Below are 72,089 nucleotides of genomic sequence, written 5' to 3'. Positions count from 1 at the left end.
TCGCCATCCTACCAAACAACACCAGACCCAACCCTGACACCTGTCCCAACCAACCACCCACCCATCCAAGTACCCGAAAATGCCTAAATCTGTGAAAAAGGCATGTGACCGCCAGCGCCAGGAGAGATTCAGCCGGGAGGAACTCTGCATGCTTGCGGAGACCCTGCAAGACAACGCAGGTGTCGTTTTCTCCCCGGACATGACCAGGACAGCGATCGGGAAAAAGAAGGCCATCTGGGCCCTGGTGGCTGAGCGCGTCAGCGCGGTGGGGACCGTACCCCGCACCCCACAGCAGTGCAGGAAGCGCTGGGATGACCTACGCATACGGGTCAGAGCCGTCATCTCAGCAAACCGCAACCTTGCCCTGGGTACCGGTGGAGGGTCGGAATCCCCCCTGATACTCCAACCGTGGGAGGAGATCTATGCAACCACGATTGGCATGGAATCCATTGAAGGCGTTGGAGGGATGGAAAGGGGAGCCCCGACATCAGGCGATGAAGGTAGGTGCCTCAAACAAGACATGCCATAGTCACAGTAGTCCAATCATGTGTAGCACAAGGTTGCCCTAGAGTGTAAATGCAACACATATCAACACTGCCCATAGCCACATGCGAGCACCACCCTGCATACACTGCTGGCACCCGCATACCTGCATCCACATACCACACCAAAAGGAGACAACCTGCATGGCACTGCCTGAAATCTTCCTCATCCACTGACCACAATAATGTCAAACATTTCATTCCAAAGTACGCAGACCCATCAATAACGCCCTCCCTCCTTTGCTCCACCACAGGCACAGATTCACATCCAGAGGAGCAGGACACCCCTGCGCCAAAGAGAGCCAAGAAGGCCATCAACAACGGCCCTGCACCCTCAACCTCAGCTGCAGTGAGGCAGACCCCACAACAAGCAGGTCCCACTGCAGGCATACCGGAGGTCCCACCGGCAAGCACCCCTGTTGGCAGCAGGCCAGCAGCAGCTGCTCCACCTCCACCGACATTGCCTGCCACAGGAGGCAGGGGGTCAGCGGCCAGCAGCAACATCAGGGAGACAGCTGCAACAGCTGCATGTTCAGACTCGGACATGGAGCACGAGGTCAGAAGCCCCACTGACCTACTACATTCCCCCTGTTTCTCAGACGCCAGCCCCCATGAGGGTCACACACAGGGGCACACAGAGGTAGAGGAGTGGCCATCCACCCCATGCCCTGTCCACACTCCACAGGAGGGGAGCAGCCCCTCCATCACTCCACCAGCACTGGCCATTGGCCAGCACGGCCAGCAGTCCCTCCAGGACATCACTCAACGGCAGCATCAACTGTCCGCAATGCTGGATGAGCATGCCGCGGAATGTGTGGGGGCTAGGTCTAGCATTGAACAGGCCACGGAGACCCTAAGGGCCGAAGTGGCGCAGAGCACTGCCACCCTGAGGGATGCCATGCAGGCCATGTCCAGGGACATCTGTGCAGAACTTGCGGCCTTGCGTCGTGCGGTCACTGGCCTCACCCACACACGACAGGACGTGCATGCACAGGGGCAGCCAGGGGCATCCTCCACTGCCAGTTCTGCGCAGAGCAGCCCTGTGCGACGTTCCGGTCGTAACCTGCGCTCCACAGCCAGGGGTGCCCCGGGGGCCGGGAGAGGGGGCTTGTAACAGCCTGTGGCCACTGTCACAGGCATCTGTTGACACCTAGAGGGTGTGTGTTGGGGTGTGCAGGGGGGAGGTGGGAGGGGGTGTGTTGGGGTGTGCAGGGGGGAGGTGGGAGGGGGTGTGTTGGGGTGTGCAGGGGGGAGGTGGGAGGGGGTGTGTTGGGGTGTGCATGGGGGAGGTGGGAGGGGGTGTGTTGGGGTGTGCAGGGGGGAGGTGGGAGGGGGTGTGACACGACAGTTCATAGTTTCAATACACTTTATTCTTTCAAAAAAAGTAATGTGTGGACATTTTCATTGCATATGTGTGCTTTATTGGTGTACAGTCCACAGTGTGCATGTCCCAGAGACACACAGTGCCCCAAGTGCAGTCTCCATGTGATAAACACCAGCCGTGTGTGCTAGAAGCAGTGGTCGATGATACTTTGGCGCATTGCACGCCCCTCCTGTGCATCGCCTCCTCCATGGGGTGCCGCCCCATCTGCACCCTCCTCATCCTCATCGTCAGGTGGTTGCAGTTCTGCGTCAGGGGCACATTCCGTCTGACGCACATATTGTGTAGCATGACACATGCCATGACGATCTTTGCCACCTTCTCATGGCCATACAGGAGTGCGCCACCAGACCTGCTGAGGCTTCGGAAACGTGCCTTCAATAGTCCGAATGTCTGCTCTATGACCACACGAGTACGTGTATGTGCACGGTTGAAGTCCTCCTCGTGCTGGTTCTGCGGGTTCCGGACTGGTGTAAGGAGCCACCTCTTCAGGGGATAGCCTGCATCACCTGTATGTAGGCGAGAATGAATGTGTCAGTCATGTTGTCTGATCAGGAACATGGTGTTCCGCCATGGCTCGCATCCAACTGTTACTTTGGCTCACTTTTACATGCACTGATTGATTCACACAATGCAACCAGTATATGCTCATGGCTCCCATGGCCTGTTTTGCATGCCATCACCCAATGTATGCAGAGGGGTTGTGTGCATTGTGAGTGCCCATCCGCTGTCTCCGTTCTCTGTGTTACTCACAGCCAGGTGGAGTATGCATCATCCCCCCCCCCTTTCTGCCAGGTGGAGTATGCATCATCCCCCCCCCTTTCTGCCAGGTGGAGTATGCATCATCCCCCCCCCCTTTCTGCCAGGTGGAGTATGCATCATCCCCCCCCCTTTCTGCCAGGTGGAGTATGCATCATCCCCCCCCCCTTTCTGCCAGGTGGAGTATGCATCATCCCCCCCCCCTTTCTGCCAGGTGGAGTATGCATCATCCCCCCCCCTTTCTGCCAGGTGGAGTATGCATCATCCCCCCCCCTTTATGCCAGGTGGAGTATGCATCATCCCCCCACCTTTCTGCCAGGTGGAGTATGCATCATCCCCCCCCCTTTCTGCCAGGTGGAGTATGCATCGGTACGTCATTCACCTGCCCACTTCCATGACATTGGACTCACCGAGTAGCCAGGATCTTGGGCCTGCATGTCGCTCCATGTAGCGTGGTATTGTGGAGTTCCTCAGGACCATTGAATCATGGGTTGATCCGGGGAATCGGGCACAACAATGTGTGATGATCTTGTTGGAGTCACAGACCATTTGCACGTTGATTGAGTGGAACTGTTTCCGGTTGCGGTACGGTACCTCCATGGCACGTGGAACCACCAATTCCACATGGGTGCAGTCGATGGCACCAATGCAACCGGGTATGCCGGCTAGTGCATGGAAACCCACTTTGGTGTTTGCAATCTCCTGGGCAGTCTGTGGTAATGAGATGTGGTCGTCTGTGTGCTTGAGGAGGGCATCGAGCACTTGGATGAGTGTTCGTGAGAATAATGGTTGTGAAATGCCATGCAGGTGCCCCACTGTGTGCTGGTAGGTGCCTGTGGCCAGGAAGTGGAGTACAGACACTACCTTTAGTAGGGGGGGGATGGCGGTTGGACTTTCTATCATGCTGACGATGTCGTTGTGTGTCATGTCTACGATGGCGGTGATGGTGTCCCGGTCCAAACGGTACAGGGTGTGGATCTGCTCAGCAGTGAGGTTGAATGGATTGGCTCTGATGCGTGGGATTGGGGGCTGCCTGCGTGGTGGCACTGGCTGTGCTGGTGGGGCTTGCTGGGCCTGCCTTGCCCTCCTTCTCCTCCTGCGTCTCCTCTGTGCTGCCTGTTGTTGTTGTTGTTGTTGCTGTTGTAGCACATGCATTGCTATCAGGTCCTCCAGCCCCAACATTGCTAGTCGTATTGGCATCATTGTGGAGTGTGACTGGGTGTGGGAAGGGGTGGGGTGTGCTCTTTTTGTGCTTCCCTGAGTCTGTATTGCCTTCACCTGTGCTGTTTCTGTGCACCTGTGGCAGCTGCATTCACTTAACATGGCCCTTTACGGTTGGTTCGCGATGGCGTTATTTGCACCATGGCGGTAAGGTACTTAACGGGCTGGTTGATGGCGTTAGGTGCATGTCCGCTTGGGTCGGCATTTGCGTACCTTTCCGCCATGGCGTTAAGTACGGTGTGGCCGGTCGTGTGCGCGCACCCTTGGCGCAGTTAGCGCCAGCGTTAACTACGATGCCGCTAATGGCATCGTAGTTAACGGTCACGGGTCATGATCGGACCTGGCGGAAAATGATGGCGGTAACCATTTACCGCCATCGTTTTTCACTTAGCGCCAGGGTCGTAATGAGGCCCAAGATGTTTTCCACCAAAAATCAGCCAACACTCAATCGACCAGTTGTTGTATGCAGACCATGAAGTCCTACTGGACCAAACCATGATAGGACTGCAGAGACAGATAGACAGTCTGCACAAATATACAGCATCCAATAACTTGCAAATAAACCCTGATAAATCAGCGGTCTTGGTCATCAGAGCGGAAATAAGAGAAAATCAAAAACAACTAAATCGTGGTTCCTAATGTGGAAAAAGAGCCTGGAAGTCAAGACCTTTACGTACCTGCAAGTGTGCTTGAATACAAACACAAGAGACATACCCAGATTAGAGGCACTTCAAACTTAAACAAAAAACTTGCCAAGTCAATGTCAAATACTGTTAAAAAGATGCTGCGGTTTCTCTCAACGGCACCACTAATCGCCTTCTATCACACAAAGGTCCTTCCTATATTAACATATGGTGCGGAAACCTGATTTACATTTCACCTGGAAAACTGGCCGTAAATTGGGGGCCTGTTCTGGAAGACTGTTCTCAGAATGCCCATGAGCACCCCAATACAAACAATACGTATGGAGCTTGGTCTAACAGCCATGAAAACAACAGTTGCATGGAAAAGTGTTGCCTTTTATAGGAAATGTCTAGATAACAGGAAGACAGGGGGCTTTGCAGCATTAAGAGAAGCCCTGGAAAGTTTCAATGACACCACATTGACAGAATGGAGAAATATATGTCAAGCAATCATCTTGGACATGGACGAATCCGATCTAACATTGTTGCAAAATCCAGATAAAGTGAAGCAGAAGTTATACATCCGCTATTGGATCACTACTCAGGACGAACGTCAAACATTGAAATTCTACGGAAAATATATTCAGGAACCACGAAAGCTAAACACTCTCCACTGATATCTTGTGCTTTTCCCGAATTGGTACTTCACAGCACAATTTATGAGGTTTTGCTTAAATTTATTTCCGACAAGGGAAATCCTTAGCAGAAGAAAGGGAACAACTCAGACAATTGGTGTAGAGTGTGTAAGGAGGAAACTACACTCACATCACTAAAACATCTGGTATTAATTTGCCCTGCCATGCGTGAAACGAGATTGATTCTAATGACTGAAGTAACAAAAAAATATATAGAGCCCGGTTACTGGAAGATTGGTGGTGAGAATTGCTATTAGGCAACTACATCCCTCTGACAGCTTTGGTGAAAAAATATTCAAAAAAATCCGAGATTGGGAAGCCGACTGCAAAGAAATATAAGCTGAAATTCCAAACCTTAATTGTGTTCAACCTGGAAGGTGAAAACATTGGAACAAACATTCTAAAAGAATAAAGAGAGGGTAGTTGACTCTGAAGAAACATCATTGGGATGAAGTGATTAATCTAAGTGGGCTAGAAAGATGAGCTCAAAGTTGAAAGCTTAACATTTTTATTTGTGTCTAAAAAATGGTTTGACTATTGTTTAAACAGATAAATCCAATAAAACCTTTGTTTAAACAAATTTAAAACATTATTTAAAATGCAAAGACGATAGCCTCTAAAAGGGGAAAACGAGTTCTTGGTTAGGAAATCGGACAAAAGAAACAATGCAATTAAAGGGGAGGCTATTACAACTGGCAACAGTGTGACTGTCCTCTGTATTTCCCCTCCTTCCATTCTATCAGCCTAGTGGTCCATTACCAGCTGGTACATCCTGCCTCTCATGGCATAATCTCATAGGTAGGCTACCTGCTCCATTTAAACAGAACCCAAGGGCTCTGAATGATTAGTTTGCACCTATTATCACCAAGCTGCACTACCTATTACAGGCTGCAGTACTCGCCAAGGAGCACTGAGAGGTTTTCAAAATGAAGTCAAACTCATCTCACTTCTAAAACCTTGCTGATTTTCAAGACAATAGCCAGTTTAACAAAAAAATGGCATTGGCTGGATGTCTTCCTAGCAACGTAGACGATAGTTTAATGAGTCCACGCAGGGCAAGCCAGGACACAAATGCTTGACCAAGTGAGAATACATTTAGAGAGTCATCAGAACGAGGTCTGTGGCACACTAGGTCACATGGACAATTAAAGGCAAGACTTACGTGGAAGGATATATTGTGTGCCTTACCACTCCTTATTATGCTTGATTTAGCTGCAGTTGTGGAAAAGATGTGGGCTAGTGGCCACTGCATCACCTTCTCACACGCCCTTCTTCTCCTAGGCATGGGCCTAGCTCCATTTTCCCAGGCAGTTGGCCAGCAAAAGCAGCTCACCACCTGTGTAGTCTGCCCATGGCTGAGGCAAGCTGAAACGTTGTTTGTGCTCCCCACCACCAAAGATTGGGAGGGGGGTGGATGAAAGTAAGTACCACTCCAGCAAAAGACACAAGATGCATTTAAAACTATGGAGCCAGCACGTACAGGAAGTCGAAGTGCTTTATTTAAGTTCCAGGGCATACGTTAGAGGGAGAGCATAGATAACATCTTCTTGTCAGTAGTGTCTTCCTTTCTGAAAGACTGTCATCCATGCAACCCAGAGGTAACCCAGGGTTCCACCACTAGTCAACACTCTATGGCTTTCATTGCATATGGCAATGCAAGGCCCACTCACAGAGCCATAGGTGACAGGACCCCATGCATAGCAACATACAGCCTCACTTTAACAAAACCACATTAACAACCACTAAAGCGTATTCTACAAACCGCGTAACTAAAAATCAAAACCATCACAGGAAAAATACCACCAGGACTGGGACAGCCAACCCTGTATCTCATAGCTGCCACCTTCGAGCACAAATCACACTGTACAAAACATCCACAACCATCTCAGTGTATTCACCTCTCACCCGCATGCCACACAGGCTTTCAGGCCTGCCACACCGGAGCACAATTGCAAGCACATTCATAACCCACCCACAATAAACATATCATTACACAGCAAGCAAGACATTCGCAACCAACTGAGAAAAAATAAGCACAGCCAAAGTTACCACCAAACTGACCTCACACTGGGATCTTGCAACACACCAAACTTCTAAATCTGCCAACCTTGACAGAGGGTATCCCTACCATACCACTCCCACACAGCACACAAAAAAGCAATGAAAAGAAAGAAAAGCCACAAACAGGGCAACGAATACAGGGAAACAATGTGACTAAAAAGGAAACATCACGTTAAAAGAATACAGAAAGACATCATCAGACCCATATTCAAGTGACGGACAAGAAAAAAGAATGCATGCATGCAATGAAATGAATAGATTAACGTGCAGAACGTGCTTCCAAAAATCTTCTGAAGGCCAAACTAGTCCTATAACTATATATTAAATTGCACCCGTGTGCCTTATGTAATCATTGAAACATATGTAAACATTCCCACAGTCATGAGAACAAGCAGTGGCTCACAGACCACTAGTATCTGCTCAAGGTAGATAATCAGTATGACCCCCAAGATAACGCGCACATGGCATTTTTGTAAATATCCTATCTGAGACAAAAAAAAACTAAATAAATGGTATTCTAAATGCATCCTAAAATTGTTAAATACTGGAGCAGGGACAGCACATTATGCACATGGAACATTACATTATTCAAAGGGCACACATTTCTCAAGGCAGAAAGCACCAAATTAAATCAATGCTCAAATCATTGCACAAATACATTTCATAAAATCATTCAAAGCACTAAGCACTAATGTCTCCTGACGATGTTTCTAGACAAGTCCGATCTATGAAAGTCTCATCATAGCAGGTTCTCCCATGCTCATCCAGAACCATCAAGGACCACATCCACACCCTTGCTACAGCCTTGGCTGATTTCAGTAATCACCCCTTTATCACTGGAACTTTCCCCTCCCCTCAAGCAGTCCCTTTTTGTACCCCCTTCTAAAGAAGCCCTCGGCCGACCCTTCCTCTCCGGCTATCTATTGCCCGATCTCCATCACTCCATTCCTGGGAAAACTCCTGGAAAGGCTGGCCTTCTCCCAGCTAAACCTGCATAAAGAATCTGTCGGTTTGTCAAACTGGATATTAAATTATGCCTCCTATTGTAACGATTGTATGTATATTGGCCTACGCCAAGTCGCTTAAAACTGTACGTGAATAACTCTCTACGGCAAGGTCTTGACCTTGGAAATTGATGTAAGCCGCCATCTTGAATCAAGCCGCCATTTTAGGTTCTCTTGCTCTGTAAAAGTCACCTTGTACATCAAAATGGTTGACGCTGCCATTCCGAACAGAATCTGGTCATCATGACCTCAGTGCAGCTAATGTATAACTTGCCTGCAGGCCATTTGTTAGGGTTGCGAACTGAGACCTTGTCCTTCTGTTGACCTGTGTGTAAATGGATTGCCTGTATCAATGGAACTGATCTATGCGCATACTGATGTAGTAAAAGTTGACCTGGCAGAGACCCTAGACCAGTAATACATTCATGGAATGGTTAACCCGCGAAGGGGTTGGACAAAAGGCTGGAGAAATGTATATAAGCCTGATTGTCCCAATGTACAGTCTCTCACTGAATACATCGAACCCCGTTGAAGTTCGTTGTGTTGTACTGAGGGCCGATAGCTATCCGATCTGTCATTGACTTTGTCATTGCTTGACCTTAAAATAAAGTTCTTTGTATGTTCCTTTGTAACTGTAGTTTGGTGTGTTTCCTTTGGGCTTCCCGGCCTCAAATTATTTTTCTGTTTTCACAGTTGGCGCCCGAATAGGGACGCTCAAGATTGATGCCAGATCATTGAAGGTTGATGCATGCTATCTGACTGGGATCGGACGGTGTGATACTACGGGCCCGACTGAACGAGACGCGACACCTCTACAGTGCTGCACGATCCGATCCTTGGACGAAAGCCGTGTGGCCTGAGACGGCATCTTGACGAGGGTCCACTTTTGAGGCGGGCCGATTTGCCGAAATCACCAAACACAAGGTAAAATTCATTAGGTAAGTTCTTTGATAAACCGTACGGTGCTCCTTAGGTTTGGTCAGGTGAGTCGTGACCCGACTCTTAATTTAACCCTGACAATTTGAATTTGGCGCACTGTATCTGCAGACACAATTATTGACCAGGTAACACCAAGTATTTGAGAAATGCCTGGGAAATTGTCTAGCTGCTTTAGGGCATTATTCCGCAGCGATTGACAATCTTTGGAATTCAGCCGCCCGGCACCACATGAGGGGTCGTCAGTGTTTACTATGTATTGTAAGCATGGCATTGGAAGTGTATTATTTAATGATATTTGGCACAGACAAACCAGACATGCCTCCGAACTTCAGTGGCCAATCAATGGTAGTTTTGAGATCCCTCGTATTGAATACTTAGAGTTGGTCTTGTTAAAGAAAAAGGCCAGACCCGCAGCATTTGATGTTCTGCAGAATTGGAAAAAAGCAGCATTGCAGCAGCTTAAGAGTAGGGAAAAACATGCGCGCCGTCATAAAACGAACGCTGAAAAGGCATTGTTATATGATCAGGACAAACAGTTTGAGTCAGTTAGGGATATGGATAGGGCTTTCTCACTCGGTATTCAGAAAATCTATCCTTCTAAAGACCTTCATGTTTTTGACGAGTTTCTCGACAAATTTTAAAGGAGCGAAGTCCTGGTGCCTCTGCACCACCTCCGTATGATCCTCTTCCTGTTGCTTTGCCTCTTCCTGCTGTTATTCCTGCTCTCCCTGCTCAACCTGCCTTACCTATTCTTCCGGCTGTTGTTCCTCCGCCTGCTCTACCACCTCTTCCCGTTGCACTAGTAATAACACCTCCATTGAATCTGCCTGCACCTCCATTCCCGAGTGGTTCCGTACCAACTATAGTTGATCAGGGTCCGGGGTCGAAGGTTGTTATTCGTAATACCGTCCCTACAGATACGAAGCAGGATTTGTTTGCATGGGCTAAGCATTGTATGGAGAGAGATGATCGAGCTAATGTTTTCGCCACACTGTCTAATATGGATATTTTTCCAGAGAAAAATGTTTTCATTGAAGGTTTAGGGATTCATTTATGTGTAATGTGGGGTAAATTAAATAATGTGGATCTCCCACAAGAGCTGAGGGATCTGAATACTTTAGCACTTTCAAGAGACACTGTGGAGAAAGTACATGAGCATGTCGAGAGGTTATTTGAGTATAGGAGAGATTTGGAAAAGTTACGGAATGAGGATGACGAAGAAGAGAGTATGTATGTACAGAAACAATTTCTTCCATGTCGTAAATGGGCATCTGAGGAAGCACCAATTTGTACAAAAGATGAGATTAGATGGATTTCGTATTTATCGATAACTCCAGTTGAGGTATATGACACATACAGTCAATATACGCTAGAAATGCATAGGAAGGTGATTCAGGTAATGGTAGAGTACCTGCAGGATGAATGTGTGAGGAAGAAGGTTAGTTTTCCCACAGTGTTACTGGGTATTTATAAGAGAGCTTTTTCACTTGACACTTCTTCGACTGCTTTAACGCTCTGTTACTTAGTAAGCGTTCGGAGTTACCAATATCTCATTTGCCTATGAGAGAGGTACCTCCGACATTTGTCCCAAAAGTTGAGATTCCCGCTAATGTTGCAGCGGGTAAAGCTGCTGTGGATATTCCTGTACATTATGTATCGCAGTTTGTTCACGTCCCGTTTTCGCGACAGGAAGTGAACACTATTAGGCAATCTATTCCCGACATTAGGAAAAATCTGACAGGATTCTATAAAGAGATAGAGTCCATCTTGCAGTCCTCAGTGTTCACCCTAGGTGATATTGACTTGCTATTCCCTGTACTCCTGCCCATAGATTTGTGGAAGCAGGTTAGAACAATAGATGATGCACCTGGGTTGGGAGACAAGTGGGTTAATATAACTAGGATTGACGGGGAAAGGCCAGCTGGTGAGAGACTGCCTCAGGTGAATCTCACTTTGCCTGACAGAATCATTGCAAAATTAAAAACTATAATTCCCGAAAAAAGAATTATTTGGGACAAGCTTACGGCCTGTGTCCAAGGAAAATCTGAGGGTGCCACTGAGTTCTTTAATCGGTTCAAACAAGTATTCTCGGACTTTAGTGGACAGGATTTAGGCACAGAGTCTAGGAAAAGGTTATTTGTGGACAAATTCGTGCGTGGATTACTGCCTGACATCCAGTCACAGATTACGTCTTCCGATAGCGTTTGGCAGGCAAAATCCTAATCAGAAGTACTGCACATGGCTCAGTACTATCAGAACTGTGTCAATAATGAAAAAGATAGAATCGAGAAGAGAAAAGGAGACTTAAAGACTAAAGTATTGTTATAACAAATTGTTAGAGGCCCCAGAGGGGGTAGTTTGCAGATTAGAGGTCAATATGTTCCACAAGGGAACGTGCCCTTGGGTCCTGTGAACATTAACCAGTGTGCCTATTGTCGCCAGGAGGGTCATTGGTGTGCACAATGCCCCGTCCTTCGACAGAGGTCGAATAACACATTTGGGAGTATGGGTAGACGACCCAGAGGTCGCCCCAGGGTGGGGGGCCCTGGTAGTGGTCAGTTTTCGCAGGATCCTCAGCAACCTTTTTCACAGGACAATCAGACTTCGAGTGTGGATACTAGAAACATATTCGAACACCTTTCTGCTGCTTATCTCTCTGAGGAGTTTCTTTTTGACGATAATCTGTTTCGTTAGGATTGCCCGAAGCAGGGTTTGGAACCTACACCTATTCCCGTTAGTCAGAAAGGTCCCTACGTTGAAATGGTAGTGGGAAATAGGAAACATCATTTCATGATAGACACTGGAGCACAGAAGTGCTCCATTGATCATTCTCGGGTTCCAAACATTCCACTGTCAGGGCAAACCAATGTTTCCGTAGGGTTTTCTGGCACACCAGTCGTTTGTCCGGTTTCTTCGCCGGTACCTATTTCTTTGGGTCCCTTTACGGACCACTGTCCATTTCTTTTGACTTCGAATTGTGGAGAAAATATTGTTGGGGTTGAATCTGTTGAAGGAATTAAATGCGGTAATTCATTGTTCGTCTGATGGAGTGTGTTTGACGATTTCACCACAGCAGTTTTCTGTTTCACAATTTTTGACTAGACCTTTGCCACCAGAATTTAGTAATGTCCCAGAGTGTTTATGGGCAATTGACGACAATGATGTTGGTGTTCTACATATTGAGCCTGTTAAAATAGTTTTGAAACATGGTATTAAGCTGCCACGCATCCCGCAGTATAAGATCTCGGTTGAAGGTGAACGAGCTTTGAAGAGCATTGTTTCCGATTTTGTGCATCGTGGGGTGAGTGAGGAGATTACAGGAAGTTTGTGCAATAGTCTGATTTTACCTGTGTATAAAAAAGGCGATAATGCCATTCCGTTTCGTTTTATAATTGATTTGCGTGCCATCAATAGAGTTGTCGCTTCGCAATTTTCAATTGTGCCTGATGTGACGATGATATTAACTATGATTCCAGCTACGGCTACTTACTTCAGTGTTGTGGACCTGAAGAATGCTTTCTTCAGTATTCCTATACTCAAGGACAGTAGATATTTGTTCGCGTTCACCTTAGGGGGCGCTTGTTCACATTTACTCGTGCCCCTCAAGGTTACCCCTAGATTCCTAGCATTTATAGTAGGGTCTTGACAGAACAGCTTGATACTCTTGAATTACCTCCTACTTGTACGGTGCTTTGGTATGTTGACAACTTGCTTTTAGCAGCAGACTCTGAGCGCTCTTGTAAAGAGGGCACTGTATTGTTGCTCATCCATCGAGCTAAGCATGGTCACAAAGCTTTGCTTAAAAAGTTTCAATATTGTTGCCAGGAGGTCGCCTATTTAGGCTACCACCTGTCAAAGGAGGGAAGAAGATTGACACCTGAAAGAATAAAACACATTTCTGGCATGTCTGTCTCAAATACACAGAAGGAAGTCAGAGCCTTAATAGGTATGGCTTCTTACTGTAGGTTATGGATCCCAAACTTTTCACTAGTGATAAAACCGATGTTGGCCTTGACAAAGAAGGGCATTTCTTCGCCACTGCCATGGAAATCGGAACATCAACAATCATTTGAGCTTCTCAAGACTGCATTATGCTCTGCACCGGATTTGGGTACACCAAATTACAACGAGGCCTTTGTGTTGTTTGGCATGAATGTGATGGATGTGCTTTGGCTGAATTAACGCAGGAACATGGAGGGAAGAATAGGCCGTGCGGTTACTACTCTTCCGCCCTTGATCATGTCGCATGCGCTTTGCCAAGATGTTTGCGAGCTGTCGCTGCTGCTGCCGCGTCTGTAAAGCAGAGTGAGGGAATGGTCCTAGGCCATGATCTAACCCTGATGGTACCTCACTCTGTAGATGTTCTATTGAACAAAATCCAAACGCAACACCTCACTTCCGCACGATTGACAAGATATGAATTGATCTTGTTTGCTCCCCACATCCAAATTAGGAGGTGTTGTGTTCTTAATCCGGCTGGACTCCTACCTTTCCCGCAAAATACTGTTTGCGGTGATGATGAGTCACATGACTGCCTGTATACTACTGAACAAGAAACAAAGGGCAGGATTGATCTTAAGGATACTCCTTTGGATAATGTACAAGGTGAGCTGTTTTGTGATGGCTCCTGCTTCAAACTTCCGGATGGTACATCCACAGCTGCTTATGCAGTCACTACATTAAGTACGGTTGTAGAGACCAAGCGAATTACACTTAACTCCGTGCAGCCCGCAGAGATTATAGCACTAACCCGAGCTTGTGAGCTTTCCGAAGGGGTCTAACAGTGAATATATATACTGACATTCAGTATGCTTTTGGGGTTGCTCACAACTTTGGGAGACTTTGGTCAGAGAGAGGGTTTCTAACTTCACCTGGGACCAAGATTCAGCATGGCCCCCTGATAGTACAATTGCTCTCGGCGCTTGCGCTCCCTAGTCAGTTAGCGATTATGAAATGCGCAGCGCACCGTAAGATCACAGATGATGTAGGAAAAGGGAATGCTTTCGCTGATCAGATAACCAGACAAACTGCCACAGATCTTCGCACAGAAATGTATGCTCTAAGAGAAACTAGGGATGTCTATGTAATGGAAGAGGATATTGGGTCTGTGTGGGATATCCAAGCTGATGCCACAATGGAAGAATCTAAGAAATGGGCTGAAGGCTTGGGGAAATTAGATGATGATGGGTGTTGGGTGGACACAGTTGAAGGGAAATGGTTACTTCCTAATGCCTACATAGTCATGATGGTGACTATGGCACACGGTCCCACACATGTGTGTGCTCAACAGATCACGAAAATGTTAGAGAAAGTCTGGGTAAATGATACAATTTCAAAAATTGCTCAGCGCTATGTCCAAAATTGCATGATTTGCCTACAGCACAATGTGGGGAAGGGGACAGTAACTCCAAGGGGTAGCTTTGGGCCTCCTTCTGTCCCGTTTGAAGTGATTCATTTTGATTTTATTGAAATGGAGCGGTGCAATAGCTTAAAATATGTCCTTGTGGTCATTTGTGCCTTTAGTAAATGGGTTGAGGCTTTCCCTGTCAAAGATGCTACAGCCATGACCACTGCGAAAATTATGATAAAGGAGTATTTTCCGCGGTTTGGGTTGCCAAGAGTCATTTGGTCGGACAATGGTCCACATTTTGTTGCTGCTGTAATTTTTCAGATACGTAAGGCACTACATATTGATAAGCGAATTCATTTGGCTAGACATTCTCAAAGTGCCGGTTTGGTAGAGAGACATAACAGTATCCTAAAGAACAAGCTCGCTAAGACGTGTGCCAGTACCAAACTAAAATGGCCGGACGCCTTACCGATTGTGTTACTAGCCATGCGCACTACCCCTCAAACTAAGACTGGGCTCTCTCCATTTGAGGTGGTGATGGGGAGGCCTGCCAATATTTGGGGTCTCCCAAAACCTAAAGCACTGAGAAGTGTTGAGAATGTATTGCTTTCAGACTACTGTAACCAGTTGACTAAAAATCTGTATTTCATTTATCATCAGGTACGATCAGCTTTACCTGTATGCTACGAGGGCCCAGGTTCCAACATCCGGCCTGGCAGCTGGGTCCTGGTGAGAGCATACGAGCGTTCCTCTTGCCTCGCGCCTCGCTGGCGGGGACCATTCCAGGTTTTGTTGGTCACCCAAATGGCAGTGCGGGTGGCTGGAAAGAAGAATTGGATACACGCGACGCATGTCAAGAAACTTCCTCACCCAATGCCGCACGTTACAGAAGAAGCAGAACCCCTCGCTAACGCTGCAATCGACGATCTTGAAGCAGCAAATAGCACTGTGAGTGAGTCGGAGAATCTCTCTGAGCCCGTGGGGCTTGGGAAACCGTCCATTTTGTCTCCACACTCTTTGGAAAAGCCATTTCCAGAAACCATTGCTCCGAATTCTGCAACTTCCGTTGCCCCTGATATGTTGCTTCCCTCAGGAAGTGACGTTACCTTATTTCCGGATCAAACAGTACCGGGAACCGCCAGATATAATCTTCGGCAGAGAAAATAGACCTACGGCACGGTTCGACTGTGCATTTAGAGAAGGAAAGGATCATCGAGGGCTTGCTTTTGCCCAAATTTGAGAAAGGGGATTCTGTTGGCTAGGGTTGGGGAAGTACTAAGAAGCCGCGTGACCGGGGGGACGCCAGCAACAAACATTGGGGTTTCCATCCAAAGACTACGATGCCTGCCACCGCTACTGCTCGTATTGGACTTGTAAATAAGGGGGTGACCAACTTGGACAATGAACAATGTGCCTGGGCCCCGAAAATGTATTGCTGTGTTTTGATGATAATAATTGGGGTTTTTATAGTAACTGCTTTGGGATTTTGGTACGTCGAGGAGATTTATCCTCTAGATCCTCTTTTGCCAACTGAAATTGCACCTACTGTTTTTACTCCTTTTGTACATTTGCATACTCTGTCACCTATGGACTCTCAGCATAGACAGAAGTAGTCTTAGCACTTGGCATAGGCCAAAAGGAGGTTTTGCCAAACTGGATATTAAATTATGCCTCCTATTGTAACGATTGTATGTATATTGGCCAATCCAAGTCGCTTAAAACTGTACGCGAATAACTCTCTACGGCAAGGTCTTGACCTTAGAAATTGATGTAAATCGCCATCTTGAATCAAGCCGCCATTTTAGGTTCTCTTGCTGTGTAAAAGTCACCTTGTACATCAAAATTGTTGACGATGCCATTCCGAACAGAATCTGGTCATCATGACCTCCGTGCAGCTAATGTATAACTTTCCTGCAGGCCACTTGTTAGGGTCGCGAACTGAGACCTTGTCCTTCTGTTGACCTGTGTGTAAATGGATTACCTGTATCAACGGAACTGATCTATGTGCATTCTGATGTATATATTAAAAGTTGACCTGGCAGAGACCCTAGACCAGTAATACATTCATGGAATGGTTAACCCGCGAAGGGGTTGAACAAAAGGCTGGAGAAATGTATATAAGCCTGATTGTCCCAATGTACAGTCTCTCACTGAATACATCGAACCCCGTTGAAGTTCGTTGTTTTGTACTGAGGGCCGATAGCTATCCGATCTGTCATTGACTTTGTCATTGCTTGACCTTAAAATAAAGTACTTTGTATGTTCCTTTGTAACCGGTGTTTGGTGTGTTTCCTTTGGGCTTCCTGGCCTCATATTATTTTTATGTTTTCACAGTTGGCGCCCGAATAGGGACCCTCAAGATTGATGCCGGTTCATTGAAGGTTGATGCATGCTATCGGACTGGGATCGGACGGTGTGATACTACGGGCCCGACTGAACGAGACGCGACACCTCTACAGCGCTGCACGATCCGATCCTTGGATGATAGCCGTGTGGTCTGAGACGGCATCTTGACGAGGGTCCACTTTTGAGGCGGGCAGATTTGCCGAAATCACCAAACACAAGGTAAAATTTGTTAGGTAAGTTCTTTGATAAACCGTACGGTGCTCCTTAGGTTTGGTCAGGTGAGTCGTGACCCGACTATTAATTTAACCCTGACAATTTGAATTTGGCGCATTGTATCTGCAGACACAATTATTGACCAGGTAACCCCAAGTATTTGAGAAATGCCTGGGAAATTGTCTAGCTGCTTTAGGGCATTATTACGCAGTGATTGACAATCTTTGGAATTTAGCCGCCCGGCACCACAGGAGGGGTCGTCGGTGTTTACTATGTATTGTAAGCATGGCATTGAAAGTGTAGTATTTAATGATATTTGGCACAGACAAACCAGACATGCCTCCGAACTTCAGTGGCCAATCAATGGTAGTTTTGAGATCCCTCGTATTGAATACTTAGAGTTGGTCTTGTTAAAGAAAAAGGCCAGACCCGCAGCATTTGATGTTCTGCAGAATTGGAAAAAAGCAGCGCTGCAGCAGCTTAAGAGTAGGGAAAAACATGCGCGCCATCATAAAACGAATGCTGAAAAGGCATTGTTATATGATCAGGACAAACAGTTTGAGTCAGTTAGGGATATGGATAGGGCTTTCTCACTCGGTATTCAGAAAATCTATCCTTCTAAAGACCTTCATGTTTTTGACGAGTTTCTCGACAAATTGTTAAACGAGCGAAGGCCTGGTGCCTCTGCACCACCTCCGTATGATCCTCTTCCTGTTGCTTTGCCTCTTACTTCTGTTATTCCTGCTCAACCTGCTGTACCTATTCTTCTGGCTGTTGTTCCTCCGCCTGCTCTACCACCTCTTCCCGTTGCACCAGTAATAACACCTCCATTGAATCTGCCTGCACCTCTACTCCCGAGTGGTTCCGTACCGACTATAGTTGATCAGGGTCTGGGGTCGAAGGTTGTTATTCGTAATACTGTCCCTACAGATAAGAAGCGGGATTTTTTTGCATGGGCTAAGCATTGTATGGAGAGAGATGATCGAGCTAATGTTTTCGCCACACTGTCTAATATGGATAATTTTCCAGAGAAAAATGTTTTCATTGAAGGTTTAGGGATTCATTTATGTGTAATGTTGGGTAAATTAAATAATGTGGATCTACCACAAGGGCTGAGGGATCTGAATACTTTAGAACTTTCAAGAGACACTGTGGAGAAAGTACATGAGCATGTCGAGAGGTTATTTGAGTATAGGAGAGATTAGTAAAAGTTATGGAATGAGGATGACGAAGAAGAGAGTATGTATGTACAGAAACGATTTCTTCCGTGTCGTAAATGGGCATCTGAGGAAGCACGAATTTGTACAAAAGATGCGATTAGATGGATTTCGGATTTATCGATAACTCCAGTTGAGGTATATGACACATACAGTCAATATACGCTAGAAATGCATAGAAAGGTGATTCAGGTAATGGTAGAGTACCTGCAGGATGAATGTGTGAGGAAGAAGGTTAGTTTTCCCACAGTGTTACTGGGTATTTATAAGAGAGCTATTTCACTTGACACTTCTTCGACTGCTTTAGCGCTCGACTTAGCTCTGTTACTTAGTAAGCGTTCGGAGTTGCCTATATCTCATTTGCCTATGAGAGAGGTACCTCCGATATTTGTCCCAAAAGTTGAGATTCCCGCTAAGCGGGTAGAGCTGCTGTGGACATTCTCGCACATTATGTATCGCAGTTTGTTCACGTCCCGTTTTCGCGACAGGAGGTGAACACTATTAGGCAATCTATTCCCGACATTAGGAAAAATCCGACAGGTTTCTATAAAGAGATAGAGTCCGTCTTGCAGTCCTCAGTGTTCACCCTAGGTGATATTGACTTGCTATTCCCTGTACTCCTGCCCGTAGATTTGTGGAAGCAGGTTAGAACAATAGATGATGCACCTGGGTTGAGATACACGTGGGTTTATATTACTAGGCTTGACGGGGAAAGGCCTTCTGGTGAGAGACTGCCTCAGGTGATACTCACTTTGCCTGACAGAATCATTGCAAAATTAAAAACTATAATTCCTGAAAAAAGAATTATTTGGGATAAGCTTACGGCCTGTGTCCAAGGAAAATCTGAGTGTGCCACCGAATTCTTTAATCGGTTCGAACAAGTATTCTCGGACTTTAGTGGACAGGATTTAGGCACAGAGTCTGGGTAAAGGTTTTTTGTGGACAAATTCGTGCATGGATTACTGCCTGACATCCAGTCACAGATTACGTCTTCCGAGAGCGCTTGGCAGGCAAAATCCTAATCAGAAGTACTGCACATGGCTCAGTACTATGAGAACTGTGTCAATTATGAAAAAGATAGAATCGAGAAGAGAAAAGGAGACTTAAAGACTAAAGTATTGTTATAACAAATTGTTAGAGGCCCCAGAGGGGGTAGTTCGCAGATTAGAGGTCAATATGTTCCACAAGGGAATGTGCCCTTGTGTCCTGTGATCATTAACCAGTGGGCCTATTGTCGCCAGGAGGGTCATTGGTGTGCACAATGCCCCATCCTTCGACAGAGGTCGAATAACCCATTTGGGAGTATGGGTAGACGACCCAGAGGTCGCCCCAGGGTGGGGGCCCTGGTAGAGGTCAGTTTTTGCAGGATCCTCAGCAACCTTTTTCACAGGACAATCAGACTTCGAGTGTGGATACTAGAAACATATTCAATCACCTTTCTGCTGCTTATCTCTCTGAGGAGTTTCTTTTTGACGATAATCTGTTACGTTAAGATTGCCCGAAGCAGGGTTTGGAACCTAAACCTATTCCTGTTAGTCAGAAAGGTCCTACGTTGAAATGGTAGTGGGAAATAGGAAACATCATTTCTTGATAGACACTGGAGCACACAAGTGCTCCATTGATCATTCTCGGGTTCCAAACATTCCACTGTCAGGGCAAACCAATGTCTCCGTAGGGTATTCTGGCACACCAGTCGTTTGTCCGGTTTCTTCTCCGGTACCTATTTCTTTGGGTCCCTTTACGTACCACTGTCCATTTCTTTTGACTTCGAATTGTGGAGAAAATGTGTTGGGGTTGAATCTGTTGAAGGAATTAAATGCGGTAATTCATTGTTCGTCTGATGGAGTGTGTTTGACGATTTCACCACAGCAGTTTTCTGTTTCACAATTTTTGACTAGACCTTTGCCACCAGAATGTAATAATGTCCCAGAGTGTTTATGGGCAATTGACGACAATGATGTTGGTGTTCTACATATTGAGCCTGTTAAAATAGTTTTGAAACATGGTATTAAGCTGCCACGCATCCCGCAGTATAAGATCTCGGTTGAAGGTGAGCGAGCTTTGAAGAGCATTGTTTCCGATTTTGTGCATCGTGGGGTGATTGAGGAGATTACAGGAAGTTTGTGCAATAGTCCGATTTTACCTGTGTATAAAAAAGGCGATAATGCCATTCCGTTTAGTTTTATAATTGATTTGCGTGCCATCAATAGAGTTGTCGCTTCGCAATTTCCAATTGTGCCTGATGTGACGACGATATTAACTATGATTCCAGCCACGGCTACTTACTTCAGTGTTGTGGACCTGAAGAATGCTTTCTTCAGTATTCCTATACACAAGGACAGTAGATATTTGTTCGTGTTCACCTTAGGGGGACGCTCGTTCACATTTACTCATGCCCCTCAAGGTTACACCTAGTGTCCTAGCATTTATAGTAGGGCCTTGAAAGAACAGCTTGATACTCTTGAATTACCTCCTACTTGTACGCTGCTTCAGTATGTTGATGACTTGCTATTAGCAGCAGACTCTGAGCGCTCTTGTAAAGAGGGCACTGTATTGTTGCTCATCCATCTAGCTAAGCATGGTCACAAAGCTTTGCTTAAAAAGTTTCAATATTGTTGCCAGGAGGTCGCCTATGTAGGCTGCCACCTGTCAAAGGAGGGAAGAAGAGTGACACCTGAACGAATAAAACACATTTCTGGCATGTCTATCCCAAATACACAGAAGGAAGTCAGAGCCTTAATAGGTATGGCTTCTTACTGTAGGTTATGGATCCCGAACTTTTCACTAGTGATAAAACCGATTTTGGCCTTGACAAAGAAGGGCATATCTTCGCCACTGCCATGGAAATCAGAACATCAACAATCATTTGAGCTTCTCAAGACTGCATTATGCTCTGCACCGGTTTTGGGTACACCAAATTACAACAAGGCCTTTGTGTTGTTTGGCATGAATGTGATGGATGTGCTTTGGCTGTATTAACGCAGGAACATGGAGGGAAGAATAGGCCGTGCGGTTACTACTCTTCCGCCCTTGATCCTGTCGCATGCGCTTTGCCAAGATGTTTGCGAGCTGTCGCTGCTGCTGCCGCGTCTGTAAAGCAGAGTGAGGGAATGGTCCTAGGCCATGATCTAACCCTGATGGTACCTCACTCTGTAGATGTTCTATTGAACAAAATCCAAACGCAACACCTCACTTCCACACGATTGACAAGATATGAATTGATCTTGTTTGCTCCCCACATCCAAATTAGGAGGTGTTGTGTTCTTAATCCAGCTGGACTCCTAACTTTCCTGCAAAATACTGTTTGCGGTGATGATGAGTCACATGACTGCCTGTATACTACTGAACAAGAAACAAAGGGCGGGATTGATCTTAAGGATACTCCTTTGGATAATGTACAAGGCGAGCTGTTTTGTGATGGCTCCTGCTTGAAACTTCCGGATGGTACATCCACAGCTGCTTATGCAGTCACTACATTAAGTACGGTTGTAGAGACCAAGCGAATTACGCATAACTCCGCGCAGGCCGCAGAGATTATAGCACTAACCCGAGCTTTCCGAAGGGCTAACGGTGAATATATATACTGACATTCAGTATGCTTTTGGGGTGGCTCACAACTTTGGGAGACTTTGGTCAGAGAGAGGGTTTCTAACTTCACATGGGACCAAGATTCAGCATGGCCCCCTGATAGTACAATTGCCATCGGCGCTTGCGCTCCCTAGTCAGTTAGCGATTATGAAATGCGCAGCGCACCGTAAGATCACATATGATGTAGGAAAAGGGAATGCTTTCGCTGATCAGATAACCAGACAAACTGCCACAGATCTTCGCAAAGAAATGTATGCTCTAAGAGAAACTAGGGATGTCTATATAATGGACGAGGATATTGGGTCTGTGTGGGATATCCAAGCTGATGCCACAATGGAAGAATCTAAGAAATGGGCTGAAGGCTTGGGGAAATTAGATGTTGAATGGTGTTGGGTGGACACAGTTGAAGGGAAATGGTTACTTCCTAATGCCTACATAGTCATGATGGTTACTATGGCACACGGTCCCACACATGTGAGTGCTCAACAGATCACAAAAATGTTAGAGAAAGTCTGGGTAAATGATAAAATTTCGAAAATTGCAAAGCATTATGTCCAAAATTGCATGATTTGCCTACAGCACAATGTGGGGAAGGGGACATTAACTCCAAGGGGTAGCTTTGGGCCTCCTTCTGTCCCGTTTGAAGTGATTAATTTTGATTTTATTGAAATGGAGCGGTGCAATAGCTTAAAATATGTCCTTGTGGTCATTTGTGCCTTTAGTAAATGGGTTGAGGCTTTCCCTGTCAAAGATGCTACAGCCATGACCACTGCGAAAATTATGATAAAGGAGTATTTTCCACGGTTTGGGTTGCCAAGAGTCATTTGGTCGTACAATGGTCCACATTTTGTTGCTGCTGTAATTTTTCAGATATGTACGGCACTACATATTGGTAAGCGATTTCATTCGGCTAGACATTCTCAAAGTGCCGGTTTGGTAGAGAGACATAACGGTATCCTAAAGAACAAGCTCACTAAGACGTGTGCCAGTACCAAACTAAAATGGCCGGACGCCTTACCGATTGTGTTACTAGCCATGCGCACTACCCCTCAAACTAAGACTGGGCTCTTTCCATTTGAGGTGGTGATGGGGAGGCCTGGCAATATTTGGGGTCTCCCAAAACCTAAAGCACTGAGAAGTATTGAGAATGTATTACTTTCAGACTACTGTAACCAGTTGACTAAAAATCTGTATTTCATTTATCATCAGGTACGATCAGCTTTACCTGTATGCTACGAGGGCCCAGGTCACAACATCCGGCTTGGAAGCTAGGTCCTGGTGAGCGCATACGAGTGGTCCTCTTGCCTCGCGCCTCGTTGGCAGGGACCATTCCAGGTTTTGTTGGTCACCCAAACGGCAGTGCGGGTGGATGGAAAGAAGAATTGGATACACGCGACGCATGTCAAGAAACTTCCTCACCCAATGCCGCACGTTACAGAAGAAGCAGAACCCCTCGCTAACGCTGCAATCGACGATCCTGAAGCAGCAAATAGCACTGTGAGTGAGTCAGAGAATCTCTCTGAGCCCGTGGGGCTTGGGGAACCGTCCATTTTGTCTCCACACTCTTTGGAAAAGCCATTTCCGGAAACCATTGCTCCGAATTCTGCAACTTCCGTTGCCCCTGATACGTTGCCTCCCTCAGGAAGTGACGTTACCTTATTTCCGGATCAAACAGTACCCGGAACCACCAGATATAATCTTTGGCGGAGAAAATAGACCTACGGCACGGTTCGACTGTGCATTTAGAGAAGGAAAGGATCATCAAGGGCTTGCTTTTGCCCAAATTTGAGAAAGGGGATTCTGTTGGCTAGGGTTGGGGAAGGACTAAGAAGCCGCGCAACCGGGGGGTCGCCAGCAACAAACATTGGGGTTTCCATCCAAAGACTACGATGCCTGCCACCGCTACTGCTCGTATTGGACTTGTAAATAAGGGGGTGACCAACTTGGACAATGAACAATGTGCCTGGGCCCCAAAAACGTATTGCTGTGTTTTGATGATAATAATTGGGGTTTTTATAGTAACTGCTTTATGATTTTGGTACGTCGAGGAGATTTATCCTCTAGAGCCTCTTTTGCCAACTGAAATTGCACCTACTGTTTTTACTCCTTTTGTACATTTGCATACTCTGTCACCTAGGGACTCTCAGCATAGACAGAAGTAGTCTTAGCACTTGGCATCGGCCAAAAGGAGGGTTTGCCAAACTGGATATTAAATTATGCCTCCTATTGTAACGATTGTATGTATATTGGCCTACGCCAAGTCGCTTAAAACTGTACGCGAATAACTCTCTACGGCAAGGTCTTGACCTTAGAAATTGATGTAAGCCACCATCTTGAATCAAGCCGCCATTTTAGGTTCTCTTGCTGTGTAAAAGTCACCTTGTACATCAAAATTGTTGACGATGCCATTCCGAACAGAATCTGGTCATCATGACCTCAGTGCAGCTAATGTATAACTTGCCTGCAGGCCACTTGTTAGGGTCGCGAACTGAGACCTTGTCCTTCTGTTGACCTGTGTGTAAATGGATTACCTGTATCAACGGAACTGTTCTATGTCCATTCTGATGTATATATTAAAAGTTGACCTGGCAGAGACCCTAGACCAGTAATACATTCATGGAATGGTTAACCCGCGAAGGGGTTGAACAAAAGGCTGGAGAAATGTATATAAGCCTGATTGTCCCAATGTACAGTCTCTCACTGAATACATCGAACCCCGTTGAAGTTCGTTGTGTTGTACTGAGGGCCGATAGCTATCCGATCTTTCATTGACTTTGTCATTGCTTGACCTTAAAATAAAGTACTTTGTATGTTCCTTTGTAACCGGTGTTTGGTGTGTTTCCTTTGGGCTTCCCGGACTCATATTATTTTTCTGTTTTCACAGATTGCCTCCATGACCACCAGTCTGGCTTCAGAGCTGCCTGAAGCATGAACCCTGTTCAACTGAACCCCTGTGAAGACCTGCTCTCCAATCTTGACTCTAATCTCCCTTCTTTCTTCATTTTCCTCAATCTGTCCTCTACTTTTGACATGGTCAACCATGCCATCCTGCTAAATCGCCTCTGTGACAAACTGGGTATCACCGATCAGGCCCTGGCATTGTTGACCTCCTTTCTCATCGATCGACCTGCTCAGCTCCAACTAGGGTCTTTTCTCTCTTCTATCTCTCTCTGTACTTGTAGTGTTCCGCAAGGGTCTAACCTCTCTCCTTGGCTTTTCAAGCACTACCTGGCACCTCATGGCCACTGTATCACTACATTCTGTTCCGATTTTCAGTGTTATGTAGATGACAAACAGCTCTCTTTCTGGCTCCTCTCAGCCACCTCTGCTCCTTCTCTCATACCAGACTGTCTAGCCACAATGCAGGAATGGTGTGCCACCAACGATCTCTGTCTTAATGCCCATAAGACTGAGATCCTCCTCATTGGGACATCTTCTCCTTCCTTTCCCCTCTCTCTCTGGCTGCCCACTTGCCCCCTCTTTCTGCACCCTTTCTGTAAGGCTAAGAACCTTGGTGTCATCCTCGACTCCACACTTTTCTTCTCTTCTCACATCTCTGACATCTCTAAGAAGTCAAACTATCAGCTGATCCTCCTCAGAGGTATTTATCCTTGTCCTCACTTTCTCCCAGAGGCTCAGTGGCTCCAGAGATCTGGTCCTCTCTAGGCTGGACTACTACAACAGCCTCTTTCTAAATCTTCCTGTCTCTACTCTTCAACCTTTTCAACTTATCCAGAACAGGACTGCAAGACTGTTCTTGGCCTCAAGCCCAGAGATCGTATCTCTCCAGCCCCGAAATCTCTTCACCGGCTCCCCCTGGCTGCAAGGATCAAGATCAAGACCGTCTGCATTATCCACAAGGCGTTCTGCGGCCGCTCTACCTCCAAATTTCTCTTCCAAAACATCTTCCTTCCGAACTCTCCGCTCATCCACCTCCAACTCTCTGAGGATCTGATCTGAGGCAGATCTCTCTCCTCGGCTGGGGCCTCCCTCTGGAACATCCTTCCTGCCTCTCTCAAACTTGAGCAGAACCACCACCAGTTCTGTAAGCAACTCAAGACCTTCCTTTTCACCTCTGCTTTCTATCTTCCTCTGACGTACCTGACTGCTCCGTGGACTGGTCACCTGGACACCCTTTGAACTCGGACTCAGACTCCTGCATGTCCAGCTGCCTTTGCAGTGCCTCTGGGCTCCCGCAGCACTTAAGCATCAGTACCTGCAACCCTACTGTCCCTTCTCTGTGCACTTATGAACCACCCGCTGGCTACACTTATTGAGTTACCTGCACTTCTCCCTTCCCCTAGCTGCTGGCACTTCTCCCCTTCCCACTTCCCCGCACTTGTGCAATCTGAATGACACAATGCCTAGTAAGGCCTAGTAAGATCATTGTTTTTTCCTCCTTTTTTTTCAGGCTCCTTGTCTTGTCAGGCCTATAAACAATTGTGTACAGGCGGGTTATAAACGCCATATCATATCATAAATGTACTCTATGGTACCACTATGTTAGGTAATGCCAACATATGTTATCATTCCTGTCTAAAAAAACATATGCATTTCTCATTTGTGTTTCTCATAACTCCCCATTAAACATGTACTGCTTGCAATCCCATCAACACACTTATACTACTGTAAACATATTCAAACCTGCTGCAGAAATCATTATATGTACACTATATAAGTTATTTTTGAACGGAAAACACATTGCAGCTTTTACAATAGTGTCACACCATAAAACAAAATGTTGCCTCTCCCCCTTCATTCTACCAGTGGCTGCTGGTGACGCTTTTAGCTGGGCGGTGGTGGAGGTAAATATATGTTCCAGATATGCCACAGTGGCCAAGCATAGCAAGGGAGCCTGCACACATCAAAGAAGATTTGGGGAATTCTCCCCCGAGAATTCTTTTTAAATAATGGGTTACAATGTTGCATTTTAGAGCACACTGTTTAGAAAAACTGGTTTAAAAGCTAAACAATTTGCAATTGGTTTTGTGGGATAACTCGTAAAAAATCCAGTAGATGCAAATGACCAACAGTGCACAGGAGCATTGCTCAAACGCATTTTCATGATGACTTTTCGTACAATATATGCCAGTATAAAACATTTTCACACTGCATATGCCATTGCCTATGCATTTCCATGCTGACTGCACCATTATACTCTAGTATTCCCAAATAAGAACATACTCATGTTTCCTTTGTGCATAATGCCAGTCCATGTTTGTTCTGCCTATATATATGGGAGTATCCCCACATACACCAAACATACGCACACTCAAAGTGATTATGTGTGTATGCAAGGCAATGGGGGGCTCACAGGGGCAGGTAGTGTATATGTTTTACAAGACACCTTGTCCATTACAGAAATACCATGCCTGTCCCCTGGGCTCCACAGCGCCTAGCACATGCACACCATTAGCAGGATTATGTGTGTCTGTGAGGTGCTGTGGTGCCCTGGGGGCAGGCATGGTATTTTTGACTAGGCATCTATAAAAGAAGTCCAGTGAAAAAATGCCATCCCTGTCCCCAGGCCCCACAGCGCCAAACACACGCACATAATCAAAGTGACTATGTGTGAATGTAAGGCACTGGGGGACCAGCATATGCGTGCAGGAGCCTGAGCATGAGTGATGAGACCCCCACGCCAACCTGCTCTGTCTGTATGTGAGAGGAGGCGTAGGAGCGCCCCTTGCACATACAGACATGCAGTTCCCCAGCTAGCATTTGCAATGTGCCATGCAAGGCAGGGCAAGCAAATTGCCCACAGCCCGCTGCCTTACATGGCTGATTGAGCTTGCAGGACTGGGGAACTGTAACTGTCAAATAGGAACAGTGTTTCGTGGTGCGTACCTATAATTTCCAAGCCGAAAGCAGCTTCTTAAAATACCTCAATAATTTAAACCACGTGCTAGCTGGGTTGTTGAGAACAGACCACTGGTGAGCACATAGTAATGATGAGAGCTAACTATCAGTGAGAGGCTCAGAGCACAATGACAGTAAGATCACGTCATTGGCAAAAGCATGAAAGAATAGTGCCGGTGAAAGTACAATCCTGAAGACGGTATTTGAACATAGTGCTAGTTAGAGCTCCCCAATAGTGAACGCATGAGAGAACAGTAATGCTGAGAGGACACCAGCCTTTACAATATGGGTGCATAATGCTGGTGGAATCATGCCATTGTCAAAAGCATGTTTGCATAGCGTTTGAGCGATTGCACCGTTAGAGCACACTAGTAGTGGCAACATGAGATAATACAGCATGTCGCTGTTGGGCCTGCTCCTCCAGTGCGCGTGCCTGAAGCATTTTCCATTACTAGGCACCGGGCATAGCCACACCCCTAGCCTCACTGTCATCCTGCTCTACAGCATTTAATATCTGTCCAGGGCGCAGCCTCAGCGAAGTCAAGCTAAGTCGAGCCCCTACTGTCTGAGGCGTCTGTGGCCTTATAGTGCCACCACCTGCCTTCCTGGTTGTGAAGCCCTGTTGTGACATATGGTACAGGATTACTGTGTCGCTGTTGGGCCTGCTCATCCAGCGCGAGTGCCTGAAGCATTTTCCATCACTAGGCAATGGGCAAGTCCACACCCCCAGCCTCGTTGTCATCCTTCTCTACGGTATTTTATATCCATCGGCAAAGTCGGGCTAAGTTGAGCACCGGCTCTCTGAGGCTGTCCGTGGCAAGGACGTGGTTCATGGATCTTCTATTGGCAATGTCATCCTACTCTGGCTTGCACTCACCAGCACGGCAGGTCATTCTGTTTCCTGGCTCCATCACTCATTCCATGAAAGTGCAGGTAACATTGTCCGGTTCATTACTGCTTACACTCTAATGCCTCCAGATTGTAAACATTCTGCCGCAAGACCTACCAGTATATGTAACTCTAACTCATTTACCCTCTGTGTTCTACCAGTACTGCAGTTCTCAACCTAGGATATTGGAACACAAGGTCAGTCTGCAACAAATCTTCTGCTGTGCTGGACTTATTACTCAGACTCAATTTACATTTTCTTTGCATTACAGAGACATGAATACCGTCACATAATACTACAGTTGCTGCTTCTCTGACCACATCACAGACTTCTTTCTGTCATGTCCTCCGCCCCACCACTTGTGGAGGTGGTACTGGCATCCTTTATCACTCTTCTTTCTCTGTTATACCCCCTTCTCTTGCTCTTCCTTCTTATTCCTAATTTGAATGTATGTACAAAAATGTTTCTAAACATTATCCTGTCTCATTTGTTCTTGTCTATCGACCCCCAGGCCCCATTTGTTCCTTTTGTGAGGATATTGGTCATCTTATTTCTCACATTCTTCCCACCTCCTCTCCCGTTGTACTGTTGGGGGACTTTAATCTCCATTTGTCATCAACACATTCTACCACATCCTTTCAATCCAAACTTGACTCTCATTTCTTTCTTCCTCTGTTGACTCCTCCATCCCATATCTCTGACTCCTCTCTTGATCTGATTTTTATTTCTTCTCTCTCTGCTTCCCTTGTGTCTTCTCTTCCAGTTTATTTGCCTGATAATTTCTCTCCTTTCTGTATCAGTGCTTCCCCAAAGCCACAGCCCCAAAAGACTCTTCTGTCTTTTCTCCCACATCAATTTTCTTTCGCTGTGATCTACACAACTTTAATCGGTCACTCTTTAATTCTGCTTGCACTTCTGCTCATCCTTCTCTTTCCTCCCTTTCAGCACTTACCTCTGATGGGGCTGGCTCCTCTATTTCTACATCTCTTTGATCTTCTCTTGACTCACTCTATCCTTCTTCTTCTTTCTATCCTTCTCATAAACCTTCTCAACCCTGGCTTTCCCCTCAATTATCTTCCATGCACCATTTTCTCTGCCATCTTGAAAGAGGCTGGCTTGAGACCGAATCAACATCTGATGTCTCATCTTATTTTTCTTATCATGCTATTTACAATGATTGCTTACTTTCTGCTAAATGTCTCTATTTCTCTGATCTTTTCCATACCCAGTCTGCCCAACCCAGGTGTATTTGTCAGAATCTAGCTCGACACCTGTCTCCTACCACCCCTGATCATTCTACTAACTCTATCTTATATGCTTCTGACTTTGCTCATTTTGTTCCTCCAAAGTAACCTCTCTTCGTAATGACATTGAAGCCTCCAATTTACCTAAAACTGCTCCTCTTCCAATCTCTTCCACTCTTACTTCTATTGCTCATTTCTTCCCGATTTCCGATTTCTAATACTGCAGTTTCTGTGTTATTAGCTAAAGCTCACCCTACTGCACCCCCTACTGACCCATCGCTTTTATACTCATAACTAAGGTCTATCCCTTTCTTGTACCTTATCTTACTTCCTTTTTCAACATTTTTCTCTCTACTTCTACTTTTCCTACATCTTTTAAACACACCTTGATCATTCCAATCTAAAAGAAACCTACTTCTGATGCTCTTTTGTTTCTAACTTTTCTCCTATTTTGTTACTACCGTATCTCTCTAAGCTACTAGAATGTCTTATCTACTCTGAAGTGTCTATGTTTATCTCCAACTCCTCTTTTCTTCCACAATTCCAATCTGGTTTTCATCCTCTTCACTCCACTGAAACTGCTCTTATCTTGGTGTTGAACTCTCTTCTTTCTGCATGATACTCTAAACATTCATCCTTTCTTTTCCTCATGGGCTCTGTTCTATCTTGGTTTAATTCTTATCTTTCTCACAGAACGTTTTCAGTTTCCTGGGCTGGCAAGTCTTCTAAATCATTCCTGCTTGCCCATGGTGTAACCCAAAGGGTCTGTTTTGGGCCCTTTTTCTATTCTCTCTTTATACCTCTCATCTTGCAGCTATCATTTATTTCTTTGGGTTATCTCACCACTTTTACACCGACGACATTCAATATTTTATTTCCTTTTCCTTATTCTCTCCTGAAATTCATCATATTCTGCGTGTCTAGTTGCTATTAAATCTTGTATGTCTTCCCACTATGTCATGCTTAATGCTGGGAAGAGTGAAGTTCTTATTTTCCCCTGCTAATACCCTTCCTCCTCATCCATTCTCCTTCTTGTATTCTCTTTCCCCAATTTAGGCCCTCAATTTCACCTACGGCCCAAAGTCTTGGTCTCCACTTTGATACTAATCTCTCGTTCTCTCACCATATTTCATTAACATATTGTTCCTGTCGTTTCCATCTGCACAATATTTGTAAAGCGTGTCCTTTTATTACTTTTCAAGCACCTAAACTTCCAATTTCTTCTTTAATCTTTTCTACACTTTTCTATTGTTTACTACCCAAATCTCTTGCGCCTCTTAAATCCATATTCAATTCTTCTATCCACCTTCTATGTCTCCTTCCATTTTGGGACTCTATTTCTTGTTCCCTTGCAGCTCTTGGTTGGTTACTCTTTCATACTAGTCAAAATCAACCTCTCTCCCCACTGCACCATTGCTGTTCACATTGCCTATCGCCCTCCAGGCCCAACAGGAGACTTTCAAGCCTCTCTCATCCACCTCCTCTCTGACAACCTTAAAAAACACTCAAAAGCCATTCTCCTTGGGTACGTCAACCTAGGCATCCTGGACTGTAAGGACTCAGCAGCCAAATCCCTTGATTCAGCCCTCAAGGCACTAGGCTACAAAAACACCATCTTCAGCCCTACTCACACCCAGGGCCGAACTCTCGACTGGATTGCACAGCAAAACTGTCCACTCATCATCACTGGTAACACGCCCACCCCATGGTCTGACCACCATATTATCACCTTCAGCATCCCCACCACCAGCCCCTCCACTCACACTAAGGAAAGGTTACTGCCCTTCCTCCAAGGCCCAGCCTTCAGACCTCCTTTCTCCACAGACCCAGAAACACTTGCAACAGCCTATGACGTTGCCATCAAAGCAGCTATCAACTCCATTGCCCCACTCAAACCCCGCAAATCCAAACCCACCACCCACTCCAACTTTTGGTTCACCCCGGACCTTCTCACATTCGGCAACAAAAAAAAGACTGCACTCACACAATGGCAAATGTCCCACTCAGACAAAGATAAGATGATCTTTAAAGCCCACTCTACCAAATACAAAAAAGGCAATCACCAAGCAAAGGCTAAATCCTTTGAATCCAGAATCTCGGAAGCCCAAAATAGCACAAAAGAAATCTTCACCATCTTCAGGGAGCTATAGACTCCCAATCCCACCCCCCAGAATTTCACCAATGACAAAGCCTGGTTCGATGAAATACAATCGGCCATGCAAACCAAATTGAGCCTTCTCCAAAACGAAATACTAGCCACTAAACAAGCCATGCCTAATACGCACATCCCTGTCCCTCCTCCAGCCTCTGACCCCCCCCAACCTTTCCCCTTCAAACCCATTCAGGAAAAAGACATCATTAACATAATGAGGAATATCAATCCCTCTAACTGTAAAGGTGATGCATGCCCAGCTACTGTCATCGGGGACTGCACTGAAGCGCTAGCTCCTTTCCTGACATCATTTGTCAATGCTTCCTTTGCCACTGGGAAAGTCCCCACCTCCCTCACGATAGCCTGGGTCCGCCCTCTATTAAAAAAAAAACAACTCTCGATCCCACATCCCCTAACAACTATAGACCCATCACCACTGTCCCATTCCTCCTCAAAATACTGGACTAAGCAGCCTACCTGCAGGTTCAGCATTTCATTGAAGAGAACAAACTCTTGGGTCTCAAACAATCTAGCTTCTGCCCCAAACACGGGACTGAAACCGCCCTACTTGACTTGAAAAATCAGATGGACGACGCCAGAGACATGGGCAAACCAGCACTTCTCTTACTTCTTGACCTATCAGCGGCCTTCGACCTCATAGACCATGACGAGCTATGCCACCACCTCTCCTCCACTGCCAAATTCTCCCCTGACGCCAGAGCATGGATCACCTCCTTCCTACAAGACAGAACCATGCAACTATTCTCTGATTTAGCCTCCGCCTCACCCACCATCATACTCTGTGGTGTGCCCCAAGGCTCCTGCCTCTCCCCCACCCTCTACAACATCTTAACAGGACCCCCCTTCCACATCCTCGACATTATGGCTATCTCTTACACCAAATACACTGACAATACCCAGATCCTCCTCACCCTCACTGGTAACTATGACTCCTTGACCCTTAACAATCTTTACAACACCATCCAAGTCTTGATGGCAGACAGTGGACTATGCCTCAACTCCGACAAGACTGAATTCCTCCTGGTGGGTTCCCCCAACACGCTAAAAATTCTAGACTCCCAATTCAGTCATTTCATCATCGACACCATCAAAATACCTGTCCCAGACTCAGTCAAAACTCTTGGAGTCTACTTGGACTCCAACCTCTCCATGGACAGACAATTCAACGCAATAGCCTCCTCAGCTGCATACCATGGCAAACTAATCAACACAGTCAGACCCTTCCTCTCCAAAGAGAACTGCACTAACATAGCCAGAGCCATCACTGGCTCCAGGCTAGATTACTGCAATGTACTCTTTCTAGGAACTTCCAACAAAAACCTGGAGAGGCTACAAGTCATACAGAAAAGAGCCCTCCGTGCAGCACAAGGCATTGCTAAAAGAGAACACATCTTGGAGGACAGAAAACTAGCCCACTGGCTACCAATAAAGGAAAGAATCGTCTTCAAAGCTCTGACACTGACCCACAAGTGCATTCACCCCACTGCTCCTGTCTACCTCTCATAAAGGATCCACCCCGTCTCCTCCACAAGGCCAACCAGATCACCGTATACCAACATGCTCTGTGTGCTACTAGTAAAAAGAGCCAGAGCGGGTGGATTCAGCTTCCCATATCTCGTACCAACACACTGGAATGCCCTACCTCCCACAATCCGATGTGAGCCCTCCCTCATTGTTTTCCATAAAGCTATGAATACCATCCTCTTCACATAAGGTCCCTTGCAGCACCATGATTGCTAATCAAATGTCCCACTGCATACGCTGCAAAGTAATGACCAAATGCATGAGCTGTAATGACAACTATGTAGCAATCATAATGTGCCAACGACTGCTACCATTCCTGTACCCCTGTAACTAAGCTCCTACAAGTAACAGCGCCACAATGCCCCTGGGCTGTCTGCGTGCTACATAAATATAAATTGATGCAAATAAATAAATAAATATGCAAATTGAGTATAATTTTCTTTGTCTTGTTTTCAAAACTCTTCCTGCTCTTGCTCCTAGTTATCTTACTGCCTTGATATCTTTCTATGCTCCTTCCCGCTCTCGTCTTCCCAGTTTTTAATGTTAGCTCCTCGTCCTGCTTGTGCCAAGTCTTGTTTTCCCTCTTTTGAGCTTCTTTCTTCTCTTTACTGGAAGGCTTTGCCTTACTCTCTCCACTCTATTTCTGTCTTTTCATTATTCTGTGGGTTGTTGGAGTCTCATCTGCTGCACTATCCCTGATTGATTGTTTTCAGAATTTTTCTGCTTACTCATTTTTATTGTACCATTTTTGATCCTTTGTGCAACGTCTTGGTCTAAGGTGCTTTATACAATACAAATAATATAGTGTTGGTGGTACCACACCACGAGTTAAAACATGAAATACTCTTGCTGATGAGAACACACCACTGTTTTAATCATGTAAGGATAGTGCTGGTCAGATCACACCAATGGTGAATGCTTGAGTGTATATTATTATGGAACTTCCAAGAGCAGTTGCAGCACGGGACCACAATGCTGAAGAAAGTCCTCCATCATTGATGCCCTGTCACTGTGCTGGTGAGAGTATACATGTGGCGAGGAAAGGCAAGCAAGGCATGCAAGTAGGAGCACAACATTGAAGGCGATGTATTAATCGTGAGAGCAAGAGGGGACATTGCTGCTGATATAAACATCTGGAGATTGGAGGCCCTGCGGACAGTCCTGGTTAGTGCACACCATTGGTGTTCAGAGTATAGGTCTGTGGTCAGCACAGCACTACTGGGAGCTTCGAACATCCTTAGGGTGATAGCACACAACTGGTGAGGAAAGCACATTGCTGGCAGGAGTGCACCATTGGTCAAGTGAGTATTGTGCTGGGAACAGCACTGGTGGAAGTTTACAACATTGATCTTGAGATAGCGCACCACTGGTGAGGAATGCACAGTGCTGGCAGGAGCGCACCATCAGTGATGAGAGCATAGTGCTGCGGACAGCACACCCCAGGGGGAAGTTTAGGCCATAGCTCAGGGGATAGCTCACCACTGGCGAGGACGGCACCACTGTTGATACGAGAAAAGCGCTGGGGACAGCACACTTACAGGTGTAATCTTGGATCATCCATTAGGTGCTAGCACACCACTGGTGTGGAAAGCACAGTGCAGGCAAGAGAGCAGCATTTGTTCTGAGAGCACAGTGCTCGGAAGAGCACACCCCTGGTGGAAGCTTGGACCATAGCTCAGGTGATAGCATATCACTGGTGAGGAAAGCACATTGCTCGCAGGAGCGCACCATTGGTGATGCGAGAACAGCGCCGGGCACAGCACACTTACAGGTGTAATCTTGGGTCATCCATCAGGCGATAACACACAGTTGGTGAGGAAAGCACATTGCTGGAAAGAGAGCGGCATTGGCGAGGAGAACATGTAGTGCTGGCGGGTAAGCAACACACTATCGGTGAGTGGGCGTTAGTCCATGAGAAGAGCACACAGGCTCAGGGCGAAGGCCCACTGCTAGCTAATTCTGCTGTAAAGTCAGGCAAGTGCGGCGATGTCTTATCCCTCAGCACTCTGCCAGCATCTGCTCACACATCAAAAGAAGATGGCAAAAAAACCAGAGCTGAAAACGGCCCATTAACGTCTGGCAAGGAGAAGAGAGAGGACAGGCACTTTTATAAACAGCCTTCCTAGGTAGAGCAAAACAGAATGCACATGAAGGGAGGGGACGTCTCTTAATAGAGTGGCAGAATATTATACGGGCAATTCAAAGAGAGGCGACACTGAGGGTTATTCCAAAAACACAGTAAGTGAGATACTGAGAAAGCAACAGAAAGTGGGCACTTAGGAATTCACCTAATGCATGTGCTATCCCTATTTACTTTCCGAACTGAAAACACTAATGATTGAACCAAAGGCGGTGTGGACAGTAATGGACACTCTGCACTTCATAGCAGGGTGCAGTAATGTAATGTGGGGGCCGTCTCTACTGCTCCGTTTATCATGCGGTCTCCCATTTCCAAGCCGGGTCTGGCGCACACATTGCGGCACGAGTGCAGTAACCAGAGCTGAGGGTGTGGAGTGACATGGGCATTGCAGTACATGGGACATGGTAATAGCAGTGCCGCACGGCCAATGACGCAAGACGGCTACTGCAAGCAGCTGCTTCAGTCACCACCCGATTAAGGCCATCAGAGGGATTGTTGCTCTTTGAAACATTAAAACTGGGGTCATTGCAAGGCGGGAGGGACCCCGAAATGAACGTTTGACAGAGACAGCATGAATCGCTGCATTTACCTTCCAGCAGTGGACCCTGCAGAGACAGTGGGCCTCATTACGACCCTGGCGCTAAGTGAAAAACGATGGCGGTAAATGGTTACCGCCATCGTTTTCCGCCAGGTCCGATCATGACCCCTGACCGTTAACTACGATGCCATTAGCGGCATCGTAGTTAACGCTGGCGCTAACTGCGCCAAGGGTGCGCGCACGCGACCGGCCACACCGTACTTAACGCCATGGCGGAAAGGCACGCAAATGCCGACCCAAGCGGACATGCACCTAACGCCATCAACCAGCCCGTTAAGTACCTTACCGCCATGGTGCAAATAACGCCATCGCGAACCAACCGTAAAGGGCCATGTCAAGTGAATGCAGCTGCCACAGGTGCACAGAAACAGCACAGGTGAAGGCAATACAGACTCAGGGAAGCACAAAAAGAGCACACCCCACCCCTTCCCACACCCAGTCACACTCCACAATGATGCCAATACGACTAGCAATGTTGGGGCTGGAGGACCTGATAGCAATGCATGTGCTACAACAGCAACAACAACAACAACAGGCAGCACAGAGGAGACGCAGGAGGAGAAGGAGGGCAAGGCAGGCCCAGCAAGCCCCACCAGCACAGCCAGTGCCACCACGCAGGCAGCCCCCAATCCCACGCATCAGAGCCAATCCATTCAACCTCACTGCTGAGCAGATCCACACCCTGTACCGTTTGGACCGGGACACCATCACCGCCATCGTAGACATGACACACAACGACATCGTCAGCATGATAGAAAGTCCAACCGCCATCCCCCCCCTACTAAAGGTAGTGTCTGTACTCCACTTCCTGGCCACAGGCACCTACCAGCACACAGTGGGGCACCTGCATGGCATTTCACAACCATTATTCTCACGAACACTCATCCAAGTGCTCGATGCCCTCCTCAAGCACACAGACGACCACATCTCATTACCACGGACTGCCCAGGAGATTGCAAACACCAAAGTGGGTTTCCATGCACTAGCCGGCATACCCGGTTGCATTGGTGCCATCGACTGCACCCATGTGGAATTGGTGGTTCCACGTGCCATGGAGGTACCGTACCGCAACCGGAAACAGTTCCACTCAATCAACGTGCAAATGGTCTGTGACACCAACAAGATCATCACACATTGTTGTGCCCGATTCCCCGGATCAACCCATGATTCAATGGTCCTGAGGAACTCCACAATACCACGCTACATGGAGCGACATGCAGGCCCAAGATCCTGGCTACTCGGTGAGTCCAATGTCATGGAAGTGGGCAGGTGAATGACGTACCGATGCATACTCCACCTGGCAGAAAGGGGGGGGGGGGATGATGCATACTCCACCTGGCAGAAAGGGGGGGGGGATGATGCATACTCCACCTGGCAGAAAGGGGGGGGGGATGATGCATACTCCACCTGGCAGAAAGGGGGGGGGGATGATGCATACTCCACCTGGCAGAAAGGGGGGGGGATGATGCATACTCCACCTGGCAGAAAGGGGGGGGATGATGCATACTCCACCTGGCAGAAAGGGGGGGGGGATGATGCATACTCCACCTGGCAGAAAGGGGGGGGGATGATGCATACTCCACCTGGCAGAAAGGGGGGGGGTGATGCATACTCCACCTGGCAGAAAGGGGGGGGGATGATGCATACTCCACCTGGCAGAAAGGGGGGGGGATGATGCATACTCCACCTGGCAGAAAGGGGGGGGATGATGCATACTCCACCTGGCTGTGAGTAACACAGAGAACGGAGACAGCGGATGGGCACTCACAATGCACACAACCCCTCTGCATACATTGGGTGATGGCATGCAAAACAGGCCATGGGAGCCATGAGCATATACTGGTTGCATTGTGTGAATCAATCAGTGCATGTAGAAGTGAGCCAAAGTAACAGTTGGATGCGAGCCATGGCGGAACACCATGTTCCTGATCAGACAACATGACTGACACATACATTCTCGCCTACATACAGGTGATGCAGGCTATCCCCTGAAGAGGTGGCTCCTTACACCAGTCCGGAACCCGCAGAACCAGCACGAGGAGGACTTCAACCGTGCACATACACGTACTCGTGTGGTCATAGAGCAGACATTCGGACTATTGAAGGCACGGTTCCGAAGCCTCAGCAGGTCTGGTGGCGCACTCCTGTATGGCCATGAGAAGGTGGCAAAGATCGTCATGGCATGTGTCATGCTACACAATATGTGCGTAAGACGGAATGTGCCCCTGACGCAGAACTGCAACCACCTGACGATGAGGATGAGGAGGGTGCAGATGGGACGGCACCCCATGGAGGAGGCGATGCACAGGAGGGGCGTGCAATGCGCCAAAGTATCATCGACCACTGCTTCTAGCACACACGGCTGGTGTTTATCACATGGAGACTGCACTTGGGGCACTGTGTGTCTCTGGGACATGCACACTGTGGACTGTACACCAATAAAGCACACATACGCAATGAAAATGTCCACACATTACTTTTTTTGAAAGAATAAAGTGTATTGAAACTATGAACTGTCGTGTCACACCCCCTCCCACCTCCCCCCTGCACACCCCAACACACCCCCTCCCACCTCCCCCCTGCACACCCCAACACACCCCCTCCCACCTCCCCCCTGCACACCCCAACACACCCCCTCCCACCTCCCCCCTGCACACCCCAACACACCCCCTCCCACCTCCCCCCTGCACACCCCAACACACACCCTCTAGGTGTCAACAGATGCCTGTGACAGTGGCCACAGGCTGTTACAAGCCCCCTCTCCCGGCCCCCGGGGCACCCCTGGCTGTGGAGCGCAGGTTACGACCGGAACGTCGCACGGGGCTGCTCTGCGCAGAACTGGCAGTGGAGGATGTCCCTGGCTGCCCCTGTGCATGCACGTCCTGTCGTGTGTGGGTGAGGCCAGTGACCGCACGACGCAAGGCCGCAAGTTCTGCACAGATGTCCCTGGACATGGCCTGCATGGCATCCCTCAGGGTGGCAGTGCTCTGCGCCACTTCGGCCCTTAGGGTCTCCGTGGCCTGTTCCATGCTAGACCTAGCCCCCACACATTCCGCGGCATGCTCATCCAGCATTGCGGACAGTTGATGCTGCCGTTGAGTGATGTCCTGGAGGGACTGCTGGCCGTGCTGGCCCATGGCCAGTGCTGGTGGAGTGATGGAGGGGCTGCTCCCCTCCTGTGGAGTGTGGACAGGGCATAGGGTGGATGGCCACTCCTCTACCTCTGTGTGCCCCTGTGTGTGACCCTCATGGGGGCTGGCGTCTGAGAAACAGGGGGAATGTAGTAGGTCAGTGGGGCTTCTGACCTCGTGCTCCATGTCCGAGTCTGAACATGCAGCTGTTGCAGCTGTCTCCCCGATGTTGCTGCTGGCCGCTGACCCCCTGCCTCCTGTGGCAGGCAATGTCGGTGGAGGTGGAGCAGCTGCTGCTGGCCTGCTGCCAACAGGGGTGCTTGCCGGTGGGACCTCCGGTATGCCTGCAGTGGGACCTGCTTGTTGTGGGGTCTGCCTCACTGCAGCTGAGGTTGAGGGTGCAGGGCCGTTGTTGATGGCCTTCTTGGCTCTCTTTGGCGCAGGGGTGTCCTGCTCCTCTGGGTGTGAATCTGTGCCTGTGGTGGAGCAAAGGAGGGAGGGCGTTATTGATGGGTCTGCGTACTTTGGAATGAAATGTTTGACATTATTGTGGTCAGTGGATGAGGAAGATTTCAGGCAGTGCCATGCAGGTTGTCTCCTTTTGGTGTGGTATGTGGATGCAGGTATGCGGGTGCCAGCAGTGTATGCAGGGTGGTGCTCGCATGTGGCTATGGGCAGTGTTGATATGTGTTGCATTTACACTCTAGGGCAACCTTGTGCTACACATGATTGGACTGCTGTGACTATGGCATGTCTTGTTTGAGGCACCTACCTTCATCGCCTGATGTCGGGGCTCCCCTTTCCATCCCTCCAACGCCTTCAATGGATTCCATGCCAATCGTGGTTGCACAGATCTCCTCCCACGGTTGGAGTTTCAGGGGGGATTCCGACCCTCCACCGGTACCCAGGGCAAGGTTGCGGTTTGCTGAGATGACGGCTCTGACCCGTACGCGTAGGTCATCCCAGCGCTTCCTGCACTGCTGTGGGGTGCGGGGTACGGTCCCTGACGCGCTCAGCCACCAGGGCCCAGATGGCCTTCTTTTTCCCGATCGCTGTCCTGGTCATGTCCGGGGAGAAAACGACACCTGCGTTGTCTTGCAGGGTCTCCGCAAGCATGCAGAGTTCCTCCCGGCTGAATCTCTCCTGGCGCTGGCGGTCACATGCCTTTTTCACAGATTTAGGCATTTTCGGGTACTTGGATGGGTGGGTGGTTGGTTGGGACAGGTGTCAGGGTTGGGTCTGGTGTTGTTTGGTAGGATGGCGATGGATTGTGTTTTTCAAGATGGCCGACGGGCTGTTTCCCGTTCCGGCGCGATGACGCTATTTCCGGTTCGACTTGTTACGGCCGCCGCTAATTACGGCCGCCGCTACTTACGGCCGCCGCTACTTACGGTGGCCGCTACTTACGGTGGCCGCTACTTACGGTTGCGGAAGTGCACCTTGCTCGCTTAACGATGCCGGTAGGGGCCTTTTCCGCAATGGCGTTAATTGCATTGCCGCCATGGCGTAATGCTCGTGCGCGATGGGTCGTAATGTGGCGCTCATTACGCCATCGTCCCACGGCGTAAACGCTCATTACGCCATGGCGGTAATGACGGGCGATTACCGCCGGGGTCGTAATGAGGCCCAGTGTAAGGAACCCCAACCCCCAGAGCAGGGCTTTAAGTGGGGTAAGAAATCGAGAAGGGGCCCTCATTTGGGGGCGTGGCTTCTGGGAGGGGCGTGGCCTAAAAAGCACGCAAATCGTAAAGTCTGCACACAAATATATATACATGTTATATATCTGTGTGCGTACCTTACTATGGTTTGTGTACTTTGCAGGCCATCTTTTATAAACATAGAAATATGTTACATATGTTACATATTTCTATGTTTAGAAAAGATGGCCTGCAAAGTACACAAACCATAGTAAGGTACGCACACAGATATATAACATGTATATATATTTGTGTGCGTACCTTACGGTTTGCCTAGTTTTCAGGCCATGTTTTCGGGTTTATAAAAGATGGCTTTGAAAGTACACAATTCTAGCCATCTTTTATAAAGCTTTGACTACGGACAAAATTGTCCGTCGGCAAAGCTTTATAAAAGATGGCTTGAAATGTGTACTTTCAAAGCCATCTTTTATAAACCTCGAATTATGTCGAGGAATCCCCAGGTTCGCCGAGGGTTAAAGACGCCTCAGCGACCTGGGGAAACAAAGGAACAGTAACTGCCTCTGATGACCCCTCGCGCGAGGGGTCACCAGAGGCAGTTACTATGACTGACAGAAGTGGCAGCCAGGGACAGCATCGCTGTGATTGGCTGCCACTTCTGTCAGCTAGCCTGACTTCATGGCAGGCGCATCTCCCGCTGCGGCCGCGACGGGATAATGCATCCCGTCAATGCTGCGTGCGGTGGGACTGGGGGCCCCGGCAGGGCCCCGGCTCAGCCCCACTTTTTGGAGACTGCCGGGGCCCAGCCCCGGCCCCGGCAGGCCCCGGCCCACTTAAAGCACTGCCCCAGAGGAAAGAGGTGGTAGTGCACCCCTTGCTTAGGCTCGTCTCTGAACGTTTACAACACAATGGGCCTCACTATAAGGTTGGCGGAATGGGTTTATCGGCACCGGTAAAGGTGCTGGTGCTGGTAAACCCGTTCCACCCTATTACGAGGTCTCCTCGCGGGACCCGCAATGGGCGCCTGGAAAAACCAGGCGTCCTTACCGGGTCCCGCGAGGGGACCAGGAAGCTAACAACGGGCCCGTCATTAACAGGCCTGTTGTTACCTCCATTCCCATTGAGCCCTATGGGGGCTCGAATGGGAATGGGGATGGACCGGGTCCGGGGTCCTCGGACGGGGAATTACCGGGTCCGCCAAGGTTGCGATGGCCCAGTAAGTCCTCATTCAAGGGGTCCGGATTGCGGTAAGGAGGCAACCATGCCGCTAAAAGCAGCATGGTTACCTCCAACCTCCTGATGAGGGCCTTTGTCTTTATCTGTCCCAAGGATCTCCCTGTAGAACCCATGGAAATTAGTTGCGTTAGGACAGAAGAAAGGAGGGAATGGAAAGAGGCCAAGAAGGAATCCCTCGAGGAAGTGCACGTTTTTTTATTGTAGCAGTCGTCCCTTCCAGCACCATGAACCAGTATGGGATCAATAGAGCCTTGGCAACTGCCCTGATTGACTCCGGTAGCAAACCAACTGCAGTTCGGTCTGACCAAATTTTCCTGGAGAACCTATGTCCATGGGGAGGCAAAAGTCTAACCTAAGGTGCCCCTCACCTTTGAAGTAAGAGGCGCTCTGACTGCTCTGAAAGTGTCACTCATCCCGGGGCTTTTTCGGGAGTAATTAGAGGGACTGACTTTCCCATATTTTCGAACCTCCTGCAACATAACCCCAACGAACGAGCCCCCAAGAAGGTGATAATTCAAAAAGTGAGGTGTAAGTGGGCTATGAGTGCATGAATTGAAATGCAGGACCAAAAAATGTGCCACAAAGCTGACAGTGGACAAAGGCGCAGAATGTGCAAAAGGGAGCTGGCAGAGAGAATCAAGAGGGAACAAATGTAACATGAAGAGTAAGATTTGGGGAAAGAAGAATACAGATAAATGAAGAGAAAAGAGAACAAAATCGTTTTGTAAGGATATAGGCAGTCATCCGTTAAAAATCCAACCAGAACAACGTGAGGTTTAAGACCATTCAGGCTGGGGCAGAGGGCACTGAACGTAGCACATGTATTTCAGAAATCAAATGTATCCTCATAAATGACACCACAGTATGGCAATGTAAGCAGTGTTATTCATTCCCTTGTCACTGAGAAACATAGTCAACTTGAGCCCCCGTTCCCCCTCCCCCCCTCCAACTGCCTGGGCGCATTCACAAAAAGTAATGTAAAAAACAAGAACATGTTACAGAAGAGTGTTTCTACACGTCGACTGCCAAGTTCCCGTTTTCCTTCCCAAGGAGCTTCCGGAAGCAGCAATTTTTCACACAAAGTCCTTCCCACCAGTACGTTCACGCGCCTGCTAGAATGAAAAGGCAGCGGCGAGCGCTGTGAGGCATGCTTGGGTCATTTATGGCCCTTATTTGTTCTGGTTTTGCTGACTTATCTAAAGAAAAGGCTCATAATTGCTTCCCTCAAAGCACCACTGGGAGCGCGTGTTTTTAAGAGCGCCCCATTGCTTAAAAAAAGTGGAGTTCTGTGCGTAATGGCGTCATTCGACATTATGCCTTCCTCATTACCCAATAACTGAGCCAACAGTTATAGCGAACAATAAAAGGCTGGACGTGTATTACAATGTAATCATGTTACAATTGTGAACTGCAATTTAACGCCTTTACTCCCGCTTTCGGTCTTAGCTCGTGCACCGTTTAAATGCTCTCTGTTTGGCAAGAGTTCCTTCCATCCGTGCCCTTTGGGGTCCGCTTTTTGGCAAGCTCCCAAGTTTTTACCTTGCAGTGAATTGTTCAGTTGTTAGAAATGTCATGCCATTTCGTTACTTTCCCAGGACCTGTAGTTGTGACCAGGGCTGTCACATGGTGTGGTGAGGTCCTGGGCAAATATTTGGTGAGGCCCCCTTATGATATTTTGCACTTGGCCACTGTGCATACATTATAATGGAGACAAAGAAATACAGCCAGGAGTTAATAGCCGCTGATTATCACAAGACAGCAAGCAGGGAGCTGAAAAACTAAATCCCCACTGAAAATCTTTAAATCCCCTTTATCAGAAGTTGGCTGATGTGGAGGTACCAGTGCTAAAAGACAACAAGGTGATAACATTTCTGTCTACCCCAGGGAAGTGACAGCCGAAAGGGCTCCAGCCAACGCATATGTAAGGTGAGCATTTGAAAGTGCTCATTTTAAGCCCGAGAACGAAAAGAATATAGAAAGGAATATATTGCTGTGTTACAAGACTGATGACTGGCAACATGGGGGCATTTGCTGGTGTTCCCAAAGTGACTTTCAACTAAATGTGATGAAAGGCCCTGCAAGACAGCCAACTAGCAAGGAGCTGAAACACTAAATGCCCACTGAAAATCTTTAAATTCTCATTTGTCAGCAAGTGGCTGATGTGGAGGTACCGTTATCAAAAGGCATCAAGGTGATAATCCTTATGTGTACCCCAGGGAATTGACGGCCGGAAGGGCTTCATCAATCGCAGCTTGTAAGGTGAGCGTTTGAAAGCGCTCATTTCAAGCCCCAAATGAAAGGAATGTAAAAATAAATATATTGCCGTGTTACACCACTGATGACTGCCAACATGGGGGCATTTGCTGTGGTCCCCCAAGACCCCATTCAACTGAAAAGGCTGAAAGGCCCTGATGGTGTCCCTAGCTCTACTCTTATGTTTGCTTTACCCTTGATGCATGGTTCCATGCATCCTGGGTAAAGCAACCCAGCAGCCCCCAATCCTTAATTTAGGGGTGGGAACTGTCACATACAACACTTTCATCCAAAACAAACATGCCATTGTCACCAACATATATGCACACATACATAAAGTTATTTAAATACACATATATACACACACGGACACACATTTAATTTTAAAATAAAATACTGATCTCCATAAAGCAACCTAACAGCCCCCACCCCTAGATTTAGGGTCCCCCTGGTCCAGTAAATTTAGGTGTGGGGGCCTGCCCATACATAACACGTTCCCCTACGCTTTCCCCCACTAGTCACACAACTCTTTGCATGCACACATGCATAAAAACAAACACACCATTGACATCAACACGCACATACATACATAGTTAATTTAAATACACACACACACACATATATATATATATATATATATATATATATATATATATATATATATATATATATATATATATATACATATATACACACTTAGGGGGTCGATTCATGGAACAAACGTGCACCGAAAATCCTAGCGCAAGCAGGCGCAAGGTGGCGCAAGCGTGGGAACTACACGGAACGCCCACACGCACGCGAACAACCCGTATTCATGGATTCAAATACGGGAAACCCGCGCACGGCAAAAGACGCGCACAGGCGTCAACGCGTCCGCCACACGAAGGCAGGCAGAAGCGTCCCCACGCACAGTATAAAAGTGCGTGCAAACAACAAACACGTATATACAGCTACGATTAATGCCCCATTTGTCGCAGCACTGATCGTGGGACACCGCAGGAGGAGGAGAATAGCCAGGGCACGCATTTTCTCACCACGGACAAGCCTTTTTGGGATGCCTGACGACCAGGTCTACGGCAGGTATAGTTTTCCACCCCATATCATCCTAGACCTGGTCAGGGAGTGGGAAGATGACCTTACATCCCCCACCCATTGCTCCCAAGCATTGAGCCCCTTGGAGAAGGTGCTCAATGTCCTGCATTTTTTGGCCACTGGGTTATTTCAGCGAACCACTGCCATAGTGGGGGGGGGGGTCTCAAAGGCCACGCAGTCACGCTGCCTACACCAGGTCTTGGCAATCATGACAGTGCGCCCCTCAGTCCGCAGGCACATATACATGCCCAGAACACCCGCAGAAAGGCAGGCCGTTGTCCTGGATTTTTACAGGGTGGCACACTTTCCCAAAGTGCTCGGTGCCATAGATTGCACCCATGTGGCCCTACGTCCACCTAGGGCCACTGAGCACATCTACCGAAACCGCAAGCACTGGCATTCCATCAACGGACAGGTGGTATGCGATGCAAAGGGAATCATCACCTCTGTCTATGCAAACTACCCTGGCTCCACCCATGACAGTTTCATATACAGAATGTCCGCCCTGAGCCGGGCCCTGGAAGCTGGGCAGCATGGCGACACATGGCTCCTAGGTGAGTACAATTGCCATTGCACATGCATGCATGTCACACACACACACACAAATACACATACCCCAATAATCACAACCATTTTCACCTCCCCAGGGGACAGTGCCTACCCTCTGAGCAACCACATGATGACGCCAATCCGGAAACCCACCACACCACCCCAGGTAAGATACAACGCGGCCCATATTGCAACCAGGGCCATAGTGGAGCGCACATTCGGAGTGCTCAAGTCACGCTTCCGCTCCCTTGACCGCTCTGGCGGGCAACTATTCTATGCACCCCCAGTAGTGTGCAGGATCATTGTGGCAGCATGTGTCCTGCACAATGTTGCAACACGGCAGGGCGTACCGGTGGACATGGTGGTGCCCCCACATCCCCAACCACAGGCACAGGCACTGCCCATGGGAGGGGATAGGGCACGTGGCGAGGAAGCCCAGACCCAGCTTGTGGCCACATTTTTCACCTAAACTCCCACCCCTGCGGAGAGCACACAGGCCTGGCACATACCAGGTGACAATCGATGATGACAAAGAGACAGTCAACTGTCACAACCTTACCACCCTGAGATTGTTGCCATGGAAGTGCCACATTGGGTGCATCCCTAGCTACTTAAACACAAGCTATCCTGTGTGACCAAAAGGCACACATATGATATATGATATGATATGATATGGCATTTATAACGCGCCCATACACAAGTGTTTCAAGGCGTGACGAGGCAGGGAGGGGGGAACAAGGGAAGACAGACAAGGATCCTACTAGGCCAGGTGTCATTTAGATCGTGCAAGTGCAGGGGTAGGGGGAAGGGAAAAGTGCAAGGGTAAGGGGAGGGGGGAGTGCACTACAGGGTAAGTAGAAAAAAAAAATAGGCCAGCTGGTGGCAAGTGCAAAGGTAAGTGCAGACAAGTGCTGGGAAGGGGGGGCTGTAGGGATACAGAGACAGTCCCGCAGTGCAGGGGTTGCCAGGGAGGCAGTGCAAGTGGAGAGTGGCTGGGCCAGGGACCGAGGTCGGTGAGAGTGGCCCAGTTGCAGATTCAGTGCAGTTTCAGAGAAGAAATTAGCAAGGGAGAGGGAGAAAGAAAGCAGAAGCAAAGAGGAAGGTGTCGAGGTGCTTCCTGAACCCGAGATGGTTCTCCTCAAGTCTCAGGGAGGCAGGAAGGCTGTTCCAGTGGGAGGCCCCTGCCGCGGAGAGAGATCTACCCCCAGCTTGTTGCTTTGAGAAGCAGCTGACCCTGACATGCAAGGTGTGAATCACACACACCTGCAAAACAGGCCATGACCATCACTGTTATGTCACTCAAACCCTCCCAAACCACAACATAACATGGCAAGCAATAGCCATACACCAACACACTAACAATAAGGTACACATTGCCATGTGAAAAATGTAAATTGGCATCAGACAATGATGCCTGACATGGAATCAGATGAAATGACTGACCAACAACCTCCCACCCAAAATAAGTCATTCCCAAATGCATCACAAAAGTAGCAGCCGCAACATAACAATGAAAGCCTGTCTACATGCACATTGTGCATTGCCAAATCAACACTAGAGCTCCTGTGTGCTGTGTCCAACTCCTGCAAACCACTGCTCAGCGCACAGCACAGTGAACAGCCATTGTGTGTGATGCACACCCTGAGCATCACATCTAAGCGACAAACCACATCAAAAAGCAAATTAGGCATGTACATGATCCATAATTGGTCACAGAACATGTGCTGCTGGGACACAGTGGGCATCAGAAGGCAAACAGAGTGTACACATGGATATCGAAGGGTGGTTGTACATGTAGTGCATCATAGTGCAAGTGTGCGGGTCAGTAAGGACATGCACTCAACATATGCATGTGCAATCAAGTGACCATCAGTGTCCTCTACACATCACATGTGAACATTCACCATGTGTACACCCCAGCATGTCAAACCACAACTATCCCCTCACACCTGAAAGGTAAACACAACACATGAACATGCATTGATCAGCAGAACACATCATGTACATAGGATACCACAATTACAATGTCAGGGTTCCCATCACACTGCAGGGCAAGGCAACTATCAACAACAAAACACCCCCCTCCCTCACAAATGACCATGACCCACTGAACAACTGCACCTGGGTCATGGAGCCTTCAACCCTCAATTTCACCTGGCCACAGGATCACCCTTCCCCTTCGTCACCATCTCCCACCTTGTGTGTTAAAAGTTGCCTGCACCCTCAGAGTCCACCTTCATTTGCAAAGACACAAAATCCAAGGCAGAAAAAAGAACCAGAAAAGCCTCCAGTAGATGACTTGAAGTAGCAGTACCTCACAAAGTCCAAGTACTACCACAATGATGTAACAACCAAGGTAGCACAGTAAAACAATGTCACAACAAGATGTGAACCATATGTGGTACATAACATAGAATGATGCACCACGAACGGATGTGTACTGTCACAGCTCCCGTGTACAGGCGCAGGAGTGGCACGAACCAACCACCCCCACCGTGTCCTGGGTGCCTGCAAGGTCAAACTCACACAGGCCTCGGAGACCCTGGTGGGGAAGGAGGGTCAGGGATATGCAGTCGGGACAGGCATTGGCATACTGGATAACTGGAATGAGGGGCAGCAGAGGGGAGTAGGAATGACACGTGAAATTAGGGAATGCACTAAAATGTAGTACTTGCATTAACACATACACAATCATAACAAACTTGTACATCATTGTCATCGCCTTCTGAGTCCAGGCGCAGGAGTGGCACGAACCAACCACCCCCTCTAGGGTTTTGGTGCCTGCAAGCTTGGGGCTTACACAGGCATCCGCAACCCCAGCGGGGAAAGAAGGTTAGGGAACGTTGGTAGGATAGGTACGGGAAGCAGGAACACCGGGTAGAGGGTACAGGGTTTAGAATTGGATAGGACTCGGGGTGATTAGGGAAAAAAAACATACCAAATTGAATTACACATTCATCCATACATCAGTGCACCCCTCAGCAAGCCTATGTAGAGCCGTTTGAAAGAAAAACAACAAGACACTCAGCTCTGGTTTTGAGTGCTGGCCTCCTGCCTGCGCACTCTCAGGTCCGGTTACAGGAGCACTTCAATGCTGCAAAAAGAGCCACAGTTAATAATCTGTGTGTGCCCATAACACACAAACACACCACCAAATACGCCCCAAAGCAACAAACTACTCTACAAACAGACAATCTGGTGTGGATGCTTCATACCCATACGTAACATTCCCTCTGTGATGGTTCATACACAGTCAATGCAGTAAGTCAGGCGCCGGTGGGTGCGTGGCAAATGGAACACCAATGTGTCACAATTCACACAACATGCAATGTTCCCTGGGTAAGCAGACAGACGCATATAGCAAGGTCTGACTTCAGAAAAAGTCGTGTCCCACCATGTTTGAAAAAAAATAGGCAGTGCATGTTTCAAAATGTACATGGAAATGAAATGCACTGCACCCGAGTCTGTCCCTTGCTGTATGTCCCTGTGAGCTGCTCCTTTCCATGTCTCGGAAGGCTACATGGGTGATACAAGTGCCTCAATTGCCCATGGTGGACGGGAGGGTATGTGCCACTGCCCCTGCAAACTTACAATCAACTAGCCATCAGTCCACCAACACATCTGAGTTGTATTGTGCGCTTCAACACCAATATTCGTCCAAGCTCACCGTCAGTGCTGCTACTAAGCCTGCATGTGCAACTGGCCTGGTGCAAGCTTTGCTGTGTTGTGGCCCCCCTGTGCTGCTCACCTTGCCTGGAGTTTCTTGAAACACGTCAGCAGTTCTAGGATGTATGTCTGCAATCCCTGTGCCTCTGCTTGCGCACACATGTGCATGTGGGCACCAACAAACGTGTCCAGAATCCAAACGTCCAATGGGCCATGTCTGCTGGCAAAGGTGGTCTGGAGGCTCATCCCCCTGCAGAAAGGGCATGAAACACATGATTAATGCTTTAGAGTCATCTGTGTGTGTCTCTTCAGGCATCTCATTACTGGACCATGTCAGAGACGTACATCAGAAATCACACCATCAGTCCGTCTTTCACATCCAAAGTGTGGAACACACTATTTACGGCATGAATTGCAACAAGCACGTGTACAGTAAAGATAAGAAACATACTACACAATGCATAGCAATGAATGTACACATTAATCATGAAACACCCCATCTAGCAAAAGCAGAACAGTGATCAATAACACTGCAATCATCCCCACTAGGTGTGTTAACACACGTTACACAGCACCAGACATGCCACAGATATGACAGTCCAAAGCCCTTGCGTAATAGGCTGTTACACCGAACCATCCTTGCGAGCCCATGGATAAGGGAAGCAGGAGTGGCATATTTGAGTCAAGGACCCCAAGCAGCAAACACATACACAAGACAAGCCTGAAGGGCCCAGCTGTAACAGACAGTGGATGCTTTCAAAAGCCACAAAGCACTGCACCGTCACATGAAAGCACAATAGACAAGCAATTTTAAACTATATTAACTAATTACACTAACTATGAAAAACCTACATTACCTAATTAAACTAACTATCAAACAGAAACTTAACTAACTAAACTAAAAGAAAAAGAAAAAATGGCCACATACGACCCGGGGGGGAGGCACCCAGGAGGGGGGAGGTACAGGGTGCTGCTCAACACCCACACGCGATGATTCTGAGCCAAAAAAAAAAAAAAAAAACTTGGATTCAACGCCTGCACAACCCCGACCTATGTGGAGGTAGATGGTCGTCCGAGTCTGGCTCATCCTGGAAAGGAGGACGTGGCACAGTAGCCTGGCCACGCCTAGCCGCAGCTTGCCCCTCGACGGAAGCAAGTCTGCCTGACGGGTGATCCTGGTTCTGTGTGGCAATGTGACGTAGGTCTGCATGCAGAACCTCACGTGATACACGTGCTTCCTCTTGCAAGGTAGCACGTGTAACATGGAGTTCCTCCTGCAAGGCCTGGCTGGACAACCGCTGCACCTCCCGGCAAGCCTGTAGCTCAGCCGAGATGGTACGCTCAAGCTGTGCAAACCTCTCCTCTGCCCGCTGCCTCTGGGACATCAGAAGGACACCCAGAGTGGATTTGAGGGAAGCATACTCCTCCCTCAGGGCCTCCATGTGCGCCTCTGCGTGAGCAGCAATTGCTTGACGCAGAGACGACATTTCAGCCTGGCGTGCCCTGTCTGAGGTCGCCATGCCCAGCCTGAGCGAGCGGGCCGTGGACCGTGCCGCCTGCTGCTGGAGAAGCACCTGCCTAGCAGGGGGGAGCACAGATCGGGCCACACGCTCCATGCTCTCAGCGATGTTCTCCATTGCTGCCCCCTGCCGTTCTGAATTGGCAGTCATGTCTTGCTCCCACTCAGTATACTGCGCTTGCGCGTGGCGACCGCGTTGCTGGGCTTGACCCCTACGGGACCGGGTGTCCTTGCTGTGCTGGCACCGCCCGCGGCTGCATGACTACATGCCCTCGTCGACGTGATGTCCCAGGCACATCAGTGACTGGTGTGGAGGGTGACCCTGTGTCCCGATCCACCACGGGCGGAGGTACCATGAATGTCTGACCCCTCAGTGCAGGTGTCGCGGACAGAGGAGTGTCCACATCAGAATCACTCACCCCTGACACACGGACTTGATGTTCATCCAACTCGACATGGACGTCAGAGTCGTCATCAGGGCTGGACTCATAGGCAGCCAGAGACAAGATGGACTGTAGCACTTGGGGGTTTTCGTGGCCTAACACCCCACGACCCCCACTTGTGCTGGGTTGATGTAGTGGTAACAACCCTGTGTCTGGCATGACAACACCATCCTCCGGCTCCATTGCGTCAACATCTGAAAAATATAGAGAAAAAAGGTCACTACACATGTCAGAAGCACACAACACACACACACACCGACAACAAACACATCAGGCAGACATGTGACACACAACATAGAACCTGGCATGCATGCTGGGTCAACTTTGAATTGCTTCTGTGATCAGACCTGTTGAAAGGTGGCAGTTTGCATAGAAGTGGGTCTATGCAGTGCAGCAAATGTTTATGTCACTCACTACCTACATGTACAAGGACTTCATGGTGTGTGTCAGGAAATGTGAAGGCAGTGCAAGGTCAAATTCAGGCATCATGTGCAATGTGCATTCAATGGGTAGCATATCTACAAGCAAAGCACACCTCCACCCAAGTGCAAAAGCAGGGATGCCTAGCATGGTATCAAAAGACTGACCATAGACCTGTGTATTGACAGGCAGCGTTGACTGGCATCAACAGCTTAATGTGATTCAAGTGACAACACTGCAAATGATGATGGGACAGTAAGCAGGACACATGATGAAACCTCTGGAGTCCACCCACGTGTGAAGAAGACACTACAACAGTCGGACAGAGTTATTGGCCATTAAACAGGCTGAGGCCTGTGACCCAAACAGATTGTCAGACCCTAAACATGTGTGCAACGCAGTACTGAGCCACGGTTGACATGGGAAGGCTGATGAGATGCCATGCAATATATGTCACCCAGGACTTGTATTACAGTGATCATCCAGTCAAAGACACATAGGGGCATGCGTGCAATGCACATGGAGCATCAATGGGCACTCATGTCCCTGCAGGGCATCTGACTTATGCACAGTACAAGTGAGATACCCTGCATCAAGTATTAAGGCTGTACCACACAGCATATGTCTGGCAGATTGTCCGCTGGAAGTTAGCATGTACACAGGACGCATGAACAGGAAAGTACCCAATTGCAAGATTGAAGCAGACCAGTGCTAAGGTGGAACTGGGGTGCAGAGTGGCAGAGGAGGGGCAAGGGAGCATGCCTACATGGAGTACCCGCATGCAGGCAGAGGACACATGCACGTCAGTCATGCTATGACATTGTGCCTGGGCTGAGAGGAAGGTCACCCCACGCCGCATGCAGAAGGGCCAGTGAGCTGGAACATGGACCGGTGGGGTATACTGGTAACCAGCATGTGAGTAGGGTGCAATAGTGGTGATGGGGACAGTCCCCGTCTGCTCCACATGTCCACCATCTAGCAGAGCAGACATGCATCACGGAAGCATTGCATTACCTGCACATTAGAACCATGTACACGTTACATGTAGTGGCAATCATGCACAACACATCCCACAAGTAAAACGCACATGTCCTCAACAAACACACATCAACACTCACTGGACTGGGCATCAAAGTCCAGCATCTCTCCCACTCCTTCGACCGATTCAGGTGGTATGAACTCCGCAACGAGTGACTCATGCGGAGTGAGCTCTTCCTCCTCTGGTGCAGGCCCACCGCCAGTCAGCAGAGTCAAGTTGTAATTTGAGGCACGCTTAGCCTTAGCGCTGCATTTGAGGTCATTCCAACGCTTTTTGCACTCTTGCGCCATGCGCACCTCATGGCCGAATGAACTGACATGTTCCGCAACTTGCTTCCAGTGGGTGTCACGGTGGGCAGCCGTAGTCTGACTATTGTCACCCACTAGCATGTCACGGCTGTGGCCCCACACGTAGTCCACGAGGAAGTCCAGTTCCTGCTTGCAGAAAGGCTTCTTCCTCGATGTGCAGGAGGTCGTGGCTGTGTGTGGGGTCCCAGCCTGTGCTGCAGGTGCAACCTTCCTCCTCTTGGACTGTGGCGCAGACCCTGGCTGGCTAATGCCGCCCTGACCAGTGTGGCCATTGGGTTTGATGGATTGAGCTAAGGGAGTGGCAGGTGGAGGGACGACCAAAGGCCTGACTTGTGTCAGTGGCAGCTGGGTGCCCTCTAATGGACCCTGCGCAGCAACATCCGCTGTGGCAGGGTCATTGACCGCAACGGTCCTGGTTGGCAGACTCACAACCGGGGTGTTGTTGGGTGCATCCACCCCTGCACTTGCCAACACCCGGCTGTTCGGGGCAGCAGATGACATAGCTGCCCCAGGGACACATGTCTTGGTCAGAGCAGCCCTGCATGCCCCTACAGTTTCCCTCCTGGCCTGTTGGAAATCTTCCAAGGGCTCCTCAAGTGCCAACACAGCCTGCGCTGGCAGACCCTGAGCCTGGGTGGCGTTGTCCACAGCTGCACCTGCAGCTACCACTACCCTTGGGCTCGTGGCAGTCGATGTAACGGACTGCCGGGTCACACTGACGCAAGTGCCAAATGCAGAAGCTGCATCTCCCAGAACCACAGGGGGTGGTGGCATGACTGCACCGACACATGGCACAACATTGTGCTCAAGTGGCGCACCCCTGCCTCTTCCCCCTCTGTGGCCGCCCTGGACACCCTGGAGTCCCCCTACTCCCTGGTCAGCATGGCCACGTCCCACCCATGCCTGCCACGAGGAGTATACCCAGCTGAGGCGCCCCTCACCTTTGCTGGCCTCCCAACCATGGCACAGATGTAGTAGTGCCGGCACAGATGGAGTAGTGCCAATGGGAGGTCTACAGCACAATTGACCTGAGCAATTGGTTTGAAGGGGGTGGGAAGCAAAATGTTAACAGACCCCTGCACCTGCAAGGCTGTATGTGACCCCGGTGATGTAGTGACGGCTCACGCAACGCTCAGGCACCCCAAAACTGCAGTAAAACTGTGCACGCAATCCTGCAGCCTACGTTCGTGGAATCAACCTCCCACAGTACGCGGTGGCACCCAGTAACATGAATAACGCGTACGCGTGGGACACGCAGGCTACTATGACCTCGAAAATGGGTGCGATACACAGGGGCACCAGCAGTGGGAAAAATAGCGTGTGCGACTCACCGTCTGACTAGCGCGATGCAGAAAAACACGCGTAGCCAATAACCCTGCCAAAAGAAGAGATACGTCCTTGATAGCTGTGAAGTTGTGAGGGTGCGCAAAACAACAGGAAGCAGCAAAACACGTCGGTCTCCACGAAAGGCACGTACAGCCCGCGTGCGTCTTGTCACACGCGCATGGGCCCTTTCCTTGGATTACACGCATTCACACGCGGATGTGCAGTTTTTTCATGCGTGCTGAACCACTATGCTAACGTCACGAGGGAAACGCCGGGGCACGCCCGTGCACATCACGTCACAGAGGCGCTTACGCTTGAAGGGCCTTTGGTCCAATGAAAGCGCGTACAAGTGCTGATGCGCTTATGCGCTAGGGGCCTTTCCTCAAATCACACGCTGACGTACACATTTTTCACGTGCCAAATCACTCCGTATCAAGCTGGCCACGCGAAAACACACAGAAGACCACGCTCCTGCCCAAAAGGCCGAATCACTGCCCCCCAGAGCCCCGAGCACGCTCCCACCTGTCATCTGCTGCTGCCTGACTGCCTGCTGCCCACATGCCCTGCTATTTGCTGCCTGCACATCAACCAGGGGTGCAGTTGCTGTGACCACCCCTGCTGGAACTGAAGACTCCCGACTGGGATACCATCGCTCCACAGCCCAGCCCCAGGACCCAGTTGCCCACCCACACCTGCCTCTGCCAGAGAGGCAGAGGGCCACCAGCTTCACTGCCACCGAGGTTGGTGTCCCGGTGGAGCAAGTCCATGGGGCAGTATGATGCCCTCTTCGGAACAAGATGCGCCAACAAGGAAGGACGGACTCGGATCTGGACGGACATCGTGACTGCCATCAACGCGGAGGGGGTGGCAGTCCGCGACTTCCAACATGTCAAGAAGCGCTGGGAGGACTTCAGGTCCAGGACCCTCAACAAGGCCCGGCACCTCTTGAAGGCAGCGGATGCTAAGGGGCACCAGGGCCACCTGTCGGAACATCAGATGAGGGTCCTGGAATGCATATGCCCAGCTCTCCACATCCAGGCCCTTGAGAGGCAGACCCGTCTGGAGTTGAGCGGTAAGTGTACATGCATACTGATTGGAAGCTGTGCGTGTGGTGGTGTGCCAGTAGTGTGCAGGTTGTACATGTGGTTTTCTAGGGCCATGTATGGATGTGTATGTACAGGGCTGTGAGGCTGACACATGCAAGTCCTTTCATGTGTGAGACACATGGATGGTGTATGTGTGGGTAAGCATGCGAGCCAAATGCAGATGTGTGAGCACACATGTTTGGATTACTGTGTATGTCAGTTGACATGGTTGTGGTGTCACACATGGATGTTGGTTCCAGCTGCATGTATCTGCACTGTGTACATGTGCATGTGTGTGTATTTGACAAGGGTGCAACAGTGATGCAACAAGGATGCATGTGACACTGATATGTGGAAGACTGATTGGCAGATGTGACATGGATGCCGATCTCAACACTGCGACAGTTGGCGGAGGTGTACACATGCATGTCGGTGTGGTGGTGTGTGTGCATGTGTAGCGCACTCCCTGTGTTTCATGTGATGTCTTGCTCACCTTTGGCTGCTCATGCAGTTGTATGTGTATGGATGGTGCTGGCTGTTGCGATATGGCTGTGGAATAGCTCATGTGTGTGAGTCGAAATGACATGTGTGCTGGGGATTGTGATGCCATGTCTGAAGTTTGACAATGCCACTCATGTACAACTGTCATGTGTGTATGAGTCCATTGTACAGTGCCCTGATGCCTGTGTTTTATTTCTCCCTGTCTGCAGCGTCAACTGATGAAGAGGGCGGAGAAGGTGCTGTGGAGCACAGCGGCAGGGATCGCACTGCCAGCCGGAGACGCAAGGCCCAGCTCCCCTCCCAGGTTGTCATCTCGTCGGGGAGTGAGGAGTCCGGTGCCGCATCCCAGGCCGCAGCTGCCGAGGGGAGGTCCAAGAGGCGGAGGTCAGAGTTGGACTCCTCGGCAGCAGAAGGGGCAGCTGAGACCCCACAAGGCCCAACGGAGGAAGATGACATGGAGTCATCCAGGTTGGTGGGGGGTTTGGTGGAGGAGGAGGCCGTGCAAGGGACAGAGGTGGGGTCTGGAGGTGGGGATTCCACTGGTGCTAGTGGTGCAGTGCAGGACCAGGGACAGGAGGCAGCACAGGCCGCCGCGGAGGTGCCTGTGTGCAATCCTGTCCCTGATCCTGTCACTGCATCATCTTGCACCAACAGGGATACCTACGTCCAGACCCGTTCTCAGGGAGGGGATTGGCTTACACCAACTGGCCTTCCTCTCCCTGCGGATGTGGCTATCCGGCACCGGGTTGAGCCTGTCCTGGGTGGGGTGGGGTTGCATCAACGTGCCATGCGAGGTGACCTGCAGTCTTTTCATGAGGAGACTGCATGTCTTCTTGCATGGCTCGTTGACCGCGGTGACCCACTGGTACAGCTCACCAGGGCCGGATTCCTCAGTTTCCTGGACCTTGTTCCGACACCCTTCTCATCTGAACCCCGTATGCCCCAGTCGTCCTCCATGCCATCTTCCCACCCATGTATCACCTGGGTGCCCTGTGGAGCTGCCTCTGACCCTGCAGCCAGGCTGGTGGACAACAGATCCCTGCCACAGTCGGGAATCGGACGTCCAGCAGGGGTGGCCACCTCAAAAACTGCACCCCAGCTGGAGGAGGATGTGCAGGCAGCAGGAGCCAGGGCACAGGCAGCGGCACAGCAGCAGCAGCAACAAGGTGGTAGCCATGATGGCTCGGGGCCTTCATCATCGGAGGGGCAGGCATCGGCCGGAGGGCAGGAGGACCCTGGACGGGAAGTGTCTTCCGTGTGGCAGCGGTTGGGCCATGGAATAGATGCAGAGCGGCAGCGGGCGGAAGAGGCATGGCTCACGATGGTCAGGGCGGAGAACTCCATGCGTAGGGCCCTGAGGCGGGCCGAGTGCCTCGAGGCCATTCGCATGGACCTGGAGACCCAGATGTCATCGTCCCTGCGAACCCTTGGGGCCATGGAAGAGGACCGCCTCCGGGACATCGAGCAGGAGTTCGATGATGCCCTGGCCCGGGACATCAACATGTGAGCCGTTGGACTTGCCCGCTGCCCTTGTAAATAGTTGGATAGTTTTAGGTTTCCTTTGGGTTTTTTTTTTATTTTGGACCTTTTGGACAATGGACCACATTTTTGTATATAGTTTTTTTAATAGGTAGGAGTTTTTGATAGGTTTCATTTCTTCAGTTGGTATCATGGACCCTTGATTGTTCATCTGCATATGGTTAACTGTTGGATTCTACTTTTTTCTTTGGATTTCCCCATGGAGCAATGGTTTTCACTTTTGTTTTTCCCTTGGATTTCATTTTTGGAACTGTGACTTTGGACACCTTTCCTTTGGATTATGATTTGTTGTTTTTCATTATTTTACAGACATGCAGCTTTTCTTTTTTAATTTACATTGTCGTTTGTTTGATTTTAATTCCATTCATGTTGCTTTTAATACATTTTTTTCTTCAAATTTCGATGTGTGGTATTATCTCATTGTTTTCATGGATGTCATGATATGGGTTTTGACATTCACTTGCACCCATTGTTTGTGTGTGACAAACATGTGTTCATTTAAATACTTGCCATTGGGGTTGTATCATGAAATTGGCATTTCTATGTGGGTGAATGCAATACTTGGGTGGGTCTTTGGCATGTGGAGGCTGCCCATAAGGGCCAGGGATCTAGATTGTGATGACGTGTTGGCTGGGGGACATGTGTCGGGGCCTGCTGGCAGGTGCTCTGCACTGCTGGGTGGTGGGGGTGCAAGGGGACATGAGTGGGGGCCTGCTGGCAGGTACCCTGCACTGCTGGGGGGTGGGGGTGCAAGGGGACATGAGTGGGGGCCTGCTGGCAGGTACCCTGCACTGCTGGGGGGTGGGGGCGCAAGGGGACATGAGTGGGACATGAGTGGGGGCCTGCTGGCAGGTGCCCTGCACTGCTTGGGGGGTGGGGGTGCAAGTGGACATGAGTGGGACATGAGTGGGGGCCTGCTGGCAGGTACCCTGCACTGCTGGGGGTGTGGGGGTGCAAGGGGACATGAGTGGGGGTCTGCTGGCAGGTGCCCCTCACTGCTTGGGGGGTGGGGGTGCGAGGGGACATGAGTGGGGGCCTGCTGGCAGGTGCCCTGCACTGCTTGGGGGGTGGGGGTGCAAGGGGGCAGGAGTGGGACATGAGTGGGGGCCTGCTGGCAGGTACCCTGCACTGCTGGGGGCTGGGGGTGCAAGGGGACATGAGTGGGGGCCTGCTGGCAGGTGCCCTGCACTGCTTGGGGGGTGGGGTTGCAAGGGGACATGAGTGGGGGCCTGCTGGCAGGTACCCTGCACTGCTGGTGGGAGGGGGTCCAAGGGGGACATGAGTTGGTGATCAGTGGTGCAAGCGGACAGGTGGCTTGTCTGGGGCGCATGGCCATGGTGGATGGGCTGCCTGCGGGACATGACCAAGGGTGCGGGGTAGTCCCTTGTGGTATGGTCTGCCTGCAGGGGCCGTGGAGGGTGTAGAGGGAACACCTGAGAGGACCCACACTGCCAATTCACGTGTAGGACTCCCTGTGCACCCCCGAAATTCACGTACCCCGCTCTGACAGCTAAATCGCGTGTGAAACTTCCCGCGAACCCCTTAAATACACTTACTCCACTCGCACAGGGCCTATCGCGGGTGAAACTTCACGCAAACCCCAGGAATGTTGGCCCTGTGTGAGCGAGCAGTTTCACCCGCGATTTCAGCAGGGTACGTGTATTCCTGGGGTTCGTGTGCAGTTTCACCCGCGATTTCATCAGGGTATGTGTATTCCTGGGGTTCGAGTGGAGTTTCACCCACGTTTTCAGCAGGGTACGTGTATTACGGGGTTCGAGTGAAGTTTCACCCACGATTTCAGCAGGGTATGTGTATTCCTGGGGTTCGTGTGCAGATTCACCCGCGATTTCAGCAGGGTACGTGTATTCCTGGGGTTCGAGTGAAGTTTCACCTGCCTTTTCAGAAGGGTACGTGTATTCCTGGGGTTTGCGTGCAGTTTCACCCGCGATTCCAGCAGGGTGTGTGTATTCCTGGGGTTCGAGTGCAGTTTCACCCGCGATTTCAGCAGGGTACGTGTATTCCTGGGGTTCGAGTGAAGTTTCACCCGCGTTTTCAGCAAGGTATGTGTATTTTGGGGTTCGAGTGAAGTTTCACCCGTGATTTCAGCAGGGTACGTGTATTCCTGGGGTTCACGTGAAGTTTCACCCTCGATTTCAGCAAGGTACGTGTATTACGGGGTTCGCGTGAAGTTTCACACACAAAAGGGCCCTGGTCGAGGGAGTACGTGAATTTCAGGGATGCGTGGCAAGTTTTACACGCAAAAGGGCAACGCCCATGCACAATACGTCACAGACGCGCTAAGGGCCTTTGGTCCAATGATATCGTGTACGTTTGGTGACGCGCTTACGTGCTAAGGGCCTTTCCTCGAATGACACCCTGACGTGCAAGATTTTCACGTGCCAAATCACTCCGTATCAAGCTGGCCATGCGTACACACACGGAAGACCACACTCCTGCCCAGAAGGCCATTTTCCTGCCCCCCAGACCCCCAAGCACGCTCCCACCAGCCATCTGCTGCTGCCTGCCTGCCTGCTGCCCACGTGCCCTGCTATTTGGTGCCTGCACGTCAGCCATCTGCAGGGGTTCAGTTGCTGTGTCCACCCCTGCTGGAACAGAAGACTCCCGACTGGGATTCCATCGCTCCACAGCCCAGCCCCAGGACCCAGTTGCCCACCCACTCCTGTCTCTGGGGTTGCCATGTCGGGCACTGCACCATCTGGCACCACTGGCAACCCCCAGCCAGAGAGGCAGAGGGCCACCAGCTTCACTGCCACCGAAGTTGGTGTCCTGGTGGAGCATGTCCTGGGGCATTATGATGCCCTCTTCTGAACATCACGCGCCAACAAGGAAGGACGGGAGAGGATCTGGGACGACGTAGTAGTTGCCATCTACGTGGAGGGGGTGGCAACCAGCGACATCAAGCACGTCAAGAAGCGCTGGGAGGACTTCAGGTCCAGGACCCTCCACAAGGCCCAGCAGAGGGGGGCCGGGCACACCTGAGTGCCATCCAGATGAGGGTCCTGGAACGTGTAGGCCGAGCGCTCCACGCCCAGATCCTTCGGAGGCAGACCCGTCTGGAGTTAAGCGGTGAGTGGCCAAGCATTGCTGTGTGAGACAGGGCATGTTGCAGTGTGCTGGTAGTCTGATGCTTGCCTGTATGTGTGACATAGGCCATGTATGGATGTGTGTGTGCAGGGACATCATGGTCATGCATGTGAGACCAGTTATGTGTGAGCCACATGGTTGGTGCATGTGTTTTAAAGCAACATGGGAAGCTCTATGTGGAATGCACACATGAATGCATGGCTGTCTCTGTTCCTGGACATGGAGGGGGGGTGAGGAATGGGTGCTGATGTCATGTACATGTATGGTGCACATGTGTGTGTGTGTGTGCCTGAGAAGTGTGTGTGTGACTTTGAAACGCCATGGATGCATGTGACTTTGAAGGCAACATATTGGTTTACAGGGGCCCTTCTACATGGATGTTGATGTTGAATGCAGGCGCCCGGACTGTTTCTGCATGTGTGTTGTGTGCATTCACCCATGTGTTGTGGAATGACAGGATGGAAGTGACATTTGACAGTGCCACTCATGTGTTATTGCTTCCTGTCTAGGGTATTTTGTATTGTACCCTGATGCTTGTGTTCTATGTCTCCCTCTACGCAGTGTCAAGTGAAGAAGAGGGCAGAGACGGCGCTGTGGAGCCAAGCGGCGGGGATGCCTCCAATGGGCGGCGACGCAAGGCCCAGCCACCCTCCCAGGAATTACCATCATCCAGGAGTGAGGGGGCTGGTGCTGCGTCTGCCTCAACGGCTGTGGCGGAAGGGTCGGGTGAGCCCCCACAGGGGCTTCCAATGGCGGAAGACGGTGTGGAGACATCCAGGTTGGTGGTCTCCACAGAGGAGGAGGAGCCCGCTACTGAAACACACATGGGGCCTGGTTGGGGTAGTACCACTGGTGCAAGTGGTGCAGTCCATCGCCAGGGTCAGGAGGCAGCACAGGTAACCGTGGATGGGCCTGTGCATGTCGCTGTCCTTGACCCTGTGACTGCACCATCATGCACCAGCAGGGAGGCCCCGTCCCAGGCCCGTCCGCAGGTAGGGGAGAGTGCCATATCACCTGCCTCTCCACTACCTGCGGACGAGGGGTCCCGCGACCGTATGGGATCCGTCCTGGTGGGTGTCGCGTAGTGCACGTGTGTCATTCGTGATGACGTGCGTTCTTCCTGGGCGGAGAACACATGCCATCATGAAGAGCAGCGTTGTGACGTGGCACTGCTGGGAGGGGCCCTGGTCGGAGGGTTCCTATATGTGACGCGCATTGTGGCGGACCTCTCCTCCTCTGTGGGGGCTATGCGCCGGTCGTTCTCCACATCGTCTTCTGGCCAGATTCCCCCAGGGCCCCCTGTGGACCTGGCCTGACTAACACAGCCAGTTTGGTGGAGATCCCATCCCTGCCACAGTCGGGAGTTGGCGGTCCAGCAGGGGTGGACACCACAACTGGAGACCAGCAGATGGAGGATGTGCAGGCACCATCGGACAGGGCACATGGACAGCAGCAGCAGAAGCAGGAGCAGGCTGTAGGTGGGAGCAATGATGGCTCGGGGCCATCAACATCGGAGGGGCAGGCATCGGCCGGAGGGTAGGAGGAACCTGGACGGGCAGTGTCTTCCGTGTGGCAGCGGTTGGGCCATGCGATAGATGCGGAGCGGCAGCGGGTGGAAGAGGCACGGCCCACGATGGTCAGGGCGGAGAACTCCATGCGTAGGGGCCTGAGGCGGGCCGAGTGCCTCAAGGCCATTTGCAGGGACCTGGAGTTCCAGATGTCATCGTCCCTGCGAATCCTCAGGGCCATGGAAGAGGACCGCCTCCGGGAGATCGAGCAGGAGTTCGATGATGCCCTGGCCAGGAACATCAACATGTGAGCCATTGGACTTGCCCGCTGCCCTTGTAAATAGTTATTTGGTTAGTATTAGGTTTCCTTTGGTTTTTTCTTTATTTTGGACCTTTTGGACAATGGACCACATTTTCGTATATAGTTTTTTTATTAGGTAGGAGTTTTTGATAGGTTTCATTTATTCAGTTGGGATCGTGGACCCTAGATTGTTCATCTGTATATAGTTAACTGTTGGATTCTACTTTTTTGTTTGGATTTTCCCATGGAGCAATGGTTTTCACTTTTGTTTTTCCCTTGGATTTCATTATTAGAACTGTGACTTTGGACAACCTTTCCTTTGGATTATTATTTGTTGTTTTTCATTATTTTACAGACATGCAGCTTTTCTTTTTTAATTTCGATTGTCGTTTGTTTGATTTTAATTCCATTCATGTTGCTTTTAATACATTTTTTTCTTCAAACGTCGATGTGTGGTATTATCTCATTGGTTTCATGCATGTCATGATATGGGTTTTGAGATTCACTTGCACCCATTGTGTGTGTGTGAGAGACATGTCTTCATTTGCATACTTGCCATTGGGGTTGTGTCATGTAATTGGCATTTCTACGTGGGTGGATGCAATACTTGGGTGAGTCTTTGGCATGTGGAGGCTGGCCATAAGGGCCAGGGATCGAGATTGTGATGACGTGTTGGCTGGGGGACATGTGTCAGAGCCTGCTAGCTGGTGCCCCGCACTGCTGGGGGGTGGGGGTGCAGGGGACATGTGTCGGGGCCTGTTGGCAGGTGTCCCGCACTGCTGGGGGGAGGGGGTGCAAGGGGAAATTAGTGGGACATGAGTGGGTGCCTGCTGGCAGATGCCCCGCACTGCTGGGGGGTGGGTGTGCAAGGGGACATGAGTGGGGGCCTGCTGGCAGGTGCCCCTCAGTGCTGGGGGGTGGGGGTTCAAGGGGACATGAGTGGGGGCCTGCTGGTAGGTGCCCCTCAGTGGTGGGGGTGCAAGGGGACATGAGTGGGGGCCTGCTGGCAGGTGCCCCTCAGTGCTGGGGGGTGGGGGTGCAAGGGGACATGAGTGGGGGCCTGCTGGCAGGTGCCCCTCAGTGCTGGGGGTGCAAGGGGACATGAGTGGGGGCCTGTTGGCAGGTGCCCCACACTGCCGGGGGATGGGGATGCAGGGGGACATGAGTGGGACATGAGTGGGGGCCTGCTGGCAGGTGCCCCACACTACTGGGGGCTGGGGGTGCAAAGGGACATGAGTGGGGGCCTGCAGGCAGGTGCCCCTGACTGCTGGGGGGTGGGGGTGCTGGGGGCCATGAGTGGGGGCCTGCAGGCAGGTACCCTGCACAGCTGGGGGTTGGGGGTTCAAAGGGGTAATGCGTTGGTGATCACTAGTGCAAGGTGACATGTGGCTTGGCTGGGGGGGCATGCCCATGGTGGATGGGCTGACTGCGGGACATGCCCAGGGGTGCAGGGTGCACATACCCCACTCGCACAGGGCCTATTGCGTGTGGAACTTCCCCGCACCCCAGAAATACACGTACCCTGCTGAAATTGTGTGTTAAATTTGCCCGCACCCCAGTAATACACATACCCTGCTGAAATCGTGTGTTAAACTTCCCCGCACTCCAGAAATACACGTACCCTGCTGAAATCCCGTGTTAAACTTCCCCGCACCCCAGGAATACACGTACCCTGCTGAAATCGCATGTTAAACTTGCCCGCACCCCAGAAATACACGTACCCTGGTGAAATCGCATGTGGAACTTCCCGCACACCCAGAAATACAGGTAACCTGCTGAAATCGCGTGTTAACCTTCCCCGCACCCCAGAAATACACGTACCCTGCTGAAATTGTGTGTTAAACTTCCCCGCACCCCAGGAATACACGTACCCTGCTGAAATTGCGTGTTAAACTTCCCCGCACCCCGGTAATACACGTACCGTGCTGAAATCATGTGTTAAACTTGCCCGTACCCCAGTAATACACGTACCCTGCTGAAATTGCGTGTTAAACGTCCCCGCAACCCAGAAATACACGTACCCTGCTGAAATCGTGTGTTAAACTTCCCCGCACCCCAGGAATACACGTACCCTGCTGAAATCGCGTGTTAAACTTGCCCGCACCCCCGAAACACACGAACCCTGCTGAAATTGCGTGTGGAACTTCCCCGCACCCCAGGAATACACGTACCCTGCTAAAATCGCATGTTAAACTTGCCCGCACCCCAGAAATACACGTACCCTGCTGCAAACACGTGTGGAACTTCCCGCGCACCCCATAAATACACGTACCCTGCTGAAATCGCGTGTTAAACTTCCCTGCACCCCAGAAATACACGTACCCTGCTGAAATTGCGTGTTAGACTTCTCCGCACCCCAGGAATACACGTACCCTGCTGAAATCGCGGGTGAAACTTCCCGCGAACCCCAGTAATACACGTTCCCTGCTTGCTGTGTGCTGTGTGGCGGCCCTGTATACTGGTCCAGGGTTAGCGCAGCCCTTTGCGCTGGATTGGGGATTTTGATGGCTTTTCCTTGCGCGAGGGGTGTTCTTGGGGGCGTTACTGGCGCTGCTGCAGGGTCGCTGCGCCACTCTGCGGCGCAGCTGCTTTTGGTGGCTAAAATCCATGAATACGCTGTGCGCCGAAATGGATTTTGGTGCATGCGGCTGGCGCAGACTATCGCACGCGCACACTGTGCGCCAGCCGCGTGCGCCACTTGTGCGCTTAATTCTCTGAATTACCCCCTTAATTTTAAAACAAAACACCTTACCTCCATGCGCCCTTTTTCATACAAGCCTGTGCAGCCACGGGAGGACCGGATGTCTCTCCCTTCTCTCCAGCACCTAGACACAATGCCTGACAGGAAAGGAGGAGAAGCCTTCTCCCCTGTCATTCAGTGTGTCTGAGCTGCCAGCACAGTAATGAGAGGTGGCGGAGCTCACTTCTGAGCCCCACTGTCTCATTATTTCTCAATTTGTTGCGGAACCAAATAGCTCTGCATACAAACAAACAAAAACATTTTGCAGGGGACAGGACCCTGCTGAGAGGCAGGCAGAACTGTCCCCCGTGTCAATAAAGAACATGGGTGTACTGAGCTGCCTTCCACTTCAGTGCAGTGGGGTGCTGCGAGGCCCTTCCCAAGAGCAGGGTTAGGGGCAGATTGCCCCCTCTGCCCCACCTTGTGACGGCCCTGGTTGTGATTGCCAGTGGCTTATGTTCTGTACACTACCGCCAATTGCTCTTGTCCAGCGCCCATAGGAGTGACAGGGATGCTGACACGCATGCGCGCTCCCCAGCAGGAGCGAGGTCCCTGACACGCCACTGATTCCATAATTAAATGACCCACCCCCTCGCGCAAGGCAGTGAATGAACACCTTGTATTTTGTGCAAATGCAATGCTCCTGCTTTGCTAGTGCAGTAGGTGCCCTCACTGGGCACCAACTGTCAACAAGTTGATCACCCGTCCCCCTCCAAACCTTTGATGTACATTAAGATATACACCTGTCAGCTCATCCCCCTTAGAGTTAGTTCACTCACCCACCCATCACTTTGTCCGACCATACGCATCAATGTAGCTCACACCCACAAAAACATCACTCTCTGTTTTCATCCGCCTTGTCAACTGAAACGTTTTACAGTTATGAAGATATCACATGTTGATGAATACGTCTCCTGAATTGCTGCTTGCCCTGCATGGCTCAGTCTGGGTGATCTGCCTTGCCATACCTGCATGCGCCATGCTCCTTGCCAGGTACGCTCGCTTGCTTTACATTCCAGCCACTTCCCTGGTGTGAAACACGTTTCTGGCGGCCATTTTGGGTCGTTGTGGCACAAGCAAGTCTTCCGCAGTCACTACAGGTGTTGTTCCTGTTGCTGAATCCACTGCCACGAACACCAGGCTTTATTACTCCAATTTGACTCCACTCCACCATGTGACATGATGGCAGATGAATTGACACAAGATGCATGCTGCATGCTCGGGTGGGGGCACCTCAATAATGAATTAATTGAAGGCCAGTATGGAAGTTGATCCCAAAGCTATTCACTCAACACTTGTAGGAGAATACCTTCAGAAAAATGTCAAGTTTCTCACCAACACTGTTGCAGATGATGACAATGTTGCTACAACAAATGCCTGTCAATGTATTTCTAGTCCCAAACCAATCATGAGTTTTTATTTAATTAACATAGACCAGCATATGCAACACTCTGATGATTCCCTAGGCACTTTTCAATATAGAACTCATGACTTTGGGAGATCATGCAAACTTGTAGACTCCAATGGCCAAAAAAGTGCCCAGGTTACTCAAGAATGGACATTTGTCACCCTGTAATGCAACAGCCTGCGATAAACCTGTTTCCCTTTGCAGACGAAGCTAGAAATGGCGTGGAAACACTTGCTGGCCCACTCCCATGCACCTTCCAAGGGCAGCGCTTTAGAAAAGCCAATAAGAGAAAGAGCACATGCGGTTTGTCGCGCTACCAACACGATAAGCTTGAAACCTCACCTAGAAGGTAAGCTTGTCAAGTGCACCCAAAACCCAAAGACGAACTTCCCAATGAAAAACAGGCTCGCCCTGCTGATGTAACTGATGTAACCTACATGACCACAAGGAATGCCGGGCCTGAAGCTACACCTGCATTTAAAAAACTTGAATCACATTTTCCAAAGACTGGCACCCAGAGACCGCCTCTCAACGTCCAAACAAAGGGAGAACAACTGCACCAAGGATGGAATCCATTGCTGACGATGACATTCCTGAAGGAGATCAAGACTCAGTGATGGCGAGGATGTCTTCACATCTGAAATCCACCAAGTCTAACAAGAAAGCAGAATTAAGCTGCCCAAGTGCAACGTGCCCTCAGATGGATTAGGGGGAGTCAGCAATCATTGCATCGACAGTATCAGACAACTGTTTACTATCTTCAAAATGCATGTACATCTTCCTGAGCCCACAGCTACAATGCACCAGCGTGCCGAAATGTGCACATGGCACCACAACCTCTATCCACTAACAGGCCTGATTGTCCCATAAAGCACCCAAGCGTAGGCATTGCTGAAGCAGGCTGCCGTACGCTACCAAGCTGTAATGCCACTTGATTCACTCCCCATTTCAGATACATAGCTCTGACCTAGAAGTCCTCCCTCTTCAATGGCATGTGTTACAGGTGACTTGGTGCAGTACGCAAACATTGTAAAATAATATATAGAAGAAACAAAGTAAATGGCATATTGCTCTATGTTCAGGGAGCTGCACATATGGCAAACACACATTTCCGATGGACAGCCTCTCCCTAATAATGTTATTAAAAGAGTTTCCAGGTTGGCAAGCTTCCCAGATCAGTGTTGTGTCGTCTTTGAGTTTATTTTGGAGTGCATTACATATGTTTCAGACCCATTCTCTGCATTAAAGCTGGACGGCTGAGGACATTGCGGTGCTGATCTTTGGGTGCACTGGTGTACACGTTTGTTGGGTGCAGGTCTGTTTCTGCACACAGGATAGATAACTGGCTCTTCTCTACCTACCTATCATGTCTGATGGCACATCCAGTTCTGCTTTTCAGATAAGCTAATGAATGCTGCATAGGGAGGGAGCTCTGACTATTTTCTCATTCTAGAAGGCTAATTATTACTGCACTTTCGTATCCTACTTCCAAGTAAAGGATCATCCTGTCTCATGGTGAACTGACAACAATTCTAGCATGACATGACAGAGCAAACTCTTTTTGATATCAAGGTGATGGGCTATTTCCCATGCCTTTTGTTACCAACAACATACTCCTGTATATGCAGTCTGTTCTTGGCTTGGCCAGTCTTGGCTCTGGCATGACAGTCGCAGAATTAACATTATGAGGTTTTACCTGCGGTACAGTATACAGAGATGCCTGGGCAAATTAACAGACTAAACCTCTAGGATTGCCTGATCACGCTCTCAAGCCTCTCATGCATCCAGCATTACATAGTTTACCAACTTCAAATTCTCTAAATCTGCTTTGGAATCACAACTGAATTACTCATAACTTCAGAGCATATCCACCTCCTCGCTTTTGCAGACCGGTGGTCCACCTAACAGGTTTGACATGCACACACAACACACTTTCCTAAACTGAATCCCACCCTTTCTGGGTTTGTAGCACCTATTTCCTGCTTTCACATCCATTTATCTTGCCCTCATTCATTTTCTTTCTTCCAGCAGACAGGGGTCTGGATTTCCCTGCAGGGCACAATACGTCACACCACGTCCTAGCCAATGCACACCTACTATACAATGGTGATGTATTGAAGTATACAAGCCTATTAAAGTAACATAACATAACATAACATAACATAACATAACATAACAAGGCATATGCTGTTTAAAGAGCACACTTGTCAAGCTTAACATTGACCAATCAGTACATCCTGCCTGCCTCTGTCACCAGTGAATCACTTACTGCATGCTGTTGTGATACTTGAGCCGACGCGCAGGGACAAGACAATTAAGTACCAGGTGATATTAAACCCATGAAATGTGCAGATTCTGATCTGAACAATGAACAAAAATTCAAGTATTGCCCTGATTTTAAAAAGGCACGGGATGTGCCGTAACACGTGTTATCATAAGTACCTTTTCACGAGAGTGAAACTATATTTTTATTAAAAAATTGGTACAATCCTGGAATATTCTTGTGGCGCAGTGTTTTTTGTGAGATACAACCAAACTGACTACAGCGCAGGTTGGGTTTTTGCCCCCCGATTATCTCACATGCGCGACACAAACAACAGACAGAGGTTATTAGTAAATTGGTCGCTGGGCATAAGATGCTGATATCAAATAAACCCCTTGCACTGAACACATGCTGCAATAGGCTGAGGAGGAGCTAAACAAGCGTGAAACAGAAGGCATCATTCAGAAAGTCTCTGGTCTCTGTGGCTCTCTCCAATCCTTTTGGCACGAAAATCCAAGAAGCCTGAAGAGGTGTGCATCTGCCTCGACAAGCAACCTGCAAACAAATCCATCACAAAATAATGAGCTATCCCCACAAAAATCATGGCATCTTAGTGGCCTTGTCTCTGGCAACATTTGTCACAAACAATAGCCCTCAAATCTGCAGCCCTGTAACTCCAACTAGAAAACTGCTCCAGGGCTATCACCACCTACATAATCCATAAAGATAAAGAAGAATACCTTTTGAGGTTTAATCTGCAAAATAAGTATTGCGAAATGCAACTTGATGTGCATTTGATTACATGAATGTTATTCTAAATATCAGAAATTATATATTTATCCATGTTTGTACATATGAGGAACATCTCCACAGAATATAGGTGCTCTACTAAAGCATCTGAAAATTGACCTTGACATCCTCCAAGACATTTTCATTGGATTTGTCTTGAGATGGCACCTGCTCCAACCTAAGGGAATCAAAGTACATCAAGACAGAACCATCCCCCAGAGTCTGTATCAGAACTTTGTTATTTCCTCAGCATGGCCAACTGCTGCAGACTGTTCCGAGACTCTCCGCCATCATGCTGTGTATTCTAGTCCCACATGACGTGCTCAGCCCCCATAAGAGTGCAAGAGGTGATAACCACATGAATGCACCCAGGATGACTGTTTCTCCCCCACATATCCCTGCTTGCATAATACAAATCCTGTCCCGCACTTGAGTGGGCAAAGTGTCAACTGTTCGTGGATGCACACGTCTCAATCAATTTGATTACATGCAGTATCTCCGTTTTGCCTGTGCTTCAGGATCCCCCTTGGGGCACGCAATAAATTCACATAGATATATTGGATTGAGGTAACGTTTCCACAGATATGATTTTTTGCTGCATCTTACATTCATCCCAGTCCCTCATATTTTCCACTCTCTCCTGCCTCGAAGAAAATAGTCCAGGATTCACAGTTCAGCCCTCTTACTTCTCTGTCTCCATTGCCACCCTCCCAAATGTCTGGTCATGCATTGTCCTTTTTTCTCAGTTATGCGCACCCCTGTTTCTCTCAGTCGAGGTAATCCCTTTGTGCAGGCAATTTCTTTTCTTTCATTGGAGGCGATGCTCTCTCTGCCCAATTGATTCCTTTTACACTTCTATTTGGAGTTTGTGTGATAGAAAATGGAAAACCCTATGGCCCATTTCTATTTTTATATATGGCAGGAATGAGCTTTGCTCGGTATTAGAGAGAGCTAATAAAGATATATGCAATAGAGAGGCTCTGCCGGTGTCTGCTACTCAATCATGCATAAAAATAGCATCCTGCTCAAAGCTCTTTTACATCAGTAGCCATTTTGTAAGAGCTAGTGGAGCTGTTTAAACTGGTGATAGATGTTATGAATGTTGTTTTAAATGACTTGTTTCTATTGTGAAAGTGCTGATACAGTGCTGTCCAGCGGGGCATACCTACCAGCTGCAGGAATAATGGGAACATGAGGGGGCACCCCAGACACGGGACAGGATAACATTGATGGCTGTAATAAGGGTGCCTAGGACACACATGTAACCTGAGAAGCCAAGGGACTAGATTGGGGCAAGGGTGTCCAAGGGGGGACATGAGGGGCTCCGGGTGTTTGGGTTGGAGGGGCAAGATAAATGTGCATTACACGTGGGTTGTTGCTGCACCATCAGTGTGAGGTAAAAGTCACAGGCAAGTAGATCACAAGGGGAAAGACAGTCAGGCTCTGCCTGGTAGACCACCGGGGAAAATGGTGTGGCTTCTCTAAAGACGTAGGCTGGTGCACCAAAATACAGAAAGCACTTGCTGACAAAATGTCATTGCTACAAACTAAAATTGAGGCAAAAAAGAATAGCTTGGACAACAACGCTAACACTACCCCCTTACTGAATCTACTTACCCCCCCTTTGCCCTCCCTTCTTCTTCTCGCCAGTCTCAACTAAAGAAGTAGAAAATATTATCAAAGGACTAAAACCAACAAGATTCCAAGGAGACCTCTGTCTTACCACAATCATCCAGGGAGGTGCCATGGACCTGGCCCCCTTCATTGCCACCCTGATCAACTCCTCGTTTAAGACTAGCTCTGTCCCCAACAACCTCAAGGAGGCCTGGGTTATGCCTCCTTTAAAA

Source organism: Ambystoma mexicanum, chromosome 3p (assembly GCF_040938575.1).
Source record: "Ambystoma mexicanum isolate Mex_15411 chromosome 3p, UKY_AmexF1_1, whole genome shotgun sequence".
Taxonomy (NCBI): Eukaryota; Metazoa; Chordata; class Amphibia; order Caudata; family Ambystomatidae; genus Ambystoma; species Ambystoma mexicanum.
Note: the sequence above shows the minus strand (reverse complement) of the source record.